Source organism: Microcaecilia unicolor, chromosome 1 (assembly GCF_901765095.1).
Source record: "Microcaecilia unicolor chromosome 1, aMicUni1.1, whole genome shotgun sequence".
Taxonomy (NCBI): domain Eukaryota; kingdom Metazoa; phylum Chordata; class Amphibia; order Gymnophiona; family Siphonopidae; genus Microcaecilia; species Microcaecilia unicolor.
The window spans coordinates 496924820-496996908 of NC_044031.1; the positions used below are offsets into that span (position 1 = coordinate 496924820).

Below are 72089 nucleotides of genomic sequence, written 5' to 3' on the forward strand. Positions count from 1 at the left end.
AAATATCCCTTCTGCTCTTTGTGATCTTGAGCAAGTTGCGTTACCCTCCATTGCCTGAGGTACAAATTCAGATTGTAATCCCTCTGGGGACAGGGAAATGCCTATTGTATGTAACTTGCCGAAAATTACTGTGAAAGGTATGAGCTAAAAACTGATCCCTTTACCTCATTTGATCTGTAGTGTGGTTGCCTCATGCTTTCTTGGGCTTGGTTAATTGTTTCAGTCTCCACCAACGTCTCTGGGAGCTGTTTGATGCACCCATCACACTTTATGCAAAAAATCTTTTAAAGCATTGCTCTGAGTTCACCTCTTTGGAGTCTCAGACAGTCCTCTTGTTTTAGTGCATTTGTTTAATGTTTGCTTTTTATAAATAATTTCTACCTTTGAGGTATTTCAATGTCTCTATCATGTTCCCCCATCTCTCCTCTCGAACATACACATTTAGATCCTTCAATCTTATCTCAAACAGTTTTTGATGTAGAGCTGGCACCATGTTGATAGTCCTCTGATGTGCTTTTAGCCACTCTATCCGAATAATTACAAATTTCAACAGCAAGGATGCAAATCGCATAACTTTGAAAGGATAATTTCCAGCAATCCTGAATATATAAAAAGGGATTATGAAAATCCATATATATCTTTAAAAACAGATAACCTGTTTAAAATTACACCTGCTATGAATAGATTTGACTTAAATAGATCCAGCTTTTGTTGTACAGATAGCTGCCAAATTTCGCCACTCTCCATATATCTAAGCCCCACCCCTAATCCCTCCCTGATTTTAGACTTTGACTGCTTGGCAACTTAAATAGCCAAGTTAGCCATTTAAATACCGCATTATTATTTCTTTTAAAGCAAATATGAAATCAACATCATCACTGACCATATATAAGTACTTCTAAGTATCAACCAGGTAAGTTTTATCCTTGCATGTGTTCTGTGCGTGTGTAAATAAGCAATATGTTATCCGGTATAAGGAGGGACTGAAAGATGTATGTAGCATGTGTTTGTTTCTCCAGCTGCATAAGCCTGTTGCAGTCAACATCTGAGGTTTGACTGCTGTATAGCTTGCACAGGGATTTATGCAACTCCATTTCTGAATATATCAAACTAGAATAATCAGAAATAAAAGGATTAAAAGTATTAGGAAGGCAATATTCCCTTTGGCCAAAACCAGGGTAGCACAGAGATGCTCTGACCACCATGTGATGGTTAGAGTTGATATTACATTTTCTTCTATCCCCACACCCCCACCTTGCATTTTACTGAGATTTGAAACACCTCCCAAATATTTATGGAAATAAAAAAAACAGCATGGAAAGAAAAACTGGTTTATCAAAATGATGCAAGGAAACAACTCAGTTAAAAAAAAAAATCACATACAGTAAGTAGAGTTACCTGAATAAACCAATGCAAAAAAAAAACCAAAAACTTGAGGTCACCAGAACAAAACACTTTAGTACCTGTAACATTTGAAAAAAAAAAAACAGGTTAGAAAATTTTAAATAAGTCACAAAATGTATCCAGTTAATATTTGCTTATTTCTAGTGTTCTTGTCTGACAGGAAAAGGCCACGGGGCATGCTTTTCAACTGAACTGGTGAGACAGCAACACAAGATGAGCAGAATGAATTGGTTTCTCTGGTTAAGTTCTGTATGAAATGACTACCAGCTCTACAACCAACTATAGCTGTAAATCACAGACCTCTCTCTTGTTAATTTTTAACATTTCATGTAGTCACAAACATAGGGTTTTGAATTGAATGGGCTTCCTCTCATTTGCCGCGCAGGAAACGCCAGCGCAGCTTTGTAAAAGAAGCCCACACAGGGTCTTTTACTAAAGATTAGCACATGTCCTCAGCATCAGAGCCCATAGAAATAAGATGGGTCTTGTGGCAGATAATATGTGTCAATCTTCAGAAAAGACACAACCCCCCCCCCCCCCCCCCCCCAACAGTGTATGGGAAAGAGTCTTTAAAAATTAAAAGTGAAACACTGTCAATATGTTGGTATGTTCTCAGCTGCTGCCCTGTAAACCTTATTTGTCCATAGTGTGCTGGCCTGCGTTGTGCATTCTCGCTTTCTGATGCTAGTTCCTTGCCTTGCTCCTCAGGCCGATGGGAAGGGCTTTAAAAGGAGAATTCACACTCCTTTCCGTCTGGGCTCTACTTGTGCGATGACTTGTCCAAATCTGGGAACTTATCGCTCAGTTTTTGAACCAGCGCAATGTGGTCCACACCAATGCTTGCTAGAAGTCCCCCCTCATTACCATCGGAACCAGTGTAGATGATCTCTTCTCCTCTCAGAGTGGTCATATGTCCTCCCAGGGAACGCAGCAGAGCGTTGCCTGCACATATATCCCACTTCTTGATATAGGACGTATGAATGTATACATCTGCTTGTTCTTGATTATCATCGGTCACCTCTAGCAAAGAGAGGACTTTATAACCTTCAGGAGAAGAAAGACAAGCTTGAATGAATGTTCAAAAAAAAAAAAAAAAAAAAAAAAGAGTACAATACAATAAAATTTAAAACGTTCTCTTAAGCAATGGGCCACGGCTGAAGCTAGCAATAATTTGAAACAAAATACAAAACATCTCTTTAGCACACTGGTCACGGATGAAATGCTGCTCTGGGCCCCACTCGCATCAAATCCAAAACTTAAAAGGTAAATTATTTATACAATGAAAATAAGTAGCTTCAGCAGTATAAGAACTTCAATCAATGTTAAAAGACTACTGTCACAAATTTTAAAAATACTGAAATCCATCTGTGTTCAAGCCATTATTTACTCCTTTATATGAAGGCAGACAGATAAGACACACATTTCTTTGATAACAGACCCCCCTCCCCCCCAGCACTGGATTAAATGAGATGAACACGGAGGATCTCTAATTAGAAAAAGGATGGTATAAAAACCCTAAACTTAAATAGCTGCATGTGTGTGTATGTGTTGAGTGACGCTTAAGATAGCGACTCTGGCTGGTGCCGGGCAAACCTGTACAGTCTGTGTTCCGTATATGGCAATCCGGTTTAGGATGGGTTGGAAAGGGCTTTGACAGCAACTTCAGTGGCTGGAACCTGAGGACAGTGTTGGGCAGACTTTTATGGTTTGTGTTCCACAAATGACAAAGACAGATAGGCTGGAGTGGGCTTCAACAGCAACTCCAGTAGTTGAAACATGGGGACAGGGCCGGGCGGACTTCTACGCTCTGTGTCCCAGATACGCCAAAGAAAGACCATGATCAAGTGTTTTACATCACATTCATTGTAGATTTAATCATGAACTGGTAATGAGTGTGAGTTGGGCAGACTTGATGGACCATCAGGTCTTTATCTGCCATCACTTACTATGTTACTATGATTGTTCTACAGGAACGTACATTCCGATCCCTCATCCACACTCACTGTAATCGCAGATAAATAAAAATGTTTAATGGTTTTACTTTTTGAATTAACAGACCAACACTACTACTACTACTACTATTTAACATTTCTAAAGTGCTACCAGGGTTGCGCAGCGCTGTACAATTAACAAAGAAGGACAGTCCCTCTCAAAGGAGCTTACAATCTAAAGGACAAAAAGTGCAGTCAATCAAGATTGAAGCAGTCTAGATTTCCTGGATAGAGGTACAATGGTTAGGTGCCGAAAGCGACATTGAAGAGGTGGGCTTTGAGCAAGGATTTGAAGATGGGTAGGGAGGGGGCTTGGCGTATGGGCTCAGGGAGTTTATTCCAAGCATAGAGTGAGGTGAGGCAGAAAAGGCGGAGTCTGGAGTTGGCGGTGGTGGAGAAGGGTACTGAGAGGAGGGATTTGTCTTGTGAGCGGAGGTTACGGGTAGGAGCGTAAGGGGAGATGAGGGTGGAGAGGTAGTGAGGTGCTGTAGATTGGCAGAGGGGGAAAGTGAGACAGGTAGAGGAGATTGGCAGAAGGGAAAAGTGAGACAGAGCAAGGAGATTGGCAGAGGGGAAAGTGAGAGAGCGAGGAGATTGGCAGAAGGGAAAAGTGAGACAGTGTGAGGAGACTGGCAGAAGGGAAAAGTGAGACAGAGTGAGGAGACTGGCAAAAGGGAGAAGTGAGAGAGAGCGAGGAGATTGGCAGAGGGGGAAGTGAGACAGCTAGAGGAGATTGGCCATTTGTCTTACAAACCAGTTCTTGCTTAATCCAGTCCTACACTGAATTTATTCCTTCAATCAGTATCGAAAATTAAAAACAGTTCTACAACTCAGTTTTTTTTTGTTTTTTGTGTTCATTTTATAAAGGGTATTCCATGAGAATCTTTCCTATTTTACATATGCCAGGAAGTACAGCAAACAGATTGATACTCCTTGTAGTATGTACCTAGTTTACACCTCTGTTTTGATAATATTCTAAATTAAGCTTGGCTCTGTGTCAAGTGGAACTCCTTCTGTCTACAGTTGGTGATACTCAGCGACTTGATTACAGCACAAGCAGAGACTGTTCAAAAGGAGAGGACCCTACAGAGCAGTGTTCTTCAACTTCAAGTCGAGGACTGTAAGCTTTTCTCTTTCTCATTTCCCCCTTGGTCATGCCGCTTCTCCTTGCTGTCTCTCACTTTCCCCCTCTGCCAATCTCCCCGTTCTCTCTCACTTTCCCCCTCTGCCAATCTCCCCGTTCTCTCTCACTTTCCCCCTCTACCATTCTCCTCGCTCTCTCTCACTTTCCCCCTCTGCCAATCTCGTTCTCTCTCACTTTCCCCCTCTGCCAATCTCGCTCTCTCTCACTTTCCCCCTCTGCTCACTCTCACTTTCCCCTTCTACCAATCTCCTCGCTCTGTCTCACTTTTCCCTTCTGCCAATTTCCTCGCTCTGTCTCACTTTCCCCTTCTGCCAATCTCCTCGCTCTCTCTCACTTTCCCCCTCTGCCAATCTCCTCGCTCTCTCTCACTTTCCCCTTCTGCCAATCTCCTCGCTCTCTCTCACTTTCCCCTTCTGCCAATCTCCTCGCTCTGTCTCACTTTCCCCCTCTGCCAATCTCGTTCTCTCTCACTTTCCCCCTCTGCCAATCTCGCTCTCTCTCACTTTCCCCCTCTGCTCACTCTCACTTTCCCCTTCTACCAATCTCCTCGCTCTGTCTCACTTTTCCCTTCTGCCAATTTCCTCGCTCTGTCTCACTTTCCCCCTGTGCCAATCTCCTCGCTCTCTCTCACTTCCCCCTTCTGCCATTCTCCCCGTTCTCTCTCACTTTCCCCCTCTACCATTCTCCCCGCTCTCTCTCACTTTCCCCCTCTGCCAATCTCCTCGCTCTCTCTCACTTTCCCCTTCTGCCAATCTCCTCGCTCTGTCTCACTTTCCCCCTCTGCCAATCTCGTTCTCTCTCACTTTCCCCCTCTGCCAATCTCGCTCTCTCTCACTTTCCCCCTCTGCTCACTCTCACTTTCCCCTTCTACCAATCTCCTCGCTCTGTCTCACTTTTCCCTTCTGCCAATTTCCTCGCTCTGTCTCACTTTCCCCCTCTGCCAATCTCCTCGCTCTCTCTCACTTTCCCCTTCTGCCAATCTCCTCGCTCTCTCTCACTTTCCCCTTCTGCCAATCTCCTCGCTCTCTCTCACTTCCCCCCTCTGCCAATCTCCTCGCTCTCTCACTTTCCCCCTCTGCTTTCTCTCACTTTCCCCTTCTGCCAATCTCCTCGCTCTGTCTCACTTTCCCCCTCTGCCAATCTCCTCTAGCTGTCTCACTTCCCCATCTGCCAATCTCCTCGCTCTCTCTCACTTCCCCCTCTGCCAATATCCTCGCTCTCTCTCACTTTCCCCCTCTGCCAATCTCCTCGCTCTCTCTCACTTTCCCCTTCTGCCAATCTCCTCGCTCTGTCTCACTTTCCCCCTCTGCCAATCTCGCTCTCTCTCACTTTCCCCCTCTGCCAATCTCGCTCTCTCTCACTTTCCCCCTCTGCTCACTCTCACTTTCCCCTTCTACCAACCTCCTCACTCTGTCTCACTTTTCCCTTCTGCCAATCTCCTCGCTCTCTCACTTTCCCCCTCTGCTTTCTCTCACTTTCCCCTTCTGCCAATCTCCTCGCTCTGTCTCACTTTCCCCCTCTGCCAATCTCCTCTAGCTGTCTCACTTCCCCATCTGCCAATCTCCTCGCTCTCTCTCACTTCCCCCTCTGCCAATATCCTCGCTCTCTCTCACTTTCCCCCTCTGCCAATCTCCTCGCTCTCTCTCACTTTCCCCTTCTGCCAATCTCCTCGCTGTCTCACTTTCCCCCTCTGCCAATCTCGCTCTCTCTCACTTTCCCCCTCTGCCAATCTCGCTCTCTCTCACTTTCCCCCTCTGCTCACTCTCACTTTCCCCTTCTACCAATCTCCTCGCTCTGTCTCACTTTTCCCTTCTGCCAATTTCCTCGCTCTGTCTCACTTTCCCCCTCTGCCAATCTCCTCGCTCTCTCTCACTTTCCCCTTCTGCCAATCTCCTCGCTCTCTCTCACTTTCCCCTTCTGCCAATCTCCTCGCTCTCTCTCACTTCCCCCTTCTGCCAATCTCCTCTAGCTGTCTCACTTCCCCATCTGCCAATCTCCTCGCTCTCTCTCACTTCCCCCTCTGCCAATCTCCTCGCTCTCTCTCACTTTCCCCCTCTGCCAATCTCGCTCTCTCACTTTCCCCCTCTGCCAATCTCGCTCTCTCTCACTTTCCCCCTCTGCTCACTCTCTTTCCCCTTCTACCAATCTCCTCGCTCTCTCACTTTCCCCCTCTGCTTTCTCTCACTTTCCCCTTCTGCCAATTTCCTCGCTCTGTCTCACTTTCCCCCTGTGCCAATCTCCTCGCTCTCTCTCACTTCCCCCTTCTGCCATTCTCCCCGTTCTCTCTCACTTTCCCCCTCTACCATTCTCCCCGCTCTCTCTCACTTTCCCCCTCTGCCAATCTCCTCGCTCTCTCTCACTTTCCCCTTCTGCCAATCTCCTCGCTCTGTCTCACTTTCCCCCTCTGCCAATCTCGTTCTCTCTCACTTTCCCCCTCTGCCAATCTCGCTCTCTCTCACTTTCCCCCTCTGCTCACTCTCACTTTCCCCTTCTACCAATCTCCTCGCTCTGTCTCACTTTTCCCTTCTGCCAATTTCCTCGCTCTGTCTCACTTTCCCCCTCTGCCAATCTCCTCGCTCTCTCTCACTTTCCCCTTCTGCCAATCTCCTCGCTCTCTCTCACTTTCCCCTTCTGCCAATCTCCTCGCTCTCTCTCACTTCCCCCCTCTGCCAATCTCCTCGCTCTCTCACTTTCCCCCTCTGCTTTCTCTCACTTTCCCCTTCTGCCAATCTCCTCGCTCTGTCTCACTTTCCCCCTCTGCCAATCTCCTCTAGCTGTCTCACTTCCCCATCTGCCAATCTCCTCGCTCTCTCTCACTTCCCCCTCTGCCAATATCCTCGCTCTCTCTCACTTTCCCCCTCTGCCAATCTCCTCGCTCTCTCTCACTTTCCCCTTCTGCCAATCTCCTCGCTCTGTCTCACTTTCCCCCTCTGCCAATCTCGCTCTCTCTCACTTTCCCCCTCTGCCAATCTCGCTCTCTCTCACTTTCCCCCTCTGCTCACTCTCACTTTCCCCTTCTACCAACCTCCTCACTCTGTCTCACTTTTCCCTTCTGCCAATCTCCTCGCTCTCTCACTTTCCCCCTCTGCTTTCTCTCACTTTCCCCTTCTGCCAATCTCCTCGCTCTGTCTCACTTTCCCCCTCTGCCAATCTCCTCTAGCTGTCTCACTTCCCCATCTGCCAATCTCCTCGCTCTCTCTCACTTCCCCCTCTGCCAATATCCTCGCTCTCTCTCACTTTCCCCCTCTGCCAATATCCTCGCTCTCTCTCACTTTCCCCCTCTGCCAATCTCCTCGCTCTCTCTCACTTTCCCCTTCTGCCAATCTCCTCGCTGTCTCACTTTCCCCCTCTGCCAATCTCGCTCTCTCTCACTTTCCCCTCTGCCAATCTCGCTCTCTCTCACTTTCCCCCTCTGCTCACTCTCACTTTCCCCTTCTACCAATCTCCTCGCTCTGTCTCACTTTTCCCTTCTGCCAATTTCCTCGCTCTGTCTCACTTTCCCCCTCTGCCAATCTCCTCGCTCTCTCTCACTTTCCCCTTCTGCCAATCTCCTCGCTCTCTCTCACTTTCCCCTTCTGCCAATCTCCTCGCTCTCTCTCACTTCCCCCTTCTGCCAATCTCCTCTAGCTGTCTCACTTCCCCATCTGCCAATCTCCTCGCTCTCTCTCACTTCCCCCTCTGCCAATCTCCTCGCTCTCTCTCACTTTCCCCCTCTGCCAATCTCGCTCTCTCACTTTCCCCCTCTGCCAATCTCGCTCTCTCTCACTTTCCCCCTCTGCTCACTCTCTTTCCCCTTCTACCAATCTCCTCGCTCTGTCTCACTTTTCCCTTCTGCCAATTTCCTCGCTCTGTCTCACTTTCCCCCTCTGCCAATCTCCTCGCTCTCTCTCACTTTCCCCTTCTGCCAATCTCCTCGCTCTCTCTCACTTTCCCCTTCTGCCAATCTCCTCGCTCTCTCTCACTTTCCCCCTCTGCCAATCTCCTCGCTCTCTCACTTTCCCCCTCTGCTTTCTCTCACTTTCCCCTTCTGCCAATCTCCTCGCTCTGTCTCACTTTCCCCCTCTGCCAATCTCCTCTAGCTGTCTCACTTCCCCATCTGCCAATCTCCTCGCTCTCTCTCACTTCCCCCTCTGCCAATATCCTCGCTCTCTCTCACTTTCCCCCTCTGCCAATCTCCTCGCTCTCTCTCACATTCCCCCCTCTGCCAATCTCCTCGCTCTCTCACTTTCCCCCTCTGCCAATCTCCTCGCTCTCTCTCACTTCCCCCCTCTGCCAATCTCCTCGCTCTCTCTCTCTCAATTACCTCGCTGTCTCACTTTCCCCCTCTGCCAATCTCCTCTAGCTGTCTCACTTCCCCCTCTGCCAATCTTCTTGCTCTGTCTCACTTTCCCCTCTGCCAATCTCCTCGCTCTCTCTCACTTTCCCCCTCTGCCAATCACCTCGCTCTGTCTCACTTTCCCCCTCTGCCAATCTCCTCTAGCTGTCTCACTTCCCCCTCTGCCAATCTTCTCGCTCTGTCTCACTTTCCCCTTCTGCCATGCCGGATCTCCTAGCCATGTCTCTCACTTTCGCTTCTGCCATGCCATATCTCCTCACTCTGTCTTACTCCCCCCCCCCTGCCATGACGCATCTCCTCGCCACGTCTCTCACTTCCCCCCCTCTGCCATGCCACACCGCCTCAATCTCTCTGTTTCCCCCTCTTCCATGCTGCATCACCTTGCCATGTCTCTCACTTTCTCCTCTGCCATACCAATTCGCCTCGCTCTGTCTCTCCTCCTACCAATCAGCATTGCTCTGTCCCTCTCTCTATCTGACCTCTCCCTCTTGCTTACCCTCTTGTTGCCTTCCAGGATCATCTTCAGCAGTGATAGCAGCAGGAACGGCAGTGACAGCAGCAGAAACGATGTGCTGGACATTTCCTTGCAAGCGCTGCTGCTAGCCTTGCAGTTCCACTCCTCTGATATAAACTTTGTGTTGGAGGGGTGGGGTTGTAAGAGCTAGATGTGGGGCACAGAGGGAAAGGGTGCTGGGAGCCTTTCCTGCTGTTTTTACCAGCAATACCACTGCCGCAGACTTGGAAAGGCAGTAATCCTAGTGGCAGAGGGCAACAGGTAAAGATCATAGTTGGGGGATGGGAAGGCAACAATGGCAGTGGTAGAGAGAGACGAAGGCCATGTTTGGGGCTGGGAAAGTGCCCCCCGTATCCCATATTGATGTCTCCCGTACTCCTTGGGGTACACATACCACATGTGGGGAACGTATGCTATGGTGTTTAGAAAAATTGCTTTGTTCAGATGGGGGTCATTAACAAAACTAAAGGAAGCAGAACACTGAACAAAAAAACTAAAGACATATTATAAGGGCAAGCATTCAGCTTCTACTTAATCCTCTTCTTTATCTCTGAGCCTTCCAATCTCATTAATATTTAAAAGTGAAAAAAAAAATCTTGGCTCCTCATTTTACTCTTAGCTGTTGTTCTTCTTCTGTGTGTGCCTTTTGACTTTTAATTACTTATGAACACTGGAGATTGCAGAGTTGGCAATGATGTTAATTACATTGTGATTGTTTATAACTATTCTATTGCATTCATTGATTTATAAACTGCCTTCCCAGGATCCAAAAGGACTTTATTTTGGAAACATCTACAGCAGGCTCTTTGAACTACAGCATTTCTCTGTCCAGAGGGAACTTAACCTGGATTATCTTCAGTGCTACAAGATAATAAACCTAGAGAGGATTACTGAACAAAATGGGCCAAAAGGTTATTGTCACAACTCCTTTGAATAAATAATTTTATTATCCCTCTCATTAGGGATTAGATTATACTCAAAATATGGATTAGGTGCTATATACAGCTGGGGATTCATAAATTTCTTAGGACTGCATGTGTGTGAAGTGTTTAAAACTTCTGAGCAGACTGGGAAGTAAGAGGGTGGCAGTCGCTTCTGTTGTTCCCTGACTGCTCATATTGATTGCCTCAAATATGGTCAAATGGAAGGGCAGACTGCAGGTTTTTCCCTCTGAAACCCGGCAGCCTGGCAATGAGGACCCTTTGAATACTTTTGTGCAAAGGATGGGGGTCTAGGAAGTTTCTTTGAGGGCTGGCCCTACTATGTCAACACCAGGGCCAGGGAGCCTGATGCCATGTCTTGGGATAGAGACATCCTTTGAGCCCCAAACAGCAGACACCACTTCTACAGCCTATGTAGGGGGATCCTCCAGACGGTTTCAGCTATGGAACCGCTTGTTGATGATGAGCTGCGGACACCACTGACCTAGGGGAGAGCAACTTGGGAGGAGGACCATCCAATTCCTCTGCACAAGACACCTCCTGTTCATGTATTATTATTATTTTAGCTATTTCATTTATATATTTATTAGGATTTATTTACCACCTTTTGAAGGCGGTGTACAGTAAGAATAAATCTACGAATAATCATCTAGAATTCTGAAAAAAACTAAAAGCTCATCAAGATAAGGATCAGAATGTGGATACTTTCAAATGTTACTTCATTGTTAGAACATCAACTCAGAAGCGGCTATTCCTGCAATTTTATTAGTAACATTAGCACCTACAGGGACTGGCTACTGTGTATATTCTTCAGATCTCATGGTGTTTCTTTTTTAAGCTGAAATGCTCAAATTTTTTTCTGGATTCAATTAGGGAAACCCAGTGGAAAAGAAAACATTTTTTGTTGTTAAAGCCAGGTGCATTCCAGCTAGGTGCCTTGTTTCTTCTTAAATAATCATGTAAATGTATTGCTCCTTTAAACAGGCTACCTTTATTAACTCAGTCCCTTTTACTAAGCTGCATCAGGTGTTAATGTGTGCCTAACGCAGCTAAAAACGGAGTACTAGGGGACATGCTCAGACATCTTGCGGTAATTCTGAAGTGTGTGCACGCACTAAAAATTATTTCTAATAGTTTTTTTTTTTCTTTTAAGGGGGGCCTGTCATGGATGGACACAGTTGGTGTTCCTATGCTATCTACATTACTGCATGCCAATAGGTTAGCGCAGGGAGCCCTTACCACCTATAAAATGGATATAAGTAAGTGCTCACATGGTAATTTTTACAAAAATGGTCATGCACTAATGACATTAGCACATAGCCATTAATAAATAATATAAAAAATAAGCCATTTTACAGCTACAGTAAAAAATGGCCTTAGCATGTGGGAAAGACTCACATAAGAATGAACTGAGGCCATTGTTTGCTGCAGCTTAATACAAGGACTCCATTAAGACAGGTTTGGAAGCACTAGATATGAACGGTGACAGCAGTGGCGTAGCTACGTGGGGCCTGAGGGGGCCGGGGCCCCCGCAGATTCACCCCAGGACCCCCTCCCGGCGAACCCGCCCCCGCCTACCTTTACTTTTGCTGGCAGGGGATCCCACTCCCCGCCAGCCGACGTCTTCTCAGTCCATCCTGCTCTTCAATTTGTTTGCTGACGTCCTGCACGTAATTGTACGTGCAGGACGTCAGACTCAGAGAACAGTTCTGTTCTCTGAGTCTGACACATCAGCAAACAAATTGAAGAGCAGGAAGCGACTGAGAAGAAGACGTCGGCTGGCGGGGAGTGGGATCCCCCGCCAGCAAAAGTAAAGGTAGGCTGCAGCGGCAGCGGGTTCGCGGCGGGAGGGGGGGCGGCAATGTCGGCAGTGGGGGGGTGGTGCCGGGGGGAGGGCTAAAATGTGCCCCCTCCCCCCGGGCTCTGGACCCCTCCCCCACGGAAGGCTGGCTACGCCCCTGGGTGACAGAATTCAAAAAGGCGTGGGATGAACACAGAGGATTTCTAAATAGAAAATGGATGGTATTTAAAAAATGGAAAAAAAAAAAAAAAAAACCCCAAAACTTAAATGGCTCGTGTGTGTGGGTGTGTCAAGTGACGCTTGGATGGTGACTTCGGCTGTGAAAAACTAAAGCCAGTGCCGGGCAAACTTGTACAGTCTGTGTCCCTTATATTCCCATTCGGTTTAGGATGGACAGGATAGGGCTTCGACCGCAACTTCGGCAACTGGAACGTGAGGACAGTGCCGGGCAGACTTTTACTGTCTGTATCTCGCAAACGGCAAGACAAATTCAGATAGGCTGGAGTGAGCTTCGACGGCAACACCCGTAGTTGGAACGTAAGGACGAACTTCCAGTCCCAGAAACGCCAAAGAAACCCCATGATAAAGTATTTTATTTCAGATTCATTGTTGATTTAATCATGAATTGATAATGAGTGTGACTGTTGGGCAGACTGGATGGTCTGTTCAGGTCTTTATCTGTAGTCATTACTATGTTACTATGGGGGTCTTTTACTAAGGCACGCTAGTGTTTTTAGCGCGCGTTAAAAAATAGGCATGTGCTAAACGCTAAAGACGCCCATAGGAATGCATTGGCCTTTAGCGTGCGCCTATTTTTAACACACGCTAGAAACGCCAATGCGCCTTAGTAAAAAGCCTCCTATATTAATATGAACCCCCCCCCCCTTAAGAATTAGGATCCACTGATACATTATTACTTCCTGATGTTAACTAGAAGCAGTCAGCTTTTGATCGGTTAAAATTAAAATGTTCCCATATTGTTCTAATTCTTTACTTCTCCTTGATTGAGTACTAGAGGTATAGCTTTTGGTGTTTTCTTATTGGGGATTTTTGTTTCTTGATATGGTATCTTAGTAAGGTGTACAAGCATCTGAGCAATTTTCTTTTATTTCCAGAGACTACTTCCTACTCCAATAAAGGAAGAGCAGGCCCAGACTGAGGGCCCATAACTGTCTTGACGTTTTAAATTTGACTCAGGTTTGAGGAAGAGGGGGGATGTTTTTTTATTTCTTCTACATAAATTGTTTAATTCTGTTCTTGATCCAGGCAAAGATTGATTTTGCAATTTTTTTTTAAAATATATCACTATACCCTCATTTGCCGATATGTTCTCTGTTTCATGCAATAAAAGCAGTTTGCTTAGCGGGGTTTAAAAAACGTTTGGTTGGCTTCCTAAAGGAAAAGTCCATAGACCATTATTAAAATGGACTTGGGGAAAATCCACTGCTTATTTCTAGGATAAGCAGCATAAAATGCATTGTTCAGTTCTGCGATCTTGCCAGGTACTTGTGACCTGGATTGGCCACTGTTGGAAACAGGATGCTGGGCTTGATGGTCCTTCGGTCTGTCCCAGTATGGCAATACTTATGTATTTATCAGACAGAAGCCAATTGCTAATACTGCAGCGAACAGGGACACCCAAAAGTTCTCAACAGTGGGCTACAATCAGAAACTCATGTGTATGCAGGCTTCTTATAGCAAGATTCATTCCTATCAAAATCTGTAACTCTCTTTTGAAATTGTGACTTCATATCCACCAAATAATTCTTCAAACATGTCTGTTTGCTAATTAGGGGCCTCTTTTACAAGCCATGCTACCGATTCCCGGTGCGGCAATTCAGAGGAAGCCCATTCAATTCCTATGGGCTTCCTTTCATTTGCCGCGTGGCAATCGCTAGTGCGGCTTTGTAAAAGAAACCCTAGGTTAAGCTTTTTTCCCCCCCCCTAAAACCTTCAAGCGGGCTGCATCCTGAGATCAGGCAGGCTGCATTTAACTCATGGGCAGCATATTGACGTCTCTATGCTAGTCAAATAAGCATCGCTAAGGGAAAAGCTTGGAGGAAAGTTACCCCCCCGTGCTTTCAACTGGAGGAGGGATATATACAATGGGAAAACAAAACCAAGCCCCTTTCTCCCTTAATAGACTACAGTTTGCCAATAACATTTTAAATAGCTTCCAGGCATATATCTCTTAGGTACTGAGCACCATAGGGTACCATAAAGACAAGGGAATGAGTGAGTCCCAACATACCTGCTCCACCAGCTGGAATTATCTCTGTGTCATTTCCAAATGTTTTCAAAGCAACTTCCTTTACTTTGCCTGCATGGGAGCGGGACACAATGAGCTTAGGAGTTTTACTGTAGTTGTCACGTGCTTTTACATTCGACCCAACGTTCACCATGCCCCATGCTGTAAGAGAGAAACATTTTATTGTGTATAGAGCAGACTAAAAAGGACATGTCAAGTGGATGTTATGATCCTGCAGATAAAAGGACATTAACCACTATTCTATGATCCCTGCTGTTATGACTGGCACAAAGGAACTCATTTATGAAAGTTTAGCCAGTATGTCTGTCTTTCTGAAAGTTTGAGGAAAAATGTTTGAGCTTCCAAAGTAAGCATATTTTTAGCTGGACTCAGGAGAGACATTCACAGCACAGCAGCATGGACAGGGATGAGAAATAATACACAAGGGGTGGGCTAGTAGTTATAACAGGGGAGAGATCAAGAAGCACAGAAGCAAAGGTTCAGATCTAAGTTCTCACAACGAAGCTCCCTTCTGACCTCAAGCAAGTCACTTTACCCTCCACTGTCTCAGTACAAAACTAATAACCTCATTTACTAACCTGCATTAACACATGCTATTTAACACAAACCCTATTATTCTCAATATGGCCTATTTACTGCTCATGCAGCTTCCATTAATGCACATTAAGACATTAACACAAGGTAGTAAGGGGGGGGTCTTTTTACTGAGGTGCACTAGCGTTTTTAGCGCGTGCTAAAAATAAGTGTGCGCTAATGGGCATCTCTAGTGTTTAGCGCACACTAATCATTAGGGCATGCTAAAAACACTAGCACAAACCACAAAAGATGGCAGAAGATGAACCAAAACAGACCAGAAAAACCATAAGGAGTAAGAGCACCAGAAAAGTTTAATAAGACCCTACACGGTCCGTGTTTCGGCCAACAGGCCTTCCTCAGGGGTCCTGAATCTGACGTTTACAGGTGCACCTCCGAGATACTCATGAAACAAAAAGCAAAAAACGTTAGTGCTGTCTGATAGCGGACATAAGCGTGTATGCTAATGAAACACTAGCACGCCTTTGTAAAAGGTCCCCTAGATGAAGCCATTGAACTATAAGGTCTCTGAGCAAGGGAAATACCCACAGTAGTTGAAAGGCAGCTTATTTTGAGCTTTGTTTTATTATTATTAGCATTTGTATAGCGCTACCAGACACACGCAGTGCTGAACACCTGATACAAAGAGACAGTCCCTGCTCAAAACATAGTAACATAGTAGATGACGGCAGAAAAAGACCTGCACGGTCCATCCAGTCTGCCCAACAAGATAACTCATATTTGCTGCTTTTTGTGTATACCCTACTTTGATTTGTAGCTGTGCTCTTCAGGGCACAGACCGTATAAGTCTGCCCCGCACTATCCCCGCCTCCCAACCAGGGGCGTATCTGCGTGGGGCCTCAGGGGCCTGGGCCCCCGCAGATTTCGCCCTGGACCCCCCTACCGCTGCCAACCCTCCCCCTCCGTTGCTCGCCTACCTTCGCTGGCGGGGGACCCCAACCCCCGCCAGCCGAGGTCCGCGTCTTCCTGCCGCTGCCGGCTGCCTTTGGTCCTTTCATTTGTCCATTGAAGCTGGCGCCGACGAAAGTTTCTTTTGAGTCTGACGTCGCTGCACGTTGTACGTGCAGGACGTCAGGCTCAGAAAATGTTTCTGAGTCTGACGTCCTGCACGTACAACGTGCAGCGACGTCAGAGTCAAAAGAAACTTTCGTCGGAGCCAGCTTCAATGGACAAATGAAAGGACCAAAGGCAGTCGGCAGCGGCAGGAGGACGCGGACCTCGGCTGGCGGGGGTTGGGGTCCCCCGCCAGCGAAGGTAGGCAAGCAACGGAGGGGGAGGGTTGGAAATGGTAGCAGCTGGGGGGAGGGGGATCGGCAATGGCAGCGGCGGCGGCGGCGGCGGCGGGGGGGGGGGCTATAATGTGCCCCCTCACTCTGGCCCTGGCCCCCCCTACCGCCGCAGTTCAGATACGCCCCTGCTCCCAACCACCAGCCCCACCTCCCAACCACCGGCTCTGGCACAGGCACAGACCGTATAAGTCTGCCCAGCACTATCCTCACCTCCCCACCACCAGCCCTGCCTCCCAACCACCGGCTCTGGCACAGACCGTACAAGTCTGTCCAGCACTATCCCCGCCTCCCAACCACCAGTCCCGCTTCCCACCACCGGCTCTGGCACAGACCGTATAAGTCTGCTCAGCCCTATCCCCGCCTCCCAACCACCAGCCCCGCCTCCCGATCTTGACTAAGCTCCTGAGGATCCATTCCTTCGGCACAGGATTCCTTTATGCTTATCCCACGCATGTTTGAATTCCGTTACCGTTTTCATTTCCACCACCTCCCGCGGGAGGGCATTCCAAGCATCCACTACTCTCTCCGTGAAAAAATACTTCCTGACATTTTTCATGAGTCTGCCCCCCAAAGAGCCTACAATCTAAATAATAGACAGACAGACAAGACAGTTACAGGTGAGGAAAGTAATGGGTGAGAAGGAAGGAAGGGACAAGGGGAGGGCAATTGAGTAGTGGCTAGGAGCTAAAAAGCAGCAGTGAAAAGGTGGGTTTTCAGCATAGATTTGAAAAACAGGTAGAGATGGAGCTAGACGTATAGGTCCAGGAAGTCTATTTCAAGCATAAGGTGCTGGTTTAGAAACCCAAGTAATAAAATCTAAATCCAAAAAGAACCGATTCTGAAATTTACATGTGTTTATATAAGCCCAAGCTCTGACCCCCCCCCCTCCCTTCCAAAGCAATAAATTGGGGCTACGGAGCCAAACTCTCCATTCTACTGGGTCCAGTCCGTGAACTGAAAACCCTGAGAGCAAAACCATTAGGCTCTACCAAGCTGTATGGCCTTAGCCTGTACAGCCGGGAGCTAGACCAGGGATCAGATACATCATGCACACAACTTATATCTGCTGGAGATAGAGAAAAATAATGGAACTTTCCACAGAACACCAGCCCTTAGACTGGTGATGTCACTGAGGAAAAGTCGGTTCTCTACTTCTATCTGTTGACAGGACAGGAATACAACCCAAGCACACAAAACGGCGCAGCTGGACACTAAAGAATACCGGGGTCAATATTCAGCTGGCAGCAGTCCAGTGGGGGCAAGAAGAGTAGGGGGAAAACCCCACTTGCTCCTGCCCCTAGCGGCTACACCCTCAATCTAGCTTCCACAACCTCTTGCGGCAGCCTCATAGTACTGTACAGAGAGTGCTACTGCTAGGGGCAGGCGCAAATAGGGCTCACTGCTACCCTATTACCCTCACTGGACCCCAGGGATCTGAAATACACCATCCAACTACTAGGGCCATAATACCTCTGCATATACTACTACTACTACTTAACATTTCTAAAGCGCTACTAGGGTTACGCAGCGCTGTACAATTTAACATAGAGGGACGGTCCCTGCTCAAGGAGCTTACAATCTAAGAGACAAGTGAACAGACAGTCTGATAGGGGCGGTCAAATTGGGGCAGTCTGGATTTAGTGAACGGTAAGAGTTAGGTGCCGAATGCAGCATTGAAGAGGTGGGTTTTAAGCAAAGACTTGAAGATGGGCAGGGAGGGAGCTTGGCGTAAGGGCTCAGGAAGGTTGTTCCAAGCATAGGGTGAGGCGAGGCAGAATGAGCGGAGCCTGGAGTTGGCGGTGTTGGAGAAGGGTACAGAGAGGAGGGATTTGTCCTGTGAACGGAGGTTACGGGCGGGAACATACACATTTCATTACCAAAAGAAACATGCTAAGACTTTCTCAAACATCAGGTAACCTTGTGACCATGGAGGGCACACTAACCTGTATTGTAGAAACATTCAATATGGTCAGAGGGAACTCCATATATGGCTACAAAGTAAAAACTAATTAGAACTGGGACCTGTCCTCCTCAGGAAACCAACTAGCCCACCATAAACAGTGTTAAGAAAGACTGTAAACCCCTAGGATGATCTATATTTTTGTCCAATTCATAACAACATTTGATCCTAATCTAAACTCTGCTAAGTGAGAAAAAAATGGCCCTAGTGAATAAATAACCAGAATGTTTTTGTTTGAGGTATTTATTCAATTTAAAAAAATTCAACTATAAGTATCCTTGTATGAAAAAAGGTTTCTGTAGCCAATTGATTGCCTAAATAGAAATCAGGAGCTTAAATAATCGAGTAATAATTAAGCCACCCTGCAAAAGAAAGCTGCACAACTGAGTTTGGAGATCCTATCCTATATAATAATTCTTACCTCCAACGTTCTGACTTGCCCGGGACTGTGGCTCATTCCGAGTTGGTCTGCTAGGCTCCGTAGATCAGGCTGACATCACCATAGCCATTATGATGTCAACTTCAGAACCCGGGGGGGAAACAAAACATGCCCCACAGCTGATCCATGTCCAGAGGAGGGTCGTTGGACATGGGTGGTTGCAGTGGGCGCAGGGGGAGAGGAGGGTCACTGGACATGGGTGGCTGCAGGGGAGCCGAGGAAAACCTTGCTTACACCCGTTTCATTTGTGTCAGAAACGGGCCTTTTTTTAACTAGTCCTATATAAGGTTGAAATGGGAACTCATCCTGCCACAATTAAAAGAAATTTTAGAGGACTTCTCCTTCTCTGCTCATATCCAGCAGATCGCCAAGACCTGTCATTTTTTTCTTTACAACATCCGTAAAATCCGCCCCTTTCTTTCTGAGCACTCTACCAAAACCCTCATCCTCACCCTTGTCACCTCTCGTTTGGACTACTGCAATCTGCTTCTTGCTGGCCTCCCACTTAGTCACCTCTCCCCTCTCCAATCGGGTCAAAACTCTGCTGCCCGTCTCGTCTTCCGCCAGGGTCGCTTTACTCATACTACCCCTCTCCTCAAGTCGCTTCATTGGCTCCCTATCCGTTTTCGCATCCTGTTCAAACTTCTTCTACTAACCTATAAATGTACTCATTCTGCTGCTCCCCAGTATCTCTCCACACTTGTCCTTCCCTACACCCCTTCCTGTGTACTCCGCTCCATGGATAAATCCTTCTTATCTGTTCCCTTCTCCGCTACTGCCAACTCCAGACTTCGCTCCTTCTGTCTTGCTGCGCCCTACGCCTGGAACAGACTTCCTGAGCCCCTACGTCTTGCCCCATCCTTGACCATCTTTAAATCTAGATTGAAAGCCCACCTCTTTAACATTGCTTTTGACTCGTAACTACTTGTATCCACTCGCCTCCACCTACCCTCCTCTCCTCTTTCCTCTACACATTAATTGATTTGTTTGCTTTATTTTTTTGTCTATTAGATTGTAAGCTGTTTGAGCAGGGACTGTCTTTCTTCTATGTTTGTGCAGCGCTGCATACGCTTTGTAGCGCTATAGAAATGCTAAATAGTAGTAGTAAGTAGTAAGACTACAGCGACTACATGGGAAAGGTCAACCTCCAAAGATCAACCCAAAGGAACACTGGAAAAGCATCCAAAGTCTGAAAGAATCCTAGGCTAAGTCCAAAGATCCGCAGGCCTCTGTCATAGTTGCAGATTTGAGGGTTCATATCAATCATCAGAAAAAAAAAAGGAAAAGGCTGAGTGGTATTTAATGGAAACAGCATTCAAGGGAGGACAGCTAGATGAAGCCACTGCTTTATGAAAACAACAATACTGTCCGTCTCATGTTTTACAAGCAGCATCAGAATAACGCATAATGGATGACTACCTCTGATGAAATATGAATGGGCTTGCATGCATTGTTCAGTGTAAAGAAAACGCAACGAAAGAAAAAAATGTAAAGGAAAACATTCCAATCTCCAGCACAAAGCTGAGAAAGATCATGTTTGGCTAAACTAGAAAAAACATTTTTATAACCAATTGCAAAGAACCCAAAAGAGACAATGTGGAACAGACTTCACCACTACAGGCCTAAAATACATTTAGGAATCATAAGTTTCACAGAAAACATTTCTATTAAAAACAAGGATACTGATGATCACATGTAAAGTAAGTTTAAATATTTGCTTTTCTAAACCACCACCCTAGCATATTAATCAGCCATCCAGGACAATGCTCATGAGTAATATATGCAAACATTACTACGTAGGGAAGAACATTTAATAAATCACTAACTTCTGTACGTGGAAACAAGATCTAAAGACTAAATACCTTATTAAACCAAGACCAGTTATGATGGATAACATAGAACATTCTAGAAGTAGATGATGGACTCCAGTCCAATATTGAAATGAAAAAGAATGGGGACGATTTCTAGAAATCCATAACAAAATACTGCATTACTAACATAAGCTAATACTTAAACATATAGGGTCCTGTTTACAAAGGCGTGCTAGCATTTCTAGCACGTGCTAACCGTGTAGACACACATAGAAGTTAGCGCACACTAAAAACGCTAGCGCGCCTTTGTAAACAGGGCTCATAGGAAGGATAAACTGAAAAACACAGATTTTGAAAGTTCACACATATATCCAAATATGTGCAGTCTTTTTGTAACACACATATTAAAACCATACCCTTATCCTTTTAAAATTCAGTTCAAGAAAACAGAGGGATTTATGAGATTGCACTGAATTTCTCTGTATTGCAGGTTATAAGGTATGTGTTTTATTTTGTTTTTGAGTGGCCCTATTCCACTGCCCCCATACCCACCTCCCCAATTCTTATAACTAATACAGCTAGCTGCAGAAAAATTGAGTGTGGAGGCTAAGTCTGGTGTGGAAGGAACAAATTTGACAGTTAAGAAACGTATATGGTAAGCCCACTTTTGAATGGGGATTCAAATATATAAAACACTATGGGAAGTTGTTTGTCAGACTAATTATGGCTGCATACAGAGCTTGCAAGTTTGTACAGTCATATCTTATGAACTGTAGGAGATTTTCTAATAGTTTGGTAAGGTCACTTTTAACCGGTGCTGTAAGCATAAAAAGGCATTATGAGAAAGTGCTTATCTGATTCATTACAGCTGCAAGTTGTGCTGCAGACAGCTAGGAAGTGTGCCTTTTGCCGTTTTAAATGCTAAACGTTAGAACATAAGCATTGCCAAACTGGGACAGACCAAAGGTCATCAAGCCCAGTATCCTGTTTCCAACAGTGGCCAATCCAGGTCACAGGTGCCTGGCAAGATCCCAGAACAGTAAAACAGATTTTATGCTGCTTATACTAGAACATACAGTGGATTTTTCCCAAGTCCATCTTAATTATGGCTTCTGGACTTTTAGGAGATTATCCAAACTGTTTTTAAACCCTGCTAAGCTAACTGCTTTTACTATATTCTCTGGCAATTAATTCCAGAGTTTATTACACATTGAGTGAAGAAAACTTTTCTCTGATTTGTTTTAAATTTACTACTTAGTAGCTTATTTGCATGCCCCCTAGTCCTAGTATTTTTGGAAAGAGTAAACAAGTGATTCACATCTACCTGTTCCACTTCACTCAGTATTTTACATACCTCTATTATATCTCCCTTCAGATGTCTCTTCTCCAAGCTGAAGAGCCCTAGTCGTTTTAGACTTTCCTCATAGGGAAGTCACCATTTTCTATATCTTTTCTAATTCCACTATATCTTTTTTGAGATGCGGTGACCAGAATTGCACACAATATTCAAAGTGTAGTCGCACTATGGAGCGATACAAAGGCTTTATAACATTCTCAGTTTTGTTTTCTATTCCTTTCCTAATCATTCCTAACATTCTATTTGCTTTCTTACCCACCGCTGTACACTAAGCAGAGGGATTCAACATATCATCAACGATGACACCTAGATCCTTCTGTCTTTTACTATATAGTTTTGATTGATGAGGTATGGCTCTTATTTATTTTTATCTTTCTGTCTGGTAAGCTCACTTTTGACTGGTGCTTTAAATATTTAGAACAATATGGGGAGTTGCTTGTCTGATTCACTATGACTGCATAGAGAGCTACTTATAAGTCTGTATGTTCAATGTACCAGGCTATACATATAAATGGACATCTTTAGTTTGCTTTTCGATTACAATCACCAATTGATGAAACCTTACTGATGAGGATCCTTTGGAGCTGTGAACTCTAATAATTTGCAGATAAGTCCTTTGGCTTTTTCGAGATGTGCACACATATTGCTTTATTTTTTTCTTGATGTTTGGAACTGAATGTTCTCTGCACTATGGTTTGATTTATTATAATACTAGTAAAAGACGCCTGCTTCTGGCACAAATGAAACGGGCGCTAACAAGGGTTTCCTCGGAGTGTGTATGTTTCAGAGAGTGTGTGTGAGAGTGACTGTGCGAGTGTGTGTGTGTGACAGAGAGAGAGTGAGACTGGGTGCGTGTGAGAATGAGAGTGTGTGCCATGGCCCCCCCCCTTCCTCCCAGTTCCAGGGCCCCCCTCCCTCTCTCCCTCCCAGGGTCGTCCCCCTCCCTCCGAGTTCCAGGGTCGTCGTCCCCTCCCTCCGAGTTCCAGGATCGTCCCCTCCCTCCCTCCCTCTGAGTTCCAGGGGACCGAGTTTCAGGTTCCCCCCTCCCTCCCTCCGAGTTCCAGGATCCCCCCCCCCTCGGAACGCGACGTCACATGCATGAGGGTGTCGTCGTCCCTCCCTTCCAGTTCCAGGCCCCCTACCTCCAAATTTTAAAAGTCATCTTCACTTACGAAGTCGGGTTTACGACGGCCGGCAGCAGCGGTAAAAGACGTTCAGGCTCGGCCCTTCTCTCTCTCTCTCAGCTCTGGCCCCACCCTCATTTCCTGTTTCCGCAAGGGCGGGACCAGAGCTGAGAGAGAAAGAAGGGTCGAGCCTGCATGCCTGTTACCGCTGCTGCTGTCGGCCGCCGTAAACCCGACTTCGTAAGTGAAGATGACTATTAAAATTTGGAGGTAGGGGGCCTGGAACTGGAAGGGAGGGAGGGAGGGAGGGACGACGACATCCTCATGCGTGTGACGTTGCGTTCTGTTGCCTGGCAACTCTGCAGCGTTCCCTTCCAGTGATTGGTCTTTACGAACACGGAAGTACGTGACGTCATTTCAGGAGATGGATACAGCAGGAGCACAAATGCTTCAAGGCTTCACTTTCTCAGAGTCAGCTTCAGAACGTTGGAGGTGCTTTTTATTATGTAAGATTGCCAGACCTGAGTCTCAGAAGGCCTTACAGGCTGTGTTTGGAACATGGCAACCCCACCAGCCACAGATTACTTGGCCTCCTAGCAAGAGGCCTACTCAAGACTGTTACTAAATAAGAGAAACTGTGGCATTTGACTTTCCTGGCCTGTGAATCAACAGGCCCCAGGGCTCAGGTGAATAAAAACATTTACTTTCACATTTATATACCTTGGCTGAGTTATTCACAGGGCTACCCACATAACCCTCACCCACGGTATCACAGGCAGCTTGGAAGAGAAGAGCCATAATTGAGGATAGTGTAGCAAGTATATATTTTTTTTCTTCATTAATGTTTCTCTCGACTGACCCAATTGGAAACGGAATTCCCTTACCATGCTACTGCTAATCCTTCCACGCAAATAGCCTGCTGACAAAAGGGCGTTGCCCCCCCAATGCCGACTGAAATGCTCGTCAGACCAAATTGTGCCTAATCTCAAAGTCTGCTGATAAACTGTCATCGCAGCTATATAATTCACACTCACCTATATTTCCACGTGAAGCTGGGCTCCATTTGAGCACCGTGAAATGGTTGACTGTGCGTGAACACAAGTCAAGTGTCACAGTCCTACTGTGACTCCAGAACAAGGACCGAGCTGTCAGTGGGGGGGTGGGAGGAGCCATCCGTCGCTGGTCAGGAAGCGTCACAGGAACTGCTTCGCCCAGCCATCAGCACATTCCGTGGTGATGTCAGCTGCAACTAGATGTCTGGGAGTGGGGCATTTAACCCCATCAGCCTTAGGCTTGGACACTCTTGAATTGTTAGCCGCCCTCGTAGCTCTGCTTCTTGTGGGTCCTGAGATACCTTCTCCTTCCCGCACTGCAGCGCATGAATTGCCGAATTATCTCCTGCTTCCATATGCGAGGGGGTTCCTGAGACACCACCAGCTTCTGAATGTGAAGGGGTTCCTGAGACGCCGCCAGCTTCCATTTGTGAGTGGGTTCCTGAGAAGCCCTCAGCTTGTGTGTGTGTGTGTGTGTGTGTGTGAGTGGGTCCCAGCCATCTTGGCCTCTACTTCTGAGGTTCTGCTTGTTCGGTGCTTGTTCGGGCCTACTCTAGTTCCAGTCCTGTTCTGGTGCCAGCCACATTTTCTGCTTGCCTAAATTCAGCTTATCATAGGTTTCCACTACGAAGCAAAGGCTCACTATCCAAATAAAACACCAAGACTTATTTGCTACCTTTTCATCCTCCTGCATAACTGTAATTGTTCCTCAGCAATATTAATTTTGGCAACATGCTACTTTCAGTGCTGATCTGTTCAACCAATAAAATCTTGGCAAACACTCTACCAACTCAAGTTTACCTTAATTACCCTCTACTGTTAGTGCATCTGTTCCTTTGCTGACATAAGATTTTTATTGTTTCTATATTCTGCAGCAAATATATTTTAAACCCTGTTGCAATTTTGTCTGAGCCTCTGGTATACTTGCTCTTACTTACTCTATATTTACTTGTATTTCCTGCGTCCTTTAACATCCTATATAATAAAATGCACCTCCAACGTTCTGAAGCTGACTCCTTGGCTGAGGCATTCCTGCATCCATCTGATGAAGTGACATACCGAACTTCCGGGTACGTCACATGCAAAACCTGACCAACCAGAGGTGGGAGCCTGGGAGGGCGGGAGCACAGCAGCAAATCAATCCATCATTCAGGACCTGCACACTGAACTGTGCACGGCAACAGAGAGATTTTGCCGGTATCGTTAGGGGCAGGGGAGACAGGAGATTCGATGAGTGGCTGGAAGAGGAGGGCAGGGGAGAGAACAGCATCGGTGGGTGGGTGGCTGGAAAGGGGGGCAAGGGAAAATGGAGAATCGCTGGATGGGTGGAAAGGGACAGAGGAAAAAGGAAAATCGTTCGCTGGCTGGAGGGGGGGCAGGGGAGAGAAGAGCATCCCTGGGTGGATACGGGGGGGGGGGGGGGCAAGGAAAACCGATAAAGGCTGTGTGGCTGCAGGGGGAGCAGGGGAGAGAGGAGAAATGCAGGGTGGCTGGAGGGGGGGCAGGGGAGAGAGGACAATCGCTGGGTGGCTGGAGAAGGGGGGCAGGGGACAGAAGACAATCGTTTGGTGACTGGAGGGGGAGCAGGGGAGAGAAGAGCATGCCTGGAGGGGGAACAGGGGACAGAGGAGAGTCGCTGGGTGGCTGCAGGGGGAGCAGGGGAGAGAGGAGAATTGCTAGGTGGCTGCAGGGGGGCAGGGGACACAGTAGACACACTCACACACACACAGCAGTCTCACTCTCACTCTCTGTCACAAACACACACTCGCACATTCACTCTCTCTCACACACAGTCACTTTTGCACACACTCTCTCAAACATACACACTCCGACAAAAACCTTGCTAGCGCCCGTTTCATTTGTATCAGAAACGGGCCTGATTTACTAGTAAGTACATAAGTATTGCCACACTGAGACAGACCAAACGTCCATCAAGCCCAGCATCCTGTTTCCAACAGTGGCCAATCCAGGTCACAAACACATGTCAAGATCCCAAAAAAGTTCAATACATTTTATGCTGCTTATCCCAGAAATAAGCAGTGGATTTTCCCCAATTCAATTTATTAATGGTCTATGGACTTTTCCTTTAGGAAGCTGTCCAGACCCTTTTTAAACCACACTAAGCTAACCACCTTTACCACATTCTCTGGCAACGAATTCCAGAGTTTAATTACACGTTGAGTGAAGAAATATTTTCTCCGATTTGTATTAAATTTACTACTTTGTAGCTTCATCACATGCCCCCTAGTCCTAGCATTTTTTGGAAAGAGTAAACAAATGATTCAAGTTTACGCATTCCACTCCACTCATTATTTTATAGACCTCTATCATATGTCCTCTCAGCCATCTCTTCTCCAAGCTGAGCAGCCCTAGACGCTTCAGCCTTTCCTCATAGGGAAGTCATCCCATCCCCTTTATCATTTTTGTCGCCCTTCTCTGTACCTTTTCTAATCTATATCTTTTTTGAGATGTGGCGACCAGAACTGAACACAATATTCGAGGTGCGGTCACACTGTGGACCGATGCAAAGGCATTATAACGTCCTCACTTTTGTTTTCCATTCCTTTCCTAATATTACACAACATTCTATTTGCTTTCTTAGCTGCCACAGCACACTGAGCAGAGGATTTCAACGTATTATTAACAACAACGCCGAGATCCCTTTCTTGGTCGGTGACTCCTAACATGGAACCTTGCATTACATAGCTATAGTTCGAGTTCCTCTTTCCCACATGCATCACAAGCCCACAACAACTACATCCAGCCCTACAATACAATCCCTTTTGTTTTATGATACCTGCATCAATCCGTTTACACTACTCCTCACTGAAGACAGACCAAAATGCACTTTTAATGTTACTGAACCGCTGCTATGTTATTGCCACTGAGACTTTCAGCACTCTACCAGAACCCTTTTCCACACACACTTATCACCTCTCGTCTTGATTATTGTAATCTACTTCTCAACGGCCTCCCTCTTAGCCACCTCTCTCCTCTTCAATCAATCCAAAACTCTGCTGCGCGACTCATTTTGTGCCAAAGTCGCTATGCCCACATTATCCCTCTCCTTAAGTCACTTCACTGGCTCCCTATCCGTTTCCGTATTCAATTCAAACTTCTCCTATTGACCTATAAGTGCATTCAGTCTGCCGCTCCCCAGTACCTCTCCACTCTTGTCTCCCCCTACGTCCCCCCTCGAGTACTCCGTTGTGTAGATAAATCTCTCTTATCTGTCCCTTTCTTCTCTACTGCTAATTCAAGACTCCGTTCCTTTTATCTCGCTGCACCTCACGCCTGGAATAGACTTCCTGAGTCTGTATGTCTAGCCCCGTCTTTGGCTGTTTTCAAGTCCAAATTCAAAACCCATGTCTTTACCACTGCATTTGACTCCTAACTCACTTGCCCTATCCTTTATCCTCACCTCTTTATTCCCTACCCTTAATTGTTCTGTTTACCTGTCTTATCTAGATTGTAAGCTCTTTCAGCAGGGACTGTCTTTTGTGTACTGTGTACAGCGCTGCGTATGCCTTGTAGCGCTATAGAAATGATAAGTAGTAGTAGTACTACCCCACACAACCTTCATCATGAAACCTCAACCCACTGCGTATAAGAGAAAAACACGAAATAAACCAGAAGCTGGACTAAGTATCAATGTTCACCACTACACCAACACAAAAAAAAAATGCATAAAGCTTTCATAATTTTAATACTGGGGCTTACTATTAACAACATAAGCGAGTATATAGGGAACACAAAAAAAAATTTGGGCTCACTTAGAACCATACCAGCAACTTGTTTCCAACAGTGGCCAATCCAGGTCACAAGTACGTGGCAAGATTCCAAAAAGGTACAATACATTTTATGCTGCTTATCATAGAAATAAGAAGTGGATTTTCCCGAAGTCCACTTTAATATTGGTCTTAGGAAGCCATCCAAACCTTTTTTTAAACCCCGCTAAGCTAACTGCTTTTATCATATTCTCTGGCAACGAATTTCAGAGTTTAATTACAAGTTGAGTGAAGAAAGATTTTCTCCGATTCATTTTAAATTTACTACTTTGTAGCTTCATTGCGTGCTCCCTAGTATCAGTCCTCATAACTTAATTGACTGCAGCAAAGTGAACACCTTAACACCAGTTAATTTCACCAAGGAAAATTGGGCAGTTAGGATGCACAAAAGACATCATGGTCACAGATTTATTATATCATCTCAGACAACCAAAATGAACATACAAACTTACACAAATGATGTACAGCCACCCATTAGAGTGAGCTATTTCAACACCAGGTCCACAAGAAACAAATATGATATTAGAGACCATATTGCGACAAAGAATCATGATATATTCTGCATTGTGGAATAAGTTACCTATATATCTTAAAAATGAACGTCTAGAACAAACATTTAAACACCAACTGAAAGCACACTAGTTATGCCTGGCATATTCTGTAGCTGCAAATGTTACGTTGTGATCTATTGAAAGATCTGGACATTGTTCTTTTCTTTTTTTTGTCTACCAAGGAGAATTTGTACTGCATATTTCTTATTATGTGATTTTAAATATGTTGCTTTTATAAGCCACACTGGATAAGGGCAGGTTAAAAATAATAAATCCAATCCAATCTAGAGGAGGATATAATAATCCAGTAGCAGTTATGCCCACAGAACTATAAGATTCAGGCAATTCACAGAAGCGAAAAAAGGGGCAGAGGAGTTTCAGTAATCTATCTTTCCTCCCTCAAATTTGAGATAATTGATTCATTAATGAACAAAGGTCTTGAAGGGATTTCCCTGAAAATAGCACGAACCCCCCACACAAACCCTAGGACTAATAGTACTTTATCAACCTCCGGGACCCTGGCAAGTCATTATGGAAGATACGCAGTCCTTCATAACTCAAAGCCAGTCATCCTTTCCTCTGACTTTCATCATAGGAGACTAACTTACATCTAGAAGACATAGCCTGCACGGATGACCAATCACTGCTAATTTTTTACAGGAGCTAGACCTTAAGTTAATTATCACTGGCCAGTCTCACAAGGGAGGGCATATGATAGACACCATCTTTGCATCTGCACACCTCTGAGAGCAGATTCAAAAAAAGTGGACCACATCCCAACTCATCTGGTTAGATCACTATCTGCAAGAATTTGCAATCTCCACTACCCATCCCAAACAAGCAAAACAACAAACAGAAATAAGACTCTGGGCAACACATACCCACCATAACAAATCTGTTTGGTGACCAGACCACTCTGAATTCCATTGCGGTGGTTTCACAATAATCATGGAATAGCACAGGCATATGGGCACTATACAGATCAAAGTGACTGAGACCTTGTCGCTGAGAGGTGGCAGGGTGAAAGAAAGTCAGATCTGATATTAGGTATCTGGTTGGTACTTTTATCAGTGAAAGGAGATCAAAACTCAGGGAGAGGATGTACTCACATTGAGCTCCTACAATCCAGGTTAAATAATACACTATTCGCTTATTTACAGCCCAAAGTTTACATACTTTTGCTCTGTTTATATTGGAGAAACAGTCCAGAATGCTATTTTTATTTGGAGTTTCCTTCCTTCACTTAGTTAATGTCATTTGTTTTGCTTGGACAAATGCAACTTTTTGCCTTCCTGCATTTTTGCTTATGATATGAGCAGGATCTACAACTAAAAAAGCCTCCAGAGATCTGCATCAATTGGAACAAAGGACACTGGGATCAGAAACTGCAAACTGAAACCATCATTACAACTTGTGAGTTAAAGTTCATATCTACCACATATTATCTCTAAATTTCTGATATACTGCTGAACCTTCCTCAGCATTAAAGCTTCCAAATAATTTCACAGGAGTGAAACACAGCCATCTGATGTAGGTCTCTAGTGAACAGAAGTGTCTGTTAAATGTTAGATACTGGACTTTAAAAACCAAATTACCTTGTTTCAAGATTTAAAAGTACAAAATATAGGTAGAATTAGCTGACTTCACATATTCTAAATTTAAAAAATATATATTTATTGAAGCAACAACAGAGCTCCTCTTCCTAGGAAGCTGATACTTCAGAAGGGACTCAGACCCTCAGCAAGCACTGTCTGCATAATTAACACATCATTGATTACTGTTGCCAAAGACAAACTGCTTTTGCTATACTCTGAAACTACAAGTCTGTATGCAGTGAATTCTTAACCAAGAAAAGCAATATTTCTGTCTTAAATAAAACAGTTTAAGTGAATTTAGAAAAAGAGCTAAACAGTATATTGAACCAACATTTTGAACCGAAGATATCAAAGAACGATTAACTTTTGTGGAGATTTAAAAACAGTACTGCCTTAGCATTTCTCCTAGCTGCATTCCAAGGAATGCTTATGGTCAATTGCTCTCCTTTGTCTTTCAATTAACTGAACTGCTCAGCTCCCCTCCTCTTCCTCTCTTCATTGCCTGCAGTAATTCCAAGCCTGCAACTTGAATAAAGAGAATTATCTGGATTTATAACCATGAGAGCTATACTGGGGCCTGTCACCCGCTCTAACTCTCCTTTCACAGCTGTACGACTGGCTATGGAAGAACAGCAGTTTGAAAGAGGAACCCAAGGAGAGCTTAAGGTCAATCAATTACTCTCCTCTGTCATAAAAATACCTGTCCTGCTCAGCTCTGTATTTATAACCATAACTCAAACAGCAAACAAAGGAAACTGACAATTCTATAACATGAGTGGCCTCTCGAAAGCTCTAAACTCTCCCTTACTGCTGCACAACTATTGAAGAATGACAACTTTAAAGAGGAACCCTACCTATAACAGCAAGTCATAGCATCATTTTGGAGTCTGTCACAACGGCTCATCCACATCTCCCCACATCTCCTGAGACACCATGACCTCTCCTCACCATTGGTGGCTTCTACCCTCAGGATGGACTCTGTTCTGAAGTCTTTAACAGCGCACATTTAGGACTGATAAAGAGTGCTAAACCTGACTGACTTAAATGAGCTCCAAAAGCTATCAACCATGAAGTGGCTCACATGGATTTGCTTAGCCCTTTTGAGAACGTCAGGTGGCAACCTACCAGATAACTTAGCACCTAATCCTATCCCGGTAATCTGTAATCCATCGAGAAAACACTGTACTAACTCCCTAACTGTAATGTCAGATATCTGCTAGACAATGCAAATATATACCATCAGAACACTACTATGGGTTCAGACCAGAACCAAATGGCTAACATTTGAAGGCCTAAAAAACCTTGTTACCTTTTGAAAGTATACAAACAAGCCTCCCCTTTGGAACATAAATCTCAACTCACACCTGTCCTTGCCATTTATATCAATGCCAGGTCTGTGGGGAACAAGGCTCTCTTACTCAGGGAACTGCTAGAATCTTCAGATCTGGACTGTTTATCTCAGAAACATGGCTCACAGAAGCTGATAGTCCGTTATTGCATTACATCTATCCACCCTGCTATGGTACTCTTCACTTTCCAAGACAGGGTAAAAAAGGCAGCAGACTTGCTCTTATATTTAAGAGTTTTTTCCACGTGTCTTTAGTTAGTTCTGGAGTTTTCCCTGAACTGGAATACATGCTGTGCAAATTCTGCGATGATTCAAAAGAGGCAAATCAACTTGCCCTACTCCTCATTTACTGTCCTCCAGGAGGTTGGTCCAAGGCAGAACCTCAACTTATAGAGATTACTTCCTCTGCCATGTCCCAATTTTCTAGGATTATATTCCTGGGAGACTTAAACGTACACTTGGAAAATGATGCGGACACCAAAGTCCACTTTAAATAATTCCTGAAGGACTGCGAACCAACTACATTCTCCGAGGGTGCAACTCATGAAAAAGGCTATACAATAGACTTCCTATCCTAATAGCTTGATCAAATGGAAGCCAGTACCATGGTCTGACCACTTCCAACTGGATTTCACCATTTATATCTGTATGTCAAGCGTAACCAGGCACAAGTCCTCTAAACTCATCTCCACTAGAGGTAAAATCAATGAGATCACTTTCTGGTCTGAGCTAACAGATTCCCTCACTACCACATCTCCTACACAAGGTTCAATCAAATCCTGCTGGGATACCAAGGTGAAAGCCAAACCAGACAAAATTGCTCATTTACCATTAAAAAGGTCAAGATGTCCAGAAATTCACCATGGTTTACAGAGGAACTATCCATCCTAAACAGGGAATGCTGACGCCACTGAAAAACAATGGAGAAAGAATAAAGATAATACTGATAAATCTAAATGGAAGCAAGACTTCTGACGCTACAAAAAGAAAGTAGCTGATTCAAAACAACAGTACTATAGCAGCCTAATAGGTCAAGATGATCTTGACAAGAAAAAACATTTCTTAGTTAAAAAAAACTAGCTTCCACTAATGATGATGAACATTCACAGAAAACATGTCCAAACACCCTGAAGACCTAGCTGATCATTTTGCCAATAAGATCCTCCAAACTAGGTCTGAACTACCTAAAGCTACTTCAACAGAGGAAAATAGTCCAACCCGTAGTTCAGCCTCAATCGCTAGAGAGCCTACAATCAAAGAACTCAAAACTGACCAAAACTGGGAATCTTTTCAACCACTAACAGCTGGGGATGTAAGATTGCTGCTGTTGAAATGCTCCTGAGCCAACTGCTCTCTGGATCAATGTCCAAAATACCTACTCAAATCCATTCCTATGGAAGCAGCAAACTGGTTATTTGATTCTCCTGATAAGGGCAAAATTTTCTCACTCCGCTGTTGAAGGGATCTGGGCTAGATGTAACATCATCTGCAAACTACCATCCAGTGGCAAGAATACCCATTTTTACTAAAACCTCTTGAAATTTGGAAATTTTTTTCTATATTACACTGGTCACAATTTACATTAAGATCATCACCTAGTACAGAAACATTGAGGGGCATAATCGAAAGGGATGCTCAAGTTTTGCTGAGGACGTCTTCGCAAAACATCCCGATGGAGGGGCGGGGAAACCCATATTATCGAAACAAGATGGACATCCATCTTTTGTTTTGATAATACGGTCGGGGATGCCCAAATCTTGAAATTTAGGTCATCCTTAGAGATGGTCGTCCCTAGACTTGGTCGTTTCTGATTTTCGGCCATAATGGAAACAAAGGATGCCCATCTTAGAAACGACCAAATGCAAGCCCTTTGGTCGTGGGAGGAGCCAGCATTTGTAGTGCACTGGTCCCCCTGACATGCCAGGACACCAACCAGGCACCCTAGGGGGCACTGCAGTGGACTTCATAAATTGCTCGCAAGTACTTAACTCCCTTACCTTGTGTGCTGAGTCCCCCAAAACCCACTATCCACAACTGTACACCACTACCATAGCCCTTAGGGGTGAAGAGGGGGCACCTAGATGTGGGTACAGTGGGTTTCTGGAGGATTTTGGAGGGCTCCCATTTACCACCACAAGTGTAACAGGTAGGGGGGATGGGCCTGGGTCCGCCTGCCTGAAGTGCACTGCACCCAATAAACTGCTCCAGGGACCTCCATACTGCTGTGATGGACCTGAATATGACATTTGAGGCTGGCATAGAGGCTGGCACAAAATATTTTTAAAGATTTTTTTTGAGGGTGGGAGGGGATTAGTGACCACTTGGGGAGTAAGAGGAGGTCATCCCCAATTCTCTCCAGTGGTCATCTGGTCAGTTCGGGCACCTTTTTGTGCCTTGGTCATAAGAAAAACAGAACCAGGTAAAGTCGTCCAAGTGCTCGTCAGGGACGCCCTTTTTATTTTTCCATTATGGGTCGAGGACATCCATGTGTGAGGCACGCCCAAGTCCCGCCTTCACTACGCCTCCGACGCGCTCCCGTGAACTTTGGTCGTCCCCGCCCAAAATCAGCTTTCGATTATACCGATTTGGGTGACCCTGTGAGGACGCCCATCTTCCAATTTGTGCCGAAAGATGGGCGTCCTTCTCTTTCGAAAATGAACCTGATTGTTGCTAGTTCTAACTACATATGTCAAACAAAACCTATGCAAAGGCGACCAATTAATTCTTCTCCAATTCAATATATCGGCGGCATTCAATGTGGTTGACCACATATTGCTACTCAAACGCCTGGATCAGATAGGAATAGCAGGGACTGTGATCAAATGGTTCAGCGAATTCCTGTCAAATCGAAGCTATTCTGTCAAGCAAAACAACCAACTTTCCAACTATTGGTCTCCTAAATGCGGGTCTCACCTATCCTGTTCATCTCTTTATGTCATCCCTTGCCTCAATACACTTGGATCTTAATGAACTACTATTATCGTACACGGATGACATCCTGCTTCTCTTACCAGTGAAAGCATTAAAAAAAACCAACTCAGTCTGTAGCGAATGGCGTGACTGCTGTTAGCACTTGGGCTCTGATCAATAAGCTGAAATTGAATGTGCAAAAAACCAAGGTCATGTGGTTCCGAAATCAGAGAGTTGAGGTCCAATCATTAATATCTTTGTCCAATGGTCAAAGCTTTACAATCGAGTCTGAAACCAGAGTTCTACGGGTCTTGCTTGATTTTTCACTCACCTTCTTTTCCATATTAACCAGCTATGGAAGAAAACCAAATTCAAAATGAGACCGCTACATCTGGTCAGATCATTCTTCGACCAAAAAGCCTTTGCACTATTAGTGCAAATGTTAGTCCTACCTCGCTTGGATTACTGTAATGTTCTATTTCTTGGTATTACGTGTCAATATCAGAAAAACTGCAAATCATACAGAATACAACTGCTAGACAAATATACAAATTGAACAGATATACTAGTGTTTCAACTCACCTTAACAAACTACACTGGCTTCCCATAGCAGAAAGACTCAGGTTCAAAGCTGCTTGTTTTAATTTTTCAAATTTTGAAGTGTCTCACCTCTGAACTGCTAAGACCACTTCACTACGTTAGGTCCAGTCTAACAGACTGAAACAAAAAATGATGCTAGCATCACCATTTTAAAAGACAATTCAAAATCAGAAGATTTTCAGCTCTCTACTCCCTGCAATTGGAGTTAAAATATGGAACTCTATACCTATTGCCATCAGACCAAAAACAGATACTTTAGCTTCAGGAAGAGGCTAAAAACCTCTCTCTTCCCACAGACAGCTTCATAACAATCCATTGACTTCTACCTCCTAGTATCATCCATTATCTTTTCCTATAATGTTTTTGGTCTCATGCATTACACCAATGGTCTATAATTGTTCTCATATCTCACACTAACATTACCGGCTTTTGTCTCACCTAGAATGTAAACCACACTGAACCCTGGAAAGGGGATATTAGCAGCAGACATGAATTGATTTGATTTAACTTAATGAACAGTAGAGAGGCACCACACATCCCACTAAACAGAACTAAAACTGAACTGACAGCATTTTGTTATTTCACACTGTTTTAAACTACGGTACTTTCACAAAATATTGCCTAATTTTAGTTAACAATTTGTTTTTTAAAACTTTTAAATAGTAAACTACAGATAGCTTTATTTCCTGAAAACGGATGTAGAAGATGTACACGTGATTTGTCTTCCAGTGGGTCTAGAAATTATGTTTATTAGTATTTCATCTGCATGGTGTGTTTTGAAAAGGATCAATCCAATGATTTGATTTGATTTACTGGTACTTAAATTCAAGGAATAGGAGCTCATCCAAAATTTCAAACAGAAATCCTCAAACACACAAAATTAGAATGCCTTTCCAGATCCTTTATCAGGAACAGAATCTAAGGCTCATAAACTGAGTAGTGGATCCATCCTAGGGCTGATTCTAGTCAATATATTTCTGAGTAATATTGCCCAAGGGTTAGAAGGAAAGTGTGCCCTTTTGCAGATGACACAAAGACTGGCAACAGAGTTAACACTACGGAAAATTATAAGCTCAGGCTAACACTTGGCAGTTAAGTTTTAATGTGAAGAAAGAAGGTGATGCATTTGGGGTGCAGAAATCCAAAGAAATTGTATGTGATAGAGATAAATATACAAAGACAAGGAAAGACACCTCAGGGTGATATTGTCTTATAATCTCAAGGTGGTGACGAAGGCCAGAAGATTGCTTGGCTGCACTGAAAGAGGCATAGCCAGCAAAAAGGAGGTGATAATGACCCAGTACAACTTGTTGGTGAGAGCACAGTTGGAATACTGTCTTCAGTTTTGGACATTGTACCTTACCAAGGATGCAAAAAGACTCAAAGCAGTCCAGAAGAAAGTGACCAAAATGGCATGGGGTCTGTATTGGAAAACATATGAGAAGACTTGAATATGTATACCCTTGAGAGAGGAGAAACAGAGGAGCTTTGATACAGGCATTTAAATTCTTGAAAGACAGTAAGGAATAAAATATATTTTCTAAAAGTACAGGCAATAGAACTAGAGGGCATGAAATGAAACTGCAATGAGAGAAATTAAAAGCAAGCATCAGGAAATACTATTTCACAGAGTGGGTGATGGATGCCTAGAATGCTCTTCTCTACGAAATGGTGGGGTCAAAAACAATTAAAGAACTCAAGAAGGTTTGGGATAAACACAGAGGTTATCTAGGTAGAATGAACATAGAATAAAAGAATTGAGGTTTTCCACTCACAATGCAGCATTCACACTTAAAAAGAGGAACAGCTGGGGGTAAGACTACAAGGAGTTGCACATACACCTCTGGCCGCCTTTCTCGGTAGACCGGATGGGGCATGCTAGTCTTTATCTGCTGTCACTTACAATTACTATGATGTAGTGTAGTATACGGTCTGTCTTATTTTCTAAGGGGCCAAGTTACTAAAGCTTAGCATGTGCTAAATGTTGTACGTCCTATTTTATACCTATAGGCCATGTAGCACTAAGCTTTAGTAACCATAAAAAAAGGACTTGTGTCATCCTGTGTGAAAATTTAGCATCACAACTTCCTTCACCCAAAACGGAACATCAGTGGCAAATACACAACCACACCCCACCACCGCATTTTCAACCATGTACCAGCATCCCCCCTTCCGCTTTCATCTGTTAAGCAATAGGCTGCAGGAGAGTATATGACACTTCACCAAACAAAACAAAAACACAACTCCTGATTTCTGCTACTCCAGAAACCTGCATCCCATCCAGGCAATTTCAGAACATCAAAAGGTTAACATCTCTCAGTCCACGGCCACTGGCATGCCCATCCACCTCAACTCCAAATGGAAGCTCAGCAGGCTTACCAATTGAGAATTTGTTTCTTGGAGTGTTTGCATACAGATTTTTCTTTTTTTGTTTTGGAGCAAGTTCTCATATTCTTCACATGGACTGATGCTTACATAAGTACATAAGTAATGCCACACTGGGAAAAGACCAAAGGTCCATCGAGCCCAGCATCCTGTCCACGACAACGGCCAATGCAGGCCAAGGGCCCCTGGCGAGCTTCCCAAACGTACAAGCATTCTATACATGTTATTCCTGGAATTGTGGATTTTTCCCAAGTCCATTTAGTAGTGGTTTATGGACTTGTCCTTTAGGAAACCATCAAACCCCTTTTTAAACTCTGCTAAGCTAACCGCCTTCACCACGTTCTCCAGCAACGAATTCCAGAGTTTAATTATGCGTTGGGTGAAGAAATATTTTCTCCGATTTGTTTTAAATTTACTATACTGTAGTTTCATCGCATGCCCCCTAGTCCTAGTATTTTTGGAAAGTGTGAACAGACGCTTCACATCCACCTGTTCCACTCCACTCAATATTTTATATACCTCTATCATGTCTCCCCTCAGCCGTCTCTTCTCCAAGCTGAAAAGCCCTAGCCTCCTTAGTCTTTCTTCACAGGGAAGTCATCCCATCCCCGCTATCATTTTAGTCGCCCTTCGCTGCACCTTTTCCAATTCTACTATGGGGCTCATTTTCAAAGCACTTAGCCTCCCAAAGTTCCATAGAAACCTATGGAACTTAGCCTCCCAAAGTGCTTTGAAAATATGCCTCTATATCTTTCTTGAGATGCAGCGACCAGAATTGAACACAGTACTCAAGGTGTGGTCGCACCATGGAGCGATACAACAGCATTATAACATCCTCACACCTGTTTTCCATACCTTTCCTAATAATACCCAACATTCTATTCGCTTTCCTAGCCGCAGCAGCACACTGAGCAGAAGGTTTCAGTGTATTATCGACGACGACACCCAGATTCCTTTATTTATTGGTCTCTAACTCCTAACGTGGAACCTTGCATGACGTAGCTATAATTCGGGTTCTTTTTTCCCCACATGCATCACCTTGCACTTGCTCACATTAAACGTCATCTGCCATTTAGCCGCCCAGTCTCCCAAGGTCCTTCTGTAATTTTTCACAATCCTGTCGCGAGTTAATGACTTTGAATAACTTTGTGTTATCAGCAAATTTAATTACCTCGCTAGTTACTCCCATCTCTAAATCATTTATAAATATGTTAAAAAACAGCAGTCCTAGCACAGACCCCTGAGGAACCCCACTAACTACCCTTCTCCATTGTGAATACTGCCCATTTAACCCCACTCTCTGTTTCCTATCCTTCAACCAGTTTTTAATCCACAATAGGACATTTCCTCCTATCCCATGACCCTCCAATTTCCTCTGTAGCCTTTCATGAGGTACCTTATCAAACACCTTTTGAAAATCCAGATATACAATATCAACTGGCTGTCCACATGTTTGTTTACTCCTTCAAAGAATTCTTTTAGTCTGCCAAATGCTTTGGCAGTCCTTATGCTTTTAAGCCAACTCAAGATAGGGTGTGCCTTAAAATAAACAGCCCTGGAACCGGATGCGCTTAGACAGACTGTGTGTAGTCCCAAAGTCTTGGCCTCAAAGGCAATCTCTCAATGACTGTGCACTGATATAAAGCTCTGGAGCACAACATTTTGCACATAACTTAATCTTAAAAGGTCGCTGCTACACAGCTGCTCTGGAGAGGGCCGAGTCTAGTGCCCCTTGAGATGGTCAAGAGATCAGTACGCAACCGAAAGAGGAGAATAAAGAATGAAATGAGACGTGATAGAAGATGATGGGGATGGCTAGAAGCAGCCGTGACTGGGAATCTGAGGAAGCGGTGTAGAAGACCAGGGGGAGGAGGGGGTCATAGAAATGGCAACAGAACACAATGGTGCCTGGAGTATGGAGAGAATGATGGCAATCGATAACAACAATAGCTTCAGAGGCTGTTACTGACTGCAGAGACAATACTATCAAAGAAAGATGCACCTGGTGATACGTTACTTCAGACTCCCAGGCACACGAGCTACATGCAACCTGCTAACTGCTCAGCCACTGACCCGGTTTGATCTGTGCAGATGCATGACTGTGCACTGTGGGATGAATGTACAAAACAGCCAAAACCACCAGCTTCTGCAAGCTCTCTCCTGACTACAGCGGCAATCACATCACTGACAGCTTGGGCACCTGCTGCTATGCTCCCTGTCTCTCTTGCTGCCTACTTTGTGGAGGGAGGGGAGGGGGGAAGGTAAGGAAGAGCTACTATTGGTGCAGCAGCCAAAATGGCAGCAGTACCACACTTTGGGCTTGGGCTAAGCAGAACTGTGCTGCTGCAGGAAGAGACCAAAGGAAAGGAAAAAGTTGGGAGGGTGCAGCTAAAGGGTCCTGACTTAGAATGAAATGAAGATGAAACAACAGTTGAAGGGGGGGGGGGGGGGGAAAGAAAGTAAAATGCTTATTCTGGCTCCTTGCTTCAAATATTTCCCTGGGCCAAGGTGAAACTGTGATAAGTAGGCTATAATACAATTAAATATTCTTTAATTATAACTCTTAGTTGTCATGTAGTTTTACACTTCACCTCATCTTCTAATTTTCAATGACAGCCTTCTGTCTGGGTCCTATGCACTCAGATCTTTCCACAGCCTATTAGATGTGCCCACAAATATCTGATTTCTGGGTGCCTCCAGAGTTTTGATGGCTGGGTACTTACTTACCTGTGAATCCAGAGAAAGGCTTGTGTATGACTCCTATCACTGGATTACCATCCACAGCCACGCACACCATTGTGGTGACATACTGTCGCAAATTCTCTGAAATAATTAAGAAATATATCAAAATGATAGAAAACGCACTTCCAAATTTATAGTGGCACTTTATAACAAATTCCATACCAGCAGAATCTCATCCTCTACAAATCTAAAGTGGTATTCAAGGTAATGGGAGAATGTGAAATTTGAAGTCCAGTCACCTGGCTCCCAGTCCACTATCTAAATCATTAAGCTAGCCCCTCTTCCTGCAGGAAACCCTTCTAAAATCAGCACCTAACAGCTAAGACCATGACACTTTCATTTTGTATAGGTCATATATTAAAAAAAAAAAACAACAACAAAATAAACTTAGTTTAGGGCAGGCCATTGTTATTTCTACATCATACATCGTCTCCATTTTCAAACAAATTTTGGAGAGGTGGAGAGCTAATTAATAGCACAGTAAAACTGGGGTTGCTATGTCTGCAGCTTTATCCCAACAAGGAGGTACTCAAAAAGGCCAGAAATAAAATCAATTAATAATGGCACAAGTACCAGGAACATTTGACTTGACTTTTAAATATTGTTTATCTAAACCACTCTGACCTTGCTTTAAATAAAGGCAGTATAACAAGTTCTAGAGTCAACAAATATTTGTATCATCCCCAAACCTGGTTCTGGAGGCACCCCAGCCAGTCAGGTTTTCAGGATATCCACAATGAATATTCATGAGAGAGACAGCATGAAGTAGAGGCAGTGAATGCAAATCTCTCTCATGAATATTCATTGTGGATATCCTGAAAACCTAACTGGCTGGGGTGCCTCCAGAACCAGGTTTGGGAACCACTGCCCTAAACTTTGGACTGACACTTTTCTTTAATAACACAGCGGATGGTATTTCTATGAGGGATATTTGGCTTTGGTTTTCACTTGTTGAACATTTGAATACAGGACATGTTGTTGGATATTTATGTTTATTTCAGCACATTAAATTTAAAGCAAGGTTCCTTGATGTAGATGTAAGGAGAGCATTTTGAATAACCTGCCTAATTGGAGGCAATTTCAGATCAGTAGCTTTTGAATGTGGATGAGTCCTTCACGTTCCATGCTGCGCTCCTAGTGACCTGCTACGGACAAGCTTACCATGAAAGGTCTTTTTCAAGACCACTTTTGTAATATAGCCAAATCACTTTACGTTTGGTTCGTCACACGGACCAAATCGTGTTTCAGGCATTTCAGATTCATATATGCTACTTCATAGCGGTAGACTCCTGATGCAGGCCTGTAGGCCAAAACACAACAGGTGTGTCGAGTCTTTTCTTCAATAAAGAAGTTTTTATGATATTGTCTCCAGGATTTGTATTTCCGTGGTCAAACATCCCACTTTTTACCTATATCTTACTGAGGACCTTCCATATCCCCACAAATATATTCGTGCATATTGGGGGTTGGTTTACCTGTAATTTTTCTACACATTTGATTATAGGGTGGGTTTTCTATGGTAACACAACACCAAGACAAAGAAATTCCAGAAATATCCCAGCATCTACATGCTCACAAGCATTAAGCACCTGGTGGTAGTAACCTTAACTCTTAAAATGCTAGCTGCAGTAGTCAAAACATACATTCAGCATTACTATCAGGCTCATTTTCAAAGCACTTAGCCTCCCAAAGTTCCATAGAAACCTATGGAACTTAGCCTCCCAAAGTGCTTTGAAAATATGCCTCTATATGGATAGGCATCAGAATGAAAATTATATATAAAAAGGCACTCACTGCCACTAGATATACATATTGTGAAAATATTCAGCTGCTAAACGCATCGCTGAAAGCTTTCATTTAAGGCTGTTTTTTTTTCAAAGGCCTAAATTAAATACAGAAAGTGGCCAAATAGCACAAGTAGAAGTAGTAGCACATCACTGCTTTCTGTAGAGTTTAATCGTTCTGCCCTATCTGTGCCTTGATATTATCCATATAGTGCTACAGTGGTTAAGAGATCTTTTCAGAGGCAACCCATGGAAAGGGGACTTTGTATGTTTAGTGGTCACTGCCAAACATGCAAGTCCTCTTGATTATTGACGGTGAAGTCTTTTCTATTGGAATAATTTAGAAATAGAACACTGTCCAAGACAAAAAGATCCCAACAAATAAAAAGCAAATGATTATAAAGACTTTAACAACTTTAACAAAATGTAGAGAACTATACAAACAAAAAAATGGGCCAGCTGTCTAATACTATCTACCCATTCCTGAATCTACTAGAAGATCTTCAGGAAACCTCAACTCTGTCTAAGGATACTCTCCAAGCGTCAAAGAAGATGCAGCAATTTTTCTAAAGGAATCGGAGACATACAAAAAAATATTTGCTCCCACCGCCAGAACATCCCGGTGCAGGGCAAGAAAAACTGCCTCCTTTTACAGGCCCAGCTGGGCAAAAGCAGAGGACATAGCACTAAGTGCCCAATAACAGGAAAAAATCCATGCCTTTCCTCCCATAAACAGCTTATCATGATTTCTAAACTACAATCCAGAGTGCACTCCTTATCAGGTTCCAAACCAAAAAGACATTAGGAGGGTTGATCTTTCCATGTCCTCCTCAGTTCTCTCTCCGACACTACCTGAGTCACAAACCATTAACCAAATAATATTTCAGATACTAATACTCCATCCATCTCTTCTCTGACACGCAACACACATAGGGTCAGATTCTATATTTGGCAACAAAAAAATTGGTGCGGATGGAAAACGCACCTACGTGTATTCTATAAACCGTGGGGTTTACAGAATACACATAGCGCTGTCCACACAACTAAAATTTAAGCGCAACCATTTACACCAATGAAAAACTGGCATAAATGCTCACGCCTAATTTTAGGCACGGAATGGGTTATTCTATAAGACTGCATGTAAATTTTAGAAATGCCCATGACCCACCCATGCTCCTCCCATGGCCACACTCACGTTTGAGGTCTGTGCGTGCAGTTTACGTGGACTACTTTATACAATGCGCTTAGCTAGTAATGCACGTAAATTCTAATTAGTGTCAATAATTGCTTAACATCCAATTATCAGCGCTGATTGGCTTGTTAACCAACTGAGTTGCGTACGCAAATCAGAATACGCCCAGATTTGCGTGCACAACTCTAGTCGGGCTATATAGAATTTTGGGGACAGTTTATAAAATGCACGTATACCTGTATGCTTTACACGCAAACATTTACACCAGCTCCTAAGCAGCCACAAATGTCCGCAGCTTCAATCTAAGAGCTGCAGTGCCATTTACACAGCAGTCTCTGGATGTTATAATTGCCCTGGGATTTGTAATATGGAGTCTTGCCACGATTTGGGTTTCTGCCAGGTACTTGTGACCTGGCTTGGCCACTGTTTGGAAAACAGGATACTGGGCTAGACGGACCATTGGTCTGACCCCGTATGGCTACTCTTATGTATGAGTGTTGGTTATGTTGATTAATCGACTTTCCCTGCCTGCCTGTTTTTTCACTGTAGATTTTATATTTACTCCAAACTCCATCCTTTTCTCTTGCTGCACCATATGCCTGGACTAGACTTCCTGAGCTGGTATGTCAAGCTCCGCCTCTGGTCATATTCAAATCTAAGCTAAATGCCCACCTTTTTGAAGCTGCATTTAACTTCTTTCTATTCACCTATTTGGCACTTATGTCTGTTTTAATCATTTGCACAATAAAGTAACTCCCTAATCCCTTATTTGTCCTGTTTTCTGTCGTGATTAGACTGTAAGCTCTATTGAGCAGGGACTGTCTCATATAGGTTTAGTGTACTGCACTCTATATGTCTAGCAGCGCTACAGAAATAATAAGTAGTAATATATTTCTGGATTGTGTTATATATGGTTGTTTTTGTCTATGCGTGTTCTTTTGTGATCCACGTCTACGTGTGTTCTTTTGTGATCCACCTTGGAAAAGAACATAAAGTAGCCATACTGGGTCAGACTGATGGTCCATCTAGCCCAGTATCCTGTTTCCAACAGTGGTCAAGCCAAGTCACAAGTACCTAGCAGAAACCCAAATCGTGGCAACATTGCATGCTATAAATCCCAGGGCAAGCAATCGCTTCCCCACATCTGTCTCAATAGCAAACTGTAGACTTTTCCTCCAAGAACATGTCCAAACTTTTTTTAAACCTAGATATGCTAACTGCTGTTACCACATCCTTCGGCAAACAGTTGCATCCCACTTATCATTTTGGTCGCTCTTCTTTGAACCTTTTCTAATTCCGTTATATCTTTTTTGAGATACGGCAACCAGAACTGAATGCAATATCATGGGGCGATACAGAGGCATTGTAGTATTTTCGGTCTTATTCACCATCCCTTTCCTAATAATTCCTAGTATTCTGTTTGCTTTTTTTTGGTCGCTGTAACACACAGGGCAGCATATTATCTACAACGACACCAAGATCTTTTTTTTTTTAGTGCTGACCCCCAATGTAACTATGATTCGGATTATTCTTGCCAATGTGCATCACCTTGCACTTGTCCACATTAAATTTCATCTGCCATTTGGATGCCCAGTCTTCCAATTTCCTAATGTCTTCCTGCAATATTTCACATTCCACATGTGTTTTAACAACCTTGTATAGTTTTGTGTCATCTGCAAATTTAATCACCTCACTCGTCATTCAGATTTCCATATCAGTTATAAATATGTTAAATAAGCACCGGTCCCGGTACTGATCCCTGTGGCAGAAAATAAATAAATAAACCATTAAAATCTATTTCTGCCACTTTGCCTCTAGTATGTGCTAGAAATAGCTGCCTACCTGGCCTCTCTGCACATAGGCGATTTGTCATTAAAATTATCATCTAAATGTTTACATACACGCACACTGACGCGTATACCTGCAATGAAGCCAAACAAAATAAGCAAAAGAATGATGGTCTACAGAATTTCTGAGACTACATATCCTCTGAAAAACAGCACCTACATACAAACATACCTGTATACTCTTGGGTAGCATCCAGTGGGTCAATCCAGATGGTAATACTTTCTGCAGGGACCTCCAGTTGCTGAGGTACGAGTTCAGATATCTGAGTTGGAATACTTCGGTCCCAGGAAATGGGCTCCTGACTATCTGGATCAAGCTGTTCCTCTGTGTTAATCTATTAAAAATACATATTTTCTCTTAGACATTACTCCTCTCACCCCAAATGAAGTTTCAGCTTGTCAAAACCAGCCCGGTAATGAGATGTGAACAATGATTTCATTGTGTTCCATCCCACTAAATAAAGGCTCCTTTAAATGCAACCAGCTGGTGGATGAGACGGGAGACTGGCACTGCAGCCCACATCCTCGGGACACAGTTTTACAAGAATTGCATTTGATCTTCCTAATACAGAACTTGCTTCAGAAAAAAATGATTGAGGTAGTCCTTCTTCCTCACTATCCTCCTACATATGGTAAACTGTACTTTTGCCAAGGGCAAGAGGTATCACTGTTTTTGAGGAATGAAAAGGAAACTCAGAACTATTTAAATTTTAGAAAATTATTGAAGGCCACCCTGTTTAAGAAGGCCTACCTTCCAGACTCAACATAACCTACTTCTTCCTGGTTTCACCAAGATTCATGGACTGTATTATCTTTTGCTATCTTTGTTGTTCATAAGATACCTATTTGCCTATTATCTTACTTTTGCATAGTTTAATTGTACTTTTTCTGTACTGTAGCCTACCCTACAGTTTGTGTAAGCCACATTGAGCGTACAATTAGTGGGAAAATGTGGGGTATAAATGTATTAAATAAATAAAGGGGCCCTTTTACAAAAACATGTAGGTGCCTACGCCGTGTCCAACATGCGTCAAATTGGCACTACTGCCCGGCTACTGCGTGCACCAAGTGGTAATTCCATTTTTGGCGCACGCCCAAAACACGCAGTAGAAAATATTTTCTATTTCCTGTGTGGCGCTTACCTGCGGTAATCAGCAGTTGACATGCACTGGATGCTTATCACCCGGTTAGCACACGAGACCTTACCGCTAAGTCAATGGGTGGCGGTAAGGTCTCAGGCTGAAAATGGACGTTTTAATTTTGGAAAAAAACAAAAACCAACAAAGAGCGGAGAAACAGGATCTGCTACGAGGATAAAAAGAGAAGAACGGCAAAAAAGTAGGGAGATCAACACGACACTCCCAAGACACCGTGGGTACGAGTAATAAAATGTTTAATTAGATGAGAATTAAAAAAAAAAAAACTCAACACGGAGCCGTGTTTTGGCGAAAAACACCTGCTTCAGGAGTCTGTTGTGTAAACCAATGAATGGAACACCATAAATGAGGTAGACAAATCAAGCCTTTAAAAAGGCTAATGACAGATGAATGCGTTAAAAAAACAATCATTCAAAACTGGAGCTGAAAACAGCCGCAGTGTCGCTAAAGTAGCAGCGTGCCACATGTCAATTTTCCGGCAACTTTTAAAAAATGCTTTTTCCAGGCACGCTGAGGAAACGGACCAGCACGTGTCCAAAACACGTGCCTACACCAGCGCAGACCACTTTGGGTGTGCCTTAGTAAAAGGGCCCCAAAGCTAGATCAATATGCATTATAATCTGCCATTTGCATGCATCACCAGGCCTCCCTGCCAGACACTAAACCCAGCGCTGGCAGGAAAACGCAGTTCCTCAGGCATGGCCTAGAGTTCCAGGAAAGCTTACAGATGAATTATCCCCTTGCCTGGCCCTCCTCACAGAACTGGAATACTTGAGAAGGTGCAAGACTTTTAATGGAGCAGCAACAGAAAGAAAATTTCTACAGCTTTTACAGTATGTGTCTTTTCAAGACCTTGTTAAGTCCCCTCTTCCCCCATAAATCTAATATAATAAAACGCACCGTGAACGTTCTGAGGACAACGTTCTGAAGTCACTAAAACACTCCCTGAAGGGTTCGTGGCGTTCGTGGTGTGAAGCCAGCCAGGCTGCCTGCCAGCCGTCTCTGCCCCGCCCTCGCGTCAAACGTCATGACGTCCAGGGCAAACGTCATGACGTCGACGGCGCAAAAAAACAAAAAACAAAAAAAAGGAAGCGTCAGGGAAGGAGGCGGCGCTCCCGACGTCTCTAGCCTTCCCTTCGCTGTGTTCCGCCTTCTTCTGACGTCAAGGATGACGTCAGAAGAAGGCGGAACACAACGAAGGGAAGGCTAGACGTCGGGAGCGCCGCCTCCTTCCCTGACGCTGCCGGAACCGCCGCCACGGAGGTAAATTTAAAAAAAAAAAAAAAGGGATGTAGGGGGAAGAGAAGAGGGTGGGCAGTTGAACAATGGGAGCGGGAGAGCAGAGGAGAAACGACAGCAAGGATGCGAAGGGGGGGGGGAAGAAGGGGGCGGGACATGCTGGGACATGGGAGACAGAAGAGCATGGATGCGAGGGGGGGTCATGGAAGGGAGAGAGGGGAATTGCTGGAAAAGGATGAATGGAGGGGGCAGGGGACAGAGAAGCATGATGGGCATGGATTGAGATGGCAGGGCTCAGGGTGAGAGGGGAATTGCTGTAAAAAGGATGAATGGAGGGGGCAGGGGACAGAGAAGCATGGATGGGCATGGATTGAGATGGCAGGGCTCAGGGAGAGAGGGAAATTGCTGGAAAAGGATGAATGGAGGGGGCAGGGGACAGAGAAGCATGGATGGGCATGGATTGAGATGGCAGGGCTCAGGGACAGAGGGGAATTGCTGGAAAAGGATGAATGGAGGGGGCAGGGGACAGATGGGCATGGATTGGGAGGGCAAGGCTCACACTCTCTCTCTCATATACAATGTCTTTCTGACTCTCACTCTCACACACTCTGTCTCACAATGTATCACATTCACTCTCTATGTGCCACACAGTCACTCACACACTCGCTTGGTCTCATACACTCACTCTCACAGAGAATCTGTGTCTCACACACACTCTCTCTCTCGCACACACACACACACACACACTCTCACACTGTGTCTCACATACACACTTGCACACACTCTCATTCTCACAAACACACTCACACCCAGACTCACTCTCTCTCTCACACACACATTCACACTTTCACTCTGACTCTCACACAGTCACTCTCACATACACTCTCCCAAACATACACACTCCGAGGAAAACTTGCTAGCGCCCGTTTCATTTGTGTCAGAAATGGGCCTTTTTTACTAGTAAGTAAATAAATAAACAAACAATAGAAAACTAAAGCTTGAATTAAGCCTCACATCGATTCCTGCCCTTTAAACTTTGCTGGTCTCATAATTTTAAAAAATTATCCAGAAGACTGGATGAGAGCTGATCATCTGGCCATTAATTTGAACAAGACTATACTAACGGTACAAGGCAGACTGAGAATGGCAACCTGTCCTAAGGTTGTCCACTACTGGGGTCGTATCAACTTAAGCTGGCCTCTGAAATGAGTAGCGTGGGGTTCATTTTGGACCCACTATTCTCTATGAAAGCGTATATGACAGACATTGAGGGCATAATCGAATGGGGGGGGGGGGGGGCGCCCATTTTCCTGAGGACGTCCTCGCAGGACGTCCCCGCGAAGAGGCGGGGAAACCCGTATTATCGAAACAAGATGGGCATCCATCTTTCGTTTCAATAATACAGTCAGGGACATCCCCGGTTTTCGGCGATAATGGAAACCGAGGATGCCCATCTGAGAAACGACCAAATCCAAGGCACTGGTCCCCCTCACATGCCAAGACACCAACCGGGCACCCTAGGGAGCACCTCAGTGGACTTCACAAATTGCTCCCAGGTGCATAGCTCCCTAACCTTGGGTGCTGAGCCCCCCAAAACCCACTCCTCACAACTGTACACCACTACCATAGCCCTAAGGGGTGAAGGGGGGCGCACCAGCATGTGGGTACAGTGGGTTTGTGGTGGGTTTTGAGGGGCTCACATTTACCACCACAAGTGTAACAGGTAGTGGGGGATGGGCCTGGGTCCGCCTGACTGAAGTGCACTGCACCCACTAAAACTGCTCCAGGGACCTGCATACTGCTGTCAGGGAGCTGGATATGACATTTGAGGCTGGCAAAAAATATTTAAATTTTTTTTTAGGGTGGGAGGGGGTTAGTGACCACTGGGAGAGTAAGGGGAGGTCAACCCCGATTCCCTCCGGTGGTCATCTGGTCAGTTTGGGCACTTTTTGAGGATTTGGTCGTAACAAAAATGGACCAAGTATAGTTGCCCAAACGTGTTCGTCAAGGACACCCTTATCGGTCGAGGACGTCCATGTGTTAGGCATGCCCCAGTCCCGCCTTCGCTATGCTTCCGAGACGCCCCCTCCAAACTTTCTGCTCTGTCCCCAGCTGGTTATACATTAGGTCACTGTAGTTATCAAAGAGTGGAAAGAGCACAATGCTTATCCAAGGGAAACCTACATTTCAGGAGGGGCTGGAGGATCCTAGCTGGGTAAAGAGAAGATCAGAAAGTCCCTTTTCTATCACTGTGTACCATGGATAGCACGAGGAGAAAATGTATCATGTACCAAATTTCACTGGCTCCCTGTCCGCTTCCGCATACAGTTCAAACTTCTCTTACTGACCTTTAAATGCATCCATTCTGCAGCCCCCCATTACCTCTCCTCTCTTATCTCTCCCTACGTTCCTCCCCGTAATCTCCGCTCGCTAGAAAAATCTCTCGTCGTCCCCCTTCTCCTCCACTGCTAATTCCAGGCTTTGTTCCTTTTCCCTTGCGACACCTTATGCCTGGAATGGACTTCCTGAGCCTGTACGCCTAGCTCCATCTCTACCTGTTTTCAAATCTATGCTGAAAACCCACCTTTTCACCACTGCTTTTGGCTCCTAACCACTACTCAAATGCCCTCCCCTTGTTCCTTCTCACCCAGTACTTTCCTCGCCCCGTAATTGTCTTGTTTGTCTGTATTTTTAGACTGTAAGCTCTATCGAGCAGGGACTGTCTCTCTGTGTCAGGTGTTCAGCGCTGCGTGCATCTGGTAGCGCTATACAAATGTTAATAATAATAATAAATTATTTGTGCTGAGATTTCAAATCTTTTGGAACATTGTAACAGGATGAAGTGTCTTTGTTGCGAAAACACAAGCCTAACCCTGTAGGTGAAATCCTTCCCCCCACTGTGACTAAGAGAGACAGACAGGATTTGGCTTAGTAGGAGTAGACCCTTTAGTCCTCATCATAATACAATTAAGATTTACAGCTGGACAATCTGCAACATGTCTTCCATGCGTATTCTATAACAATGTGTATAACTTAATTGGCTTAACAAGCTAATCAGCACTGATAATAGGACTTAACAAGGAATAATGAGTACTAATTGGCAATAATGAACTGTGCCTAAATTCTAATGTGCACAGTTCAAAAGGTGCGTGGCTATTGGCGGGCAAATGGGCATTTAGTGGACATTCCAAAATTTACACGCATGGTTACAGAATATAGCCCAGTGCTCGTAAATCTATCTGCAGGGACCTATGCCATGTTTTTGTCGGTGTAAATGGAGGCGCAGGCGCTGAGATATCAACTAAGCATATTCTATATAACACGCCTAAATCTAGGTGCTGCTTATAGAATATGCTTAGTTGAACATGTTTACCACTCAAATTTTTTTGGTGCCTCATATAGAATCTGGCCCTACTGGGGGAAATTCTATTTAAAAAACAAACAAAAAAAAATCACCAAAATTCAGCATGCTTACCCTGGATTCTATATATATGGCACCCTAAATTGTACATGCAAATTTGGGCAAGCGCCCCAATTTGTGCACCCAATCATCTCATTGAGTAATGAGCCGATAGCAGTGGCAATGTAGTGGTAGCAGTGTGTCTCAGCGGCAGCATTTGCCTCTTTGGCAGGAGTGCAGGAGATGAGCCACCAAAGCGAGAGTATCCCGCTGAATGCGGGAGGCTTGGCAGGTCTGTGGAAGGGAGAGATGGAAGAAAATATGCCGTGATCACCCCTGCGAGTGAGGCGGCACAGTTTGGGAACTGCTGTCCTAAGCGCTAATTCTATAACAGCAATTGCGAACATAAATTTACATTACAGAATACTAGTGTAAGTTGGCATTGGCATGCCAACATTTAAGAGTGCCTACTTATGCAATGTCAATAGCTGGCATAAGCACGCATAAATGCAGCATGTTAACACGTAGCATTCTTTAAGTTACACATATAAATGCTGGATACACTCATGCCCTACCCATATCCTGCCCCCTGTGAACACCATCTTGCATTTACATGCTAAGGGGTCCTTTTATTAAGCTGCAGTAAAAAGTAGCCTTAGTGAGTCCTTAAGCAGGTCTTTCCATTTTCCGAATTAATCGCATTAGCATATGGTATTTCTCAAAACAAATCCTTCAGTCTATGGTACCATGAGAAACTCAAAGACAAAAAACCAAGACTCGTTATCTGCTTATAATCCCGGCTAATTGCAATACAGATCCAGATATCTCCTATTGTGTACAAAACAATAATATTAATTGCTTTTATATATATATATATGTGATGAAGAGAGCATATGGCCATTACAAAATTATGCATGAGCCCTTACCGCTAGCTATTTTATAGGCGATATGAGCTCACACAACAATCCCATACTAATCAGTTAGCGGTCAGTAATGTCAGTAATGTAGCTGTACTAACTGATTTCCACTGTCACGCCCTCTCTGCCCCCCCCCCCCCCCCCTCAGAGAAAAATAAAGAAAATATATTTAGCATGTGATTTGCACAGGCACATTGGTCTTTAACCACAGGATGCCCTTTGCTAGGATTTACCGCGGCTTAGTAAAAGCAGCCCCCCCCCCCCCAAGTCAGCTTATGCTAAAGTTATAGAACACCGCTTAACTCATGACTAGCAAAATACTAGTATTTTATAACTTAAACTCACAACTATCACCTAACTTTAGGCAACCTGTTACAGAATTAGAAGGAAAATGCTTAACCCAGTTTAGCAATAAGATGACAATATTATATAGGGGCTCATTTTCAAAGCACTTTGTGCTTTGAAAATACGCCTCAAAGAAACTAACAGGAAAATAAATGGAGAATGTGATACGACAGCTTCAGGCCCAGTCCTGTGGATCTAGTGCTCTTCTAGAGTAGGCAACGTTAAAATACTTTCCAAAAATATAATCCTATATGAAGTCTGAAAGACAGCAAAATACCTTCAAGGCAGGGGTTCTCAACTCAGTCCTTGGGACACACCTAGCTAATCAGGTTTTCAGGATATCCACGATGAATATGTATAAGATAAATGTGCACTTCTGTTCTATGCAAATCTATTTCATGCATATTCATTGTGGATATCCTGAAAACCTGACTGGTTAGATGTGTCCCAGGACTGGATTAACTTTGTTTTAAAGGACAGGGCAGGAAAGGCACATAGGGAGAAAGGGCCTAGAAAAACTACCAGAAAACATTTTCATTTTATTATTAAATCCTCCAGATGCACTGAATGCATTTTGATTTGTTTGTTGAACGATTGTGATCAAAAGTGACTGATGCCACAAGTCTGAAATGACATACAGATTTGCACCTACTCAAGAAAACTGATCCACATTTTGCCTCTAAACATTTGCAATGTCCGATGGGCATCAACAGATGAATACATGCAAGCTTACCACTAACATCTTCAAAAGGAGTTTAACCATGTCCACCATCTGGGTTCTACAGATGGTTAAGACCTTTCCTTGGGATGCCATAAGGGAAAAGATTTTGGATTTAGCTGGCATTTTTTCAGTTCAAACCCAGTTTCATTCAGATACAGTGGTACCTTACTGTTCCCGGAGGCCTGGAATCTAAGTCTGTACCTGACACAATAGAGGGTTAACCCCTGGATTCTATATATGGCGATTGAATCTGCACGCACAAATCAGCATATAAAGCTGATCTGCACATGAAACTTAATTAATAAGCCAATCAATGCCAATAATTAACAACCAATTACTACCATTAATTGGTGTTAATTAGGAGTTATACGCACATTGTATTCTATAACAATGTGAACGCAACTCCTATAGTGCATAATTTTGATGAAATGTTTGGGGGCATTCCTATGATTTATAGAATACGCCTGATCCGCCTAATTTAGGTGCAGACATTTACATTGGATTTCAGCAAGCATAAATGCAGGTGGCCTTAAGTTAGGTGCTATTCTATAAAGTGCAGATACTCTTTATAGAATAGCACTCGATGCATAATTTTTTCCACAATTGTTTGGCGCAATTTACTAAACCTAGACTTGTCTAAGTTCAAAAGCTGCTGCAGTGGGATTTGAACTGGGCTTCCCTGGTTCTCAGACTGCTGCCCTAACCTAGCATTATCCAAAGATGACAAAATACAGCAGCTTTTGACATCATGTACCCGTAAGATGTGGCCTCAAAAGATAAGTATCATTACACTATGCACCAGAACTTGAAATCCCAGTCACCAAACTTTGTCACCAAAAATTGGGGGCCTAGCAGTCAATGAAAGAGATGCATGTGGGGCCTGGGCTAGGAAACAAAAGTTACAGGAACTGGCTGGACTCTAATGCAGAGATTTGATGGCGAAAGTGAACGCCTAGCCAAAGAAGCTAGAAGGGAGGCAGAACTAGGGAGAAAGGTGCAAGGGAAACAAAACAAAATAGAAACGAAGGAAAAGGAGCTAAAACGAAAGACAAGAGAAATAAACAAGATAGCCAAAAGGAAAGGAAAAAAAAAACGGAGAACAATTTCCTGCGTATTAAAGTATGGGGCTAGGGCCCAAGTTTCCTGAATAGTTTTCCACAACTAGCTGGGCCACAGTCTGCATAAGAATAGTCGTCTCCAAAACCAGTACCACTACCCCAACCAACACCACTGTTCAACTGTCTACAGACTTAACAGACTTGTTGCAACAGAACAGCCAACATCAGCGAGGAGTAGAAAGCACATCTGGAAAGAATACAAAAAAATTGCAGAAAAAATATAAAATAAAAATGCAGATCAAGAGAAAACGGGAGAAGGTGAGGTCAAATGGTACACTCCACATTTCTGGACTATTTTTGAGTGAAACTCATCCATAACCTCCAAAATATATGTAGTTAATTAGCAATGTTCGTCTTTGGAGGTGTTTGGGTAACTGCTTCTCTCTCACACACACACACACCTTCCATTGTAATAATTAATTCTCTGTTGTAACTGGCTTATAATTTGGTAATAAAGTCATATTTACAGAGAGGAACTCCATCTTTTTGTATAAGTGTTGTGGAAGGGCAATTTGCAAAACTGCATTCCATTTCCCAGAGCCCTCTGTAACAATCACCTGCCCACCAGCCAAAGGTTCTGTGATTATTCCTCTGGGTCTCCTCTCAGACTAATCTGTCAGCAAAAGTTTTACCCTAAATTATTTGGTAACATCAGCTGCCTTCCAACATATCGGAATTTAATTAGCGTTTAAAAAAATACTATATTACAACAAATTGCATGCAGGTACGAGTGTCGTGCCCCAGAGAGCTTACAATCTAAGTGGGTACCAGAGGCAAAGAAAGTGCCCAAGTGTCAGTGGCCAAAGCTGAATTGGATCCCAGATCTTCTTCTTCACTGCTGTAAATACCAGGCCACCCACTCGGGAATCAGCCACCAATAAATGTGAAATGTGCAGCACTTCTTCCCAAAACATATTATATATGTCTAATCTAAGTAAGGTAAAATATTTAGAAGTTCCTTTGCCTTTAACCCTGATCCTGGAAGGCCATAATGCTGTGAAATGATAGTTCAAGAACCAGGTCCTAATGTGCATGGTAGAAGTAGAATAAACTGCACTCACCAGAATAGAATCAGATCACACACAGGAGCCCCAGTGATCTTTAACATGCTGCATTTTTATTTGAAAGTGGAAACAAACTTATGCTTTAGGGAAAGTCTCTCTCTCCTCACAGCTCAGAGCAGCACTTAAAGTTCTTCCACATTTACTAAAGCCAGTGGTGTGCTGGAGCAGGCTCTCACAGGCTCGCAAGAGCCGGTTGTTAAGTTTTTAAGAATTTTGGGAGTCGGTTGTTAAAGTAGGGCCCTCCATGGCTACTTTAACAACTGGCTCCCAAAATGTGGGCTTGGGCCCCCTGCTGAATTCTCTTTTACTTTACTGGTGGGGATGCTGAGCCCTGCCAGTCAAGCAGGCTGGGACTTCTCGAGAATGTGAAAGAAGTTCCAGCATGCTGCTCAGAGCAACATGTTGGGAGTGGTGGCAGTCCATTTATTGGCTGCCAGCAAAGGTACGCCTAAGCATGTCCGCACGAAGGGAGGGAGGAGAGAGGCAAGTTTTGCTCTCCACCCCCTCCCCCCCTGGCCCTTCAGACTGCACAGCTGGCTAGTCCAAAGAAAGAACCTGTTAAAAATTTACCAGCACACCCCTGACTAAGGGGTAGATGCATCAAGCAAACGTAAAAAATCAGACACGTAAAAACCTTTACCGAATCTCAAATAACGAAGCATGCTCCAAAAACACAGCCACAAAATGTTTGGTGCGGTATTGTAAAGAACGATGCACTAAACCCCGTCGGTAATCGGCTCGTAAAGCATGCGCAAAGCAGCCAAGCGTTATGCTGGCTGCTCTGCCCATGCCAGAAACGTAAGAAAAAAAAGAAAACACAAACACGTGGCTCCCCACTTTCCCCTGCATGTCTCCACAAACATTAAAGGATCGGGAGGGGGCAAAGGCGCTCATCAGCAGCGTCCTGTATGGACGGCCTTGCCTTGCCCCCCCCCCCCCCCGAAGTCCCCGCTGCTCCCCGCTGCTCCGTTTGTGAAATAAAAGCTTTTAAAAATGAAACCTTTGCAGTTGCTGGGCTCCCCCTCCCTTCCTGTGTCTCTCTTCTTTAGTCGGCAATGCTCCGCCTCCTGCCCTCCTCCACCTCCGTGCCCCGCCCCCCGATTTCGTCCCCGCCGCTCCCCCCCCCCACCACCGGACCCCCCTCCACCATAATGGCCGGTGCAGCGCCTCTCACCTATGTTTGAAGGCGCTGCACAGGATGGATCAGCTATTCTTGAGCTCTTCTGTCTCCGATGTCTCCTTTTTCTTCCTGTGTCCGCCCTCCTCTGACGTCAGCTATCTACGTAGATAACTGACGTCAGAGGAAGCCGGACACAGGAAGAAAAAGGAGACATCGGAGACAGAAGAGCTCAAGAATAGCTGATCCATCCTGTGCAGCGCCTTCAAACATAGGTGAGAGGCGCTGCACCGGCCATTATGGTGGAGGGGGGGTCCGGTGGGGGGGGGGGGAGCGGCGGGGACGAAATCGGGGGGCAGGGCACGGAGGTGGAGGAGGGCAGGAGGCGGAGCATTGCCGACTAAAGAAGAGAGACACAGGAAGGGAGGGGGAGCCCAGCAACTGCAAAGGTTTCATTTTTAAAAGCTTTTATTTCACAAACGGAGCAGCGGGGAGCAGCGGGGAGCAGCGGGGACTTCGGGGGGGGGGGGGGGCAAGGCAAGGCAAAGCCGTCCATATAGGACGCTGCTGATGAGCGCCTTTGCCCCCTCCCGATCCTTTTTTAATTTAGTTTCCTTTTTTATTTTAGGCACAGGGAAGCAGGGAGCCACTTTTCTTTTAAAACATGCCAGCAATTTGGTTTTTCATCGTGCAGGGGGCAGTGGGGAGATGACAGCTCAGGCTTTAACGACAGGTCTGAGCTGATGTTAAATTTCTGGCGGTAAGTGAATCGTTGCTATCGTCGGTATGGTTAGTGCATTCCGAATTGTCTACATTTCAATGGTAGTTTCTCATTTGCATTCCAGTTTCGTTAGCTGCTACTGCCGTCAAAAAATAGGCTTTAGTGCATGGAAAGGATAGGAAATTCTTCCTTAAGGGCTCATTTAACGATGAAAAACGTTTAGTGCATCTGGGCCTAAAGCCCTTGTGATTTTCACCCAAACTTTAGTAGCAAATGGCCTAGAGGAAGGAATACTTTCTGCATAACACCAAAGTGATTCATAAAAAATAAAGCATATAAACTCTCCAGTTTTGCAAATGGATATACATTTCATAGGTAATTGGGCAGAGACAGCAGGTGTGATTTAGCATGGACAAGACAGACGCAAACACAGCGAAGGGGACTAAAACAATGACAAGATGATGCTCTAAAAATTCAAATGTTTATTTACATCCAAGACTTGACATGAGCTGTGTTTTGGCCACAAGTCCTCCATCAGGAGTCTCTGAACAACATGAAGAACTCCGGCAAGTGTCAGCTCCTGCCTGAAAATGAACAAGTATGAACCCAGTAGCATGAACATTGTAATTCAGGGATAAGTTGTGTTGAAAGTATAAAGTGAGAGAGTTTTGCGCTGTTTATGCTACTGGGTTCTTACTTGTTCACTATCAGGCGGCAGCTGACAATTGCCGGAGTTCTTCATGTTGTGCAGAGACTCCTGATGCAGGACTTGTGGCCGAAACATGGTGAATGTCAAGTTTGGGATGTAAATAAACATTTGAATTTTTAGAGCATCATCTCGTTGTTTAGTCACCTATGCTGTGTTTGTGTCTGTCTTTGGACTGTGGGAGTTTGTTCTTCGTTATCTTTGTCAAGAGTAGAATAAACCACTTTGGGATGAACAATATTCCCTGAGCACAGAATGATTGCTTCAAATAAACTGGACACTGAGTGGATACAAAGCTCGGCCTTACAATGCTGGTACAGACAAAAGACAGAACAGGGATATCATCCTTCTCCTCTCATTGAGCCTATTAAGATTTGAATTTGGATAACTTTATTGGCATGACAACTGTACATGTGTTGCAGCAATACATTTACTGGTCAATAAAGTGTCTATTAAAGTCACATTTATTTATTAAGGGTTTCTCTTTTTTGTAGATTTTAAGAACAGAAACCTGAAATGGCTACCCATCTTCAAAAAGTTCAAAAATGGAACCAAGAAACAAAATTGTGTGTACAGGACAAAAAAAAAAGGGGGGAGGGGGAAGATAACGAAGGGGAATTTAGTTATATTCTGCAAAACATATAGACGAGAGGAATTCTGATCCTTGACCTGCTCATTCAAAGAATAGCAAACAAAATAGGATGGGGCATCCCAGAAAGTTAAGGTGAACTAGATCTCATTACATCACATTAGATACAGAAGAGTAAAATTATAGCATATGTTGCCAGTGGAAGCAGTCATGGCTACAACATTAAACTTAAAGCAAAAGTCTGGAAGAAAAAAAGAAGCCCATGATGAACATGATGGATGAGGTTCACCTGCTGTATTTAGATCAGGAAGTTTTCTTTATCCTCCTACTGTATTATATGCACTACATTATTTGGCCTTCCCCTACAACTCAGAAGTAGATTGAACATGATGGATCTTTGATCTTTTTTCACCGTATGAACTGCTTAGATTTTCTTTTGTCAAGGTTTTTGAATTACTTTTTAGAGGAACTGGAACCAGTCCATTCCATTTTGAAGCTGGCCAGCGCAGCATTTCTTAACCGCATGCACTATTTAAAGCCAACCCCAAACACAGCTATATGATCATCATCATGTTTTACCCCACAGCAAGCAAACGGACTACTCTAATTCTGACTGCGTCTACGGCATTATGATTTTGACTTTTAGGAAAATCGACACAAAAAGAACCAGAACATATATGCAGGTAAGGGGTCAAAAGCAGGACAGGCGCCGAGGTGGCAGCCCTACTGCTATGTGACGGCACCATGGTATATTCTAGTCAGAGCACGCACCTCCTCCGAGGAGATTAGTAATCAGTATCACATCTCTCACAGAACTTCCTAAACAAAGCTATGACAGGCAAGTTTTCCAAAGGACCCGACATCGCTAGGAAAGGGGGCATGTAAATACAGCCACTGGCGGCGCACCTGCAGGCTGGGGAAGGCGTTGCGGATCAGGTAGTACATCTGGCGGTTGGAGAGCTGGTCGCCCAGGGTCATGCGCTCGTCGGCCCCCTCCCGGGTCTTGCTCTTCACCTTCTCGTTCAGCGCGTTGCTCTCGCGCACCCGCTTCACCTCCACGCCGCCGCGAGCCGCCGCCAGCAGGGAGACGGCGAGCAGCTCGCGCAAATCGACGGCCGAAGGAGCGGCCGCGGGGGCCCGTTCGCCCAGCAGGAAGGCGGTGACCCGACTGCTCAGAGAGCCCGTGTAGAGGTGATAGAGCACCCCGACCCCCAGTAGGCAGAAGACGCCTATGCCCAGCGGGGACAGCCGGATTCCCATAGGAGCCATGGCGGGCTGGAAGGCTGCAGGACGCGATAGACCAAAGGAGGGGAGCAGAGAACGAGCCGCGAGCCCCGTCAGCACAATGCTGCCATGACGCCGGTCCTTCTTCGCTCGCGCGCCTTTCACTTCATTCCCATGCCGCGGCTCTGCAACACCGAGCGCAGCAGGTCCGGGAGGGAAAAGAGAAGGAAGAGGTCAGGAGGAAGCCGTGCACATCCGGGTCATCCAGCAGCAGAGAGCGTGACGGGCGGGGGGTGCGAGGAGACGGCGACCAATGTTCCCAGGTGGAATATATTCACGGTTCTCTCGAATAGCGGTTTGCTTGATGTTGCTTTTTTTTTTTTTTAAGTAGTTCTCTGAGCTAAAGCATTATTTCTGCTTTCCATTTGAGAACTGGAGTAGACTACCCATGGACTTAGTTTGTACCAGAACGTTGTTCAGAAAATTCCCATGCTTTAAAAAAAATATTTGTAAACGTTGTTTCGTGTATAGGTGTGTTTATGAACGTGCACATACACCAGAGCTATCCATTTCGGAGGTGGGGGTTACTGTTTGGTTAGTCTTGGTTACATCGCAAAGCAGTGTGGTATTTGTAGTCTCTTGCGTCTTCCTGTTGAAATCAATGCTGCGGGTTCCATAATGCCCCAGGAAGAAGAGGTTGGCAGGCATTCAGGAAGGAGTACTTTGTAATCTCCCTCCTGGAACTGGTTAACTTGGAAGCTCTGAAACACAAGCAACAGAGCTTCAAACTTACCCAGTTCCTGGAGGGAGACTTTTTGGCCAGACCTAGTTTTGAGTGGAGGAGTGGCCTAGTGGTTAGGGTGGTGGCCTTTGGTTCTGGGGAACTGAGTTCGATTCCTGGCACAGGCAGCTCCTTGTGACTCTGGGCAAGTCACTTAACCCTCCATTGCCTGCCGCATTGAGCCTGCCATGAGTGGGAAAGTGCGGGGTACAAATGTAAGTTGTTTTTTTTTTTTTTTGTTACATCTCAGTGTGGAATCCGTAGTCTCTCATTGTACCTGTAACCTTGGTTTTCACCACACACTCAGGCCCCCGACGCACTAAACCTTAACGACCCTTTAACGAACACATTTTCAACCGTAGCATGCATTAAAGGCCATTTTCCGACGACGCTAGCAGCTAACGAAAACGGAATGCAAACGAGTAACTACCATTGAAATGTGGACAATTCGGGATGCACTAACCATACCGACGATTGCAATGAATCATTTACCGTGATAAATTTAACGTGAGGTCAGACCTGTCGTTAAGGCCTGAGCTGTCATCTCCCCGCTTCCCCCTGCAGCATAAAAATCCAAGCCGGCATGTATAAAAACAAAAGTGAGATAAACAACACAAACACGCTTTCCCCTGCATAAAATTGAAAAAACAAACATCAAAAAAGGATCGGGAGGGGGCAAAGGCGCTCATCAGGAGAGTCCTGTATGGACGGCCTTGCCCCCCGCCCGAGGTCGCCGCTGCTCCCCGCTTCTCCCTGTATTAAATAAAAAATCAAAACTTTTGCAGCGCCGGGCCCCCCTCCCTTCCTGTCTCTCTCTTTCTCCTTCGCCCACCACTTCTCCGCCTCCTGCCATCCTCTGCCCCTGTGCCCCGCCCCCCCTGAGGTCGTCGCTGCCGCTCCCCCCTCCACCGGGCCCCCCCTCCGCCTTACTGGGCCCGCACAGCACCTCTCACCTCTGTGTGAAGGCGCTGCACGGGCAAGAAGAACAACAGCTGATCGACGCGAGTCTTCAGGACGTCTCTCCTTCCCTGACCTGGGCACGCCCCTGTCTGACGTAGTAACTACAAGGGTCCCGGTGTGGGTAGAGGCAACCAAAGACATCATGCTTTCCCCAACGTTAACTTTTATCAACTCCAAACTCCACCCCTACTGTCATTCAGATACTCTATATGTTACAGCAGTACCATGGAGAGTTAGACAATACCCTGCTTGTAACTCTAGGTATAGAATAGCTTTACACAAATATACCCCAACTTGAGGCACTGATTGTTATAGAAAGCTTTACGAGATCATATTACATACAGACGCATACCCAACCACTTAATTCTCGCATGTGCCGCCTTAGCCTTAACAAAAAATTATTTTCGTTTCCAGAGTACATGCTATCAACAAGTGAAAGGGACCGCTATGAGTGTCAGCATGGCACTAGATCTGGCCAACCTATATGTTGCTGATTTTGAGAGCAAAGTTCTGACAAATCGCCCCTTCAAGAATCATATTAAAATATACAAAAGATGCATTGGTGATGTTTTTATACTGTGGCGGGGATCAGTGATTCCTTACACAGGTTTCTAGATTGCCTCAACACCTAAGATTGTAACCTGAAATTTAAAATGAATTATAATAAAGACACTTTACCTTTTTTTGACTTACCTATCTCTAAAAATGACATTGGATTCAGTACAGCTATTTATAGGAAGCCTATAGACTGAAATGCTTTTCCTCATTACACCAGTTACCGTAATAAAAGTCTTTTAAAAAATTTATCACTTTCTCAGTTTCTTAGACTTAGAAGAATTTGCTCGGAGTTTGAAGATCACGTACTTGTAGTGGAAGTGAATTTTAAAGATTGTTTTTCAACTCTGCCTTGACCGACAATTGCGCTTGGGGTCTGTATTTTTGATTAGAAGTAATTCTGTTTAAAAATGATTGTTTAACTTTGTGTGAAATTAAGTTGGAATGTAGAAGATAAAACACAGCTCTGATTAATTTGGTATGTGAAGGGAGAGGTGGAGCCTGTTTCGAGTTCAGACTGGCCACCTAGACTGAGAAACATGTGACCACATTCCCACAATATGTCTTGTGTACCAAAACAGAGACATTCTCAAGCATTCTGTAATTTTCCTTAGCTCTGAACATGAGTTCTAAGTCTAATAAAAAAGGGGGCCTTTTATAGTGAAGCTGGAAGCTCATCTATGGATGGACGCATTGCATAGAACCAGACTCCTGGTCAAACTCCGGCTTCCCTGAAAAAGGGGCTTCTCTCAGCTGATGTAAAAAGCCTGGATGATGTAAGGACCAGTGATGGATGTATGTATAATGATCATTGTTTATTGCTTCTTTTCCTGGTCTAGAAACTCCTAGCAGTGCTTGGATGTAGGGACCAGTGATGTAATGATTGTTTATAGGTATTGTTTCTTTTCAGGTGTATAGCTAATCATTGTATATCTTAGAACCTCTAATAAAAGTCTCATTTACCTAATACGAATCCGAAAGAATCCACAGTAATTACTGAGTAGTCTGTGTCAGTGAAGCAGGCTGTAAAACCTGGGGCAGAACAATACTATGGCACAGAGATTTATCCACAGAGGATATCCTAATGAAGATATATCCAATGGCTACATTAAGGCATGCCAGAAAGAGAGGTATAAGTTTAGAACTAGACCAAACAAAGATATACCAGATATAATTTGTACTCTTTGGTATTCATATCTAGCAAATAAGATCCAAAAAATAATCAGGAGCCATTGGCACATACTGGAAAGACACAAGTGCTTTAATGATAAACATCTGACCATTGCTTATTCAAGAGGAAAGAACTTAAAGGAAATACTTATGCTGTCAGCTGTCTCTGAGATAAGAACCAAACCATCAGAGCTACATGATGGACATCAAAAATGTGGCAGATGCAGCGTGTGTAAACATGCTTGGGAAACATCAGCGTTCATCCATCCTGTAATGCAGAAGACATATATGCTAAAACACACTTTCAACTGCAATACATCTAATGTAATTTATATTATCCAGTGTCCTTGCCAGCTCTTATACATTGTCAAGACTAGCTGTAGGATCAAAACTTGTCTTATCGAACACCGTAGTTGCATGAACAGGAATAACGAGACCACTCTATTAGTGAATCATTGGCACTGTACAAATCATTCCATAGAAGACCTAAAGTTTTGGGTTTTTTAAATCTTTAAACCTCACTGGCACAGAAACAACATTGACAATCTACTCTTAAGAGAAGAACAGTGACTCATTTACGAATTCAATACCGTTACACCATCAGGCCTCAATCAATAGATTTCTGTCCATTTCTTTAATTTCACACTTCATAGCATTCTTTCTATAGTTCACTTCCCTTCCCCCCACTTACTCTGGAGAAGGGTTTCCCACAGTCTAGTAATCCCCATTGAAATCAGTGCTTCAGGTCCCATAATGCTGAGGTTGGAAGAAATCCAGGACTGGCTTAAAATCTTCTGGAAATGAGTAACTTGAAAGCTCTAAAGTAATTGAACTGTCTTAGAAATCACAGTGTCGCATCTGTGGAATCGACTAAAAAAAAAATCAACTAATTACAACATTTTTAATTGAAAGGACAGTTTTCAAACCAGTGGATAACCAGAACAGATTTTCTGATGGGGGGGGGGGGGGGGTCTGAGGTTGAAATGGGTGGGAACTAAGCAGTGTGGATGCTGACACCACCTCCAGCTCTGTTATTACTGGCCTGTTCCACTGCCCCTGACTGGGTAGCTGAACTCCGAATTTGAGGGGCCTTGACCCACCTATGGCTATGTCCCTGTTTCATATATGGTGCTTTGAACCAAATTTAATAGGAAAAAAATCATTTGAAAATTATCTAGCAAAACGTATATGCACAAATGCGGGTACCTTCTATGTATCAAGTTATTCACTGGCTTTAAAACAAAAAAGAAAAATCCAAGTTTCTGCATAATTGCTAAGCCCAACCCTATGGATTCTTGGGGGCTCATTTTCGAAAGAGAAAACATCCAAAAAGTGTCATAAAGCACCATTTGGATGAATTTCTTCTCAAAACATCCAAATCAATATTTTCAAAAACTGTTTTCCAAAAGTTTATGTATGCAATTTGTCTGCAGTGCGTTCAAATCACAAGGCGGCATTTTGGGGGAGCAGAGTAAGTGTTGAGTCTAACTTGAGATTTGATGGGGAATTCTTATTTCCCAAAAGAGATTTTGATGTTAGGTATGTGTCCACTTGTGTTAGGGACCCATAGAAGCTTGATTTTACACGTGTTCAAGCAAAGTTTGTTGTTTTTTTGCCCATTCTTGAATTAATGTTAGAAAGGTAGTTTATCCAGGGCTGTGGGTAAGTCAGTTTCAATGGGTATGAGTAGCTGCACATCATCCGCGTAGATGTAGAACTGAGTGTCCATTGACCAAATCAGCTAGGCTATGTTTATTAAAACAATTTAATATACTGCCCTTTCTGGGTATAGGACACAGTGGTTTACAATAACAAAAAAAAGCAGGTAACAGAAAAGAACTCCCATTTAGGATAGGAAAGAGTACAGTCATACACTCAAAGAAAAGTTAAAACACCAGCCACAACCCAAGGATGCATTAGTCCCAGGGCTTAATTTGTGGAACAGGGGCGAGGCCAAGGCTGAGAAAACTGTCACCTGCTGGTTCACTGTCTGAGCCTTTCGACCATCCTTCAACGTTTCTATTCTTGGCACTACAATAACCCCTGTTGATTCATTTTGTTATCTGGCGATTACCCTTGACTCCCAACTTTCTTTCCTGCCACAAGTAGCTTCTATATGTAAAACAGGTTTCTGCAATTTGAGACAATTACATGCTGTTAGAACATTCTTTGACCACGATTCCTTTCATTCTCTTATTCTTTCTCTATTATGAGCCGATGATCAGAAGCAAACACGGGAGCTAGAGGCCAATAGTGCCATACTAGTGCCTGTGTTTTGCTCCTGCCCGATGATCAGAGCTGGCAAGCATGTGTAAAAACGTGCTTGCCAGCTCTGAATGCTAATTGCATGCAAATAAGTCTCCGGCATTCATCCCTCATGATCAGCGGGCAGTGCGGAGCTGGCATTATGGTTTGCTAGCGAGGGAGGAATAAGGGAGATCCACTGAAGAGGTTTGACAGGTCCGGGATTTCCCCCAAACCTGTCAAACCTAAGCCCGCCCCCCTTCCAAAACACAAGACCTAGAGGTGAGGTGGACCTCCAGGTCACCACCCCCAAAGCACAAAAACCCTGGTGGTCCAGTGGAACTGCTAGCTTCCCACATCACACAAAAGCGCCCTGATGGTCCAGTGGGACCGCTGTCGATCTGCCCCCTCCACCCCCGGTAGCCTACCTCTCTGTAGTGGTGGTCTCGTCCTGCCTGGTGCAGATATGCTTATAACAATTCCTTTTCCTCCTCATGTTGTATATAGTTGGTTTCCCTTTCCTCTCCTCCAGTGTCCACCATTGCTATAAATATATAAATGTGTATATAGGAAGCAGCTATTTGTGCATCTTCCCAAGCCCTCAGCCATATTGGTTGTGGGTAAAGAAGCATGCAGAACAGGGAGTAAACTATAGCCTAGGCACTGCCTATGGTACCAGGCAGGTGGCTAGTATGAGAAAATAAGCCGTTGAACAGCTCTATGCTGTGGTTCAAAATGGTGTGGGGCTGTAGGGTGAAGAGGGTTTATGGGGCTGGTCTCTTGCCGCAACCTGTCAGGAACAGACAGGGAAATGCTTAAAGCAGGTTAATTGTGGCCCTCATCAGTACATGTGGCCCCCTTACCTGGGGCCAGCAGTACAACTATATACCTAGGATCTTTGGCAAAGGACAACCATGGTAGGTTCCAGCCTCCATCATGGAGCTGGACTGGGGATGAGTATGCCAGGTGTCTACCAATGCTTATGTCATGGACCATGCAGCCCCATCAACCCCAGCTTTCCCTCAGACTAGATATCTGGTGGCAGCATTGGACTAGGAGAATAGCCAGATATTTCACCCCCATAGAACAGATGGCTACAGAGTTCATTGGTGATACAGGTGGGCATTCTTCCCCATACTGTGACCCACATTTCTGTTTCTGTGACCTGCTTTTTATTCCTATTTCCAGGTAACTGTACATACATTAGGGGATAATCTTCTTTACTCCTTGCGCCTTCAAAAAGTTCGCCTAATCCCCAGAGGGACACTGGTAGAGCTCATGGCTGTAGGGTATCTGTAGGTGGAGCCCTTCCTGAGCAGAGTCTAGAAGCCAGATATTGACCTGCCAGTTCCTGGGGGCTGGCTGGCCCCCCTGTTGGTGAGTAGCTGGCCCAGGAATCTGTCTTGAGACATGTGCATGCACCAGCAACATTCCCTGCACCTGCCTCTCAAACAGTTTTCTTGCCCATCTCCTCCTGGTTTGAGAAGTAAAAGTGTTGAATCCATTGGGAAACAGTGATTATAACATGATCACATTTGAGCTGGTATCTGGAGTGAAGTCACTAAAGAAATCTACTGTAATAGCATTTAATTTTCAAAAGGTTGCCTATGACAAAATAAGGAAAATGATTTAAAAAGAAGCTGAAAGGGTTGGCCGCAAAGGATAGGACTATAAATCAGGTGTGGATATTGTTTAAAACACAATTGTGGAAGCCCAGACCAGATGCATTCCACATATTAACAAAGGAGGAAAGAAGAGCAAATGACAGCCAGCATGGTTAAAAGGTGATGTGAAAGAGGCTATTGGAGCCAAAAGAGCATCCTTCAAAGAATGGAAAAGGGATCCAAATGAAGAAAATAAGCAATATAAGCAGTGTCAAGCTAGATGCAAAGCATTGATAAAGAAGGCTAAAAAAGAATTATGAAGAAAAACTTGCTATGGAGACAAAAACTCATATTAACACCTTTTTCAGGTACATCAGAAGCAGAAAGCCTGTGAGGGAATCTGTGGGACCGTTAGATCATGATGGAGCACTCAGGGAGGACAAAGCCATAGCGGAGAGATTGAATGAATTCTTTGCTTCGGTCTTTACGGAAGAAGATGTAAGAGATCCACTTGTGCTGGAAATGGTTATCGGGGGTGACAATGTGGAGGAACTGAAAGAAATCTCGGTGAACCTGGAAAACATGCTGAGCCAAATTGACGTTAAAGAGTGATAAATCGCCTGGACCGGATGGAATAAACCCAAGGGTACTGAAAGAACTCAAGCATGAAATCACTGATCTGTTGTTAATGATCTGTAACCTGTCGTTAAAATCATCCGTAGTACCTGAAGATTGGAAGGTGGCCAATGTAATGCCAATTTTTAAAAAGGGTTCCAGGGATGATCTGGGAAATTACAGACTGGTAAGCCTGACTTCAGTGCTGGGGAAAATAATAGAAACTATTATAAAGATTAAAATTATGGAACACATAGACAAACATGGTTTAATGTGACAGAGTCAGCATAGGTTCAGTCATGGGAAGACTTCCTTCACCAATTTGCTTCATTTGTTTCAATGCGTAAATAGCAAATCCAAGAAGACAGGAGGAGCCTCCACGGAAAGTCAAAGCAAAACAGCAAAAGTAGAGGCTGACAAATGCGCAAACCAATAGGGAGATAATATCAAAAGCCAGTTTATTCAGAATATTCATATCAATATCAAGGACCCGACACGGTCCGTGTTTCGGATCCAAAGCGCCTGCCTCAGGGGTCACAATCAACTTTCTTGCCACATGGTGTTTGCTGATTGGTTGGCTGTTCTTTTGTTCTCTCTGTGGATTAACTTGCATACATAAAGGAATTCAAGCCTATCAGCTTCTTCTCAGAGAAAGTTGATTGTGACCCCTGAGGCAGGCGCTTTGGCGCCGAAACACGGACCGTGTCGGGTCCTTGATATTGATATGAATATTCTGAATAAACTGGCTTTTGATATTATCTCCCTATTGGTTTGCGAATTTGTCAGCCTCTACTTTTGCTGTTTTCAATGCGTAAATAAACATATGGATAAAGGTGAGCTGGTTGATGTAGTGTATCTAGATTTTCAGAAAGCTTTTGACAAAGTCAGAGATTCGAGAAAATTAAAGAGTCATGGGTTAGGAGGCAATGTCCTTCTGTTGATTAGGAATTGGTTATTGGACAAAAAAAAGAGGGAGAGTTAAATAGCCATTTTTCTCAATGGAGGAGGGTGAATAGTAGAGTGCCACAGGGATTTGTACTGGTACCAGTGCTATGTAACATATTTATAAATGATCTGGAAAACAGAACGATGAATGAAGTGATTAAAAGTGCAAATGACAAAAAACTATTCAAAGTTGTCAAACCACATATGCATTGTAAAAAATTGCAGGAAAACCTTAGGAAACTGGAAGACTGGGCATCCAAATGGCAGATTAAATTTAATGCGGACAAATGCAAAGTGATGCATATTAGGAATAATAATCCGAATCATAGTTATCTGATGCTAGGGTCCACCTTAGGAGTCAGTACTCAAGAAAAAGATCTGGGTGTCATTATAGATAATACGCTGAAATCTTCTGCCCAGCAGCCAAAAAATCAAACAGGATGCAAGGAATTATTAGGAAAGGGATGCAAAATAAGACCAAGAATATTATAATACCGCTGGATCCCTCACCATGAGTACTGCGTTCAATTCTGGTTGCAGTATCTCAAAAGATACATAGCAGAATTAGAAAAGATTCAAAGAAGAGCAACCAAGATGATAAATGGGATGGAACTTCTCCCATGTAAGGAAAGGCTAAATAGGTTAGGGCTCTTCAGCTTAGAAAAGAGGCAGGTGCTGGTGGGGGGGGGGGATATGATTGAGTTCTATAAAATCTTTAGTGTGGTAGAACGGGTAAAAGTGAATCGATTTTTCAGTCTTTCAAAAAGTATAAAGATCAGGTGGACACTCAATGAAATTACATGGAAATACCTTTAAAACAAATAGGAGGAAAACTTTTTTTCACTCAAAGAATAGTTAAGCTCTGGAACTCACTGCCAGAGGATGTAGCAATAACAGTTAGCGTAGCTGGGTTTAAAAAAAGTTTGGACAAGTTCCTGGGGGAAATGGGTTACTTATGCTAGCTATTCTAAGCCTCTGGCTGATGGCAGTAGCTGCACATCACCACATGACTCATGACCATACTTTGGGAGGACCTGGGGGGAGTGGAAGCATTTATATATATAGATATAGGTGGGAGTTTCCGTATGGGGTGATTGGGGGCCCACTATAATGTGGAAATTTCAGGGGCCCCCAGCCTGGCCCTTGAGGGATGTTTCTCCTGCAGCATACTGACCTTTGGAGCTGACAATGGTATATCCGACGAGTGTCGGTTAGGAGTCATCCATTTGGGGGGAACTGATGCTGTGAGGGCCCTCTGGTCAGCGTACTGTCTTCCTTGAACACTCCTTGTTAGGTATGTGTTTTTTTTTTTTGTTACATTTGTACCCCGCGCTTTCCCACTCATGGCAGGCTCAATGCGGCTTACATATACAGGTACTGATTTGTATCTGGGGCAATGGAGGGTTAAGTGACTTGCCCAGAGTCACAAGGAGCTGCCTGTGCCTCAAGTGGGAATCGAACTCAGTTCCCCAGGACCAGAGTCCACCACCCTAACCACTAGGCCACTCCTCCACTATGTTTGGCATAGGGGTTAGGGCTGTGTGCCCTGAATGCAGGGGACATGGTTTTGATTCTCACTGTGGGTGGGGTTGCTGCTTTATTTCTCCTGCAATAACAGTTGAAATGTGCTAGGTAGGTGTGTGTGTGTGACACACTGGACAGTTTGTCTTGGTCACTGGAGGATGCTGTCCAAAGGGCTTCCCCACCCCTTTGTTTCCATGTCATCTTATAGAATGGGAGTTGGTAGGAACACATTTTAGTAGATATGAGGGTTGTGGGCACACTGTAAGGAGGGTAGTTGCATATTCAGGCCTTGATTTGGGACAGAGCTGTTATAGAGGTGCTATGTCTGTGGTACTTACATCGTGCCCTGAGGCCCCCCCTCATGTGCCAGATTAGGGTGGATCCTCTCGCCTGACGCACCTGTATTGGCGCCGGAGCGACATAAGGTCCTGGTGTACTCCTTTGTATCTGCAAAACAAGTTTGTGGACACAGGGTTCAGGAGATGGGCTTTCTTAGCGTCACATATTATTTTTGACTACATGTTGTGCAGTGCTCCTCACATAGCCTTTAACAGATGGCAGCAGGCAGATTGGGGGTGGGCTGAAGGGGCGGGTATTCATTACACAGTTACAGGTGCTATGTGAGCTGAGGTCGCCATGGGGACATAGGGTGGCATGGAGGGGCATAATCAAAAGGGGCGCCCAGGTTTTCCTGAGGACATCCTTGCAGGACGTCCCGGTGAAGGGGCAGGGAAACCTGTATTATCGAAACAAGATGGGCGTCCATCTTTCGTTTCGATAATACCAATATGGCGCCTGAGTAAGATGCGCCTGTGGGAGCTCCGGGATTGGAGTGTGAAATCGGACAGAGCAGTGGACGGCCCTCCCGGCCTGAGTGAGATATGCCTGAGGGAGCTCTGGGCTGGGAAGCGGATGGCGCTCCCGGTCTGAGCGGGACGCGTCTGCGGAAGCCCCGGGCTTGTGAAAGCGAAGCCTGGGCGGAGCAGCAGACGGTGCTCCCGGCCGAGACAGCGACCGACAGAGTCAGCGTGCAGCACCACTGCCGCCCCCGGAGTGGGGAGAGTCAACCGAACCTCTCCCCAAGGGGGACCACATGAGGTTCGCCTGGCGGCGGTTGCGCACCCGGCTCTGCGTCCTCGCCCGCCCGCCGTGTCCGGTGGGGCTGCCCAGGTGGAGTGAGAGTTGCAGAGACGTGCGACCACTGGGGCCCAGTCAACCGGCGCCTCGTGGTCGGATCGCTTGAGGCAGCGGTGTCAACGAGAGGAACGGGGGCGGAGGTGTACCAGAGACGGGCTCCATGGGACCCGGTGCACAGCAGCAGTGGCAGCCCGGGGCTGCTGCCTCCCCTCTGATTTCTACCTCCAGCCACCGATGTGGCACTCGGAGCTGCGGAGTCTCTGTGTCCTGGGTGACACTTGTGGGCACCAGACTGCAGACACATCATATTTTTCCACCAACTAAAGAAGAAGCAGAAGATGGGCTCCACTACTCTCTCTACCAATAGCAACATGATCTGAATCAACAAGCTAAAGTCCACTACACAACCCGTAAGATGAAGACTGCTGTAAAGTAACCAAAAAATGCTTGCTTGATTTTCTTTTGCAATACCTAAATTTACATAACTTTTTACATTATACTTTCCATTTGGTAGGGATGTGCACAAGGCAAACATTGTCAGTTTCTTTTTGGCTTGTTCAGGCTTTTTCTAGTTTTCTGACCATTTTTTGTTAGTTTCACTCATTTGTTCTAATAACAATTTATTAGCAGGTGTTAGAACTGTCAGGTTCTCAGGTTCAGAGCCCGCGGGGCCGGGCTCTGGAGCAAACGTGAGCCCTTGGGCTGCTGACGAGGAGCGACAGCAGCAGGTAAAACCCACCAACCAACACTGGGTAAACACACCGGCAGGGACTGCAGGCACTGCCCAGCGAACCGGAACACATGGACTGGAATCCCCCGAACTGGAGGACACAGGACTGGAACACTGGACTGCAATCCCCCGGACTGGAACACACACCGGACCGGAACACACTGGACTGGAGCACACCAGACTGGAACACACACCGGACCGGAACACACTGGACTGGTCCCCCGGACTGGAGGACACAGGACTGGAACACGGGACTGGAGCACACTGGACTGGTCCACACAGCTTCACCTGCACTTAGCTACTAAGCCCCCCAGAAGTTGAGCTCCTGGGTTCGAGTAGCCGACAGGACTTACTGGATACCGGATGACATAGGGACCAGGACTGGAAACAGAAGTGCTCCTAAACCTAAACTGATCTACGTGCTCCCAAGCCCTAAACCAGCAGGAGTGTTCCTAACAGTAAACTGACAAAAAGGACTTCCTAAGCCCTATACTAAACAGGAGCTCCTAAGCCCTGCTCAAGAAAGGGACTTCCTAAGCCCTAAACTAACAGAGCAGGGAACTAAACACAAAGCTAACACAGGTGCTACTAAGCACCAAGCTACAAGCAGAGCTTTACACTAATAAGCTAAACACAGAACTAACCAGCTACCTAAGCACTGCTCTAGCAAGCTAGATACAACTAACAAGGTGCTTCCTAAGCACTACTCTGGCAAGCAACCAGAAGAGCTCCTAGCAC

General features: G+C 44.6%; 1 protein-coding gene across 1 annotated transcript; it reads right to left on the bottom strand.

Moving 5' to 3' along the window:
- Positions 1-1317: 1317 nt before the first annotated feature.
- On the bottom strand, positions 1318-59393 carry IMPAD1 (inositol monophosphatase domain containing 1). The gene is made up of 5 exons (XM_030214652.1): positions 58769-59393; positions 44941-45103; positions 39931-40026; positions 14383-14541; positions 1318-2448 (listed from the first exon to the last, which is right to left on the bottom strand). Exons 1-5 carry the CDS (start codon positions 59129-59131, stop codon positions 2165-2167), a joined length of 1065 nt encoding a protein of 354 aa, XP_030070512.1. The 5' UTR covers positions 59132-59393; the 3' UTR covers positions 1318-2164.
- Between the last annotated feature and the right edge of the window lie 12696 nt (positions 59394-72089).

What these genes read in the sequence shown, in the direction of transcription:
- IMPAD1 (XM_030214652.1), bottom strand. Translation starts at nt 59,131, where the DNA reads ATGGCTCCTATGGGAATCCGGCTGTCCCCGCTGGGCATAGGCGTCTTC. An exon ending in ACGCCTTCCCCAGCCTGCAG is followed by an intron (nt 45,104 to 58,768) that starts GTGCGCCGCCAG and finishes TATTTTTAATAG; the next exon opens with ATTAACACAGAGGAACAGCT. An exon ending in AATTCCAGCTGGTGGAGCAG is followed by an intron (nt 2,449 to 14,382) that starts GTATGTTGGGAC and finishes CTTCTCCTGAAG; the next exon opens with GTTATAAAGTCCTCTCTTTG.